The sequence below is a fragment of the Ornithorhynchus anatinus genome, chromosome 6 (genome assembly GCF_004115215.2).
Source record: "Ornithorhynchus anatinus isolate Pmale09 chromosome 6, mOrnAna1.pri.v4, whole genome shotgun sequence".
Lineage (NCBI taxonomy): Eukaryota > Metazoa > Chordata > Mammalia > Monotremata > Ornithorhynchidae > Ornithorhynchus > Ornithorhynchus anatinus.
The window spans coordinates 51405705-51475419 of NC_041733.1; the positions used below are offsets into that span (position 1 = coordinate 51405705).

Genomic DNA, 69715 nt, shown 5'->3' on the forward strand with positions numbered 1-69715 from the left:
GACTGGGCCAACAGGCCTGGGAGAAAAGGGGAAGCAGCACAGCCTAGTGGGTAGACCCCAGGCCTGGGAGTCAAAAGGACCCAGTTCCTAATCCCGGCTCTATTACTCTGTATGCCGTGTGACCTCGGGTGAGTCATCTGACTTCCCTGGGCTCCTCGTCCCGTGGGACGGGGCCCGTTCCCACGTGCCGACCTTTCGCTCGTTTCACCCTTCGCTCGTGCTCTGCAGGAACACTCCTGTGGGAAGGGCACACGGGTTTCATGGGCTCGCTATTCACAGATGGTGGGAGAAACTCGCCCCCATCTGCAGCACCCCTTGCTCTGCAGGCGGTAAAAAAAGGCTCAACTTTTCCTTCATCCTTTGTGTGAAGCAATGAATTCTCCTGGTTGGCACAGACAGGCCCACATCTGGCTTGAGAACTCTCTCAGCTGCCTCATGGGGAGGTGAGCAGGTGGGGGCAGCCCCGGCTGTCAGAGGAGGAGGCGAGGGGTTGTCGACCCTTGGCCGCGGATCAGAGCGGCAGAGTGGGGCAAGTCTTGAAAAGAGACTTTCCATGCCGGCGGAGGTTAGGAATGACACTTGGGATGTTGCTTATTGTAAACTCTATCCAAATATTTATTTGGTTTTCAATTTCTGTAACAGAAACACAATTTTTTGCAAGTGTTCTCAAGTGAAAATATTTACAAACAAAGATATACAGTACAGAAGAAGCCAGCTAAAAGCCTACAGGTGTGCCTATAAGTAGGTTCCCATGAAACGACATCACGATGTTGACGGGTATTGGACGCCACGCTGCCTTCCAGCCAGAGACACACAGTAGGTGACCCTGCCCCCCGACACACACACAGCCACACACACAGACACCCCTTCCCCAACGCCACGCCGACCGTGCCGATGCCCCAGGAGTAGTGAGATAGGTGGAGCAGGCTCTCTCCCCTCAGGGGCGGCCAGGAGCCTTCTCTCCGTTTCAAGTATTTAACCCTAGGGTTGGAGGACGGGCTGGCAGGCGTCTCGCTCGATGCCATCTATGTGGCATGAAGAGGAAGGGCCAGGGAGCCTCTGTGGTGTGAAGAGGTAGAGAGGAGCGGCATTTCCCACCTTACTCAGTGAAGGTTCTACTACCCCCAGCAGGCTCCAAGGGGTTCAGGTCAAAGGTGAGCCACCGTGCCAGCATTTCCAGCCCAGAAGGCTAACCCCACCGCCACCACCCTCGCTCAGCTTCCAGGTGCCCGGACTCGCAGGACTCATGGGCGCGGCACGGTCCAAGGAGGCGAGGGCGGCGGAGAGGTCGGCCTGCGGCCGGGCTGGACTCGCGGCCACCGGGCCCAGCGAACAGGAGTCAGGCCGGTGGTTCCCCCGGCCTGTCGGGTCCGGTTCAGGCCACGGCCTCACACCCCAGGCACCCTGCGATGAGGCCGTGTTTCTGGATGTTCCGTTTGGCCCCGATCCGTCCGTTCTGCCTGATGCTTGTACGAGTTTTGGGTTTGGAAAAACTGAACTGGGAAGCCATCCTTCGAAAGACACGCCCAACTCCTGAGTCAATCCACCCAACTGCCAGACACCAGAGGCTCCTCATCAGGACACCGCCACTTGCTCTCTGGCAGTCCCTGGAAACGAGCCCTTCATACTCCACCAGACTTCCAGGGACAGGGAAGAGAAGCAGATCATTACCCAAGAGTCTTAGGGAAACTCCTCAGCGGACAGAAAAGATGACTGTGTCCATCAGACCTTCCGAATCCAGGCAGGATACACCCTCCTCTTTTCCCCTGATTTATCTCCTAAAGCTCTGGGAGCCGGCTCTCGGTTCAGCCAGGAACACTCACTGTCTCACCGCCTGTTGGTCGGCCGTGGAGTGTGGAGAAAACATCATCGCTTACTGGGCCATACGGATTGCCTTTTCCCGTGTTACACGCCATCATCCAACAGAAATAGGCATGATGAGCTAAGCGCCTTCTGGAAAACCAGTCTGTCTTAACCATGCAGAGAAAGGAGCTGGTTGGGCTGATGACCTGCTTACAAAATGGACTGAAAGATACTTTTTGATGGCACTCCCCAGTCTGTATAGCTCCCTGAAGCTACGAGAAGAGACTCAATATCTCCTGCTTTCTCAACATGGAGGTTGTCAGGGACAGTATTGCAACAGAGAAGGGTTGTAAGTGTCACAGGATTTACAGGAAGTGTCACTGGGCGAGAAACGTTTGCCACTTGACCGCTTCTGGTGAACTCCTAGCCCCGAAATACTTTCGGGTTCCAGTCGGAGGACTAGAGGAATCTGGGTCTGGTGACCTTAGGCCTTGGGCTCAGGTGATGCCCAAGCACGGGGCAGAGCGTGAATTCTCAATCTTGAGAAGCAGCATGACTTAGTGGCAAGAGCATGGGCTTGGGAGACAGACGACGTTTGTTCTAATCCAGGCTGCGCCACCTGTCCGCTGCGTTACCTAGGTCGAGCCACTTAATTTATCTGTGCCTCAGTTACCTCAGCACAACTCACTGACCTCAGGGCCACAGAGAATTGAAGACTGTCAGCAGCCAAATCTGGATTTTCAACCCATCCCAACAGATGGCAAAATTGAAAAATGAATGACAGACAGGCCCCCGCCGTTGTTATTTCTCCAGTCTTCAGACACAGTTGCCTCCTAGGAGTTGGAACCCTCATGGGGGCAGATGTGAACAAATCCTCAACCAGGTTATGAATGAGATGTTTGAAAATTCCCCAAACACTGTTTTCATGGAAGGATAAGGGAATGTAAACAGGAACTCAGAATAGACAGCAGCACCCAGTCCCCCTCCACCCATCAGCAGCACAGGCGAGATAATTATCCAGCCCCCACGGGAGGTTCCGTCCGGAACCGATTGGGACAACCTATGTTTGGGTTGTTGTTGAAATGCCTAACTCGTTCCAGAATTAATATATTACAGTTCTATGCAGTCCCCCAAAATATATTCACCTAGATTTCGACTTTAATAGTCATGACCTAAATCTCCTGCCTATAATTCCAAAAATAAACTAAAATTCTTCTAATCATTTTCTTCTAGCTACCAAGGTCTTGCTGTGCAGTGTAACTGCCTCACAAATCACAACTATTCAGCAGATAGCACAGGTCGCATCTGAATGACAGAGTAAACGTAGCCCATTGCAGAGATGGAGCGGCAGACCGCCAGCACAGTTCAGCCCTATCGGGTTCATCCCAAGTCGACCGGATCCCCAGAGGGGCTTTCTATCCGGGGACCCTCTGGCATCTGTTTCCCTTGGATAACCCTTGGATCTGCAAGCCGGAATAAGATAAAGCATCTACCGGCGACTTTCTGGAGTCCATAGGGCTTTTGGTTGTTCTAAAATCATTTCTTATTCCCAGATATTATCCACCATAGCTTGGCTGGGTGGATAAAGATTTGCAGCATTGAGGACTGATCAAGAAGACACGCGAAATCCCTCATCCTCTACCTATCACAGCGTTCAAAGGCCGAGCCGTGATCCATCAAAAGCGGGTGTCGTAGCTCATTAATTCCTCTCGGCTGCAAAACTGTTGTCAAGACATTCATCCATCGTGGAATCAGTCTTTTCTGTGGGCTGTCGCTCATATCGCCCATCGGAAACAAAGAGAGCTTTGGGACCCCCAGTCGGAGCATTTGAAATGGCTCCTCCGGCCTCGTGGGTGGCATCGGACAGCAATCTGGGGGCCAGACAATGAGGCGAGCCCTCAGATGGCGTCCTTTGGATGGCTGGTGGGGTTTAACGCCGTGAGCTGATATTCCAACTGGACTGTCTTGGGCTGAATGGTGTTACTTGTTCCATACTAGCTGGTAGATTGGACGTCCAGATCTCCGGCTCCAAAGAAACAGGTGACGCGTAAATCTACCTGTCATGTTATTCCAAGCTCATCACTGATTCTGAATTAATATATACCTATTTGTCAAGTACAATTCATGTAATACTCTGCTACCTCTGTATGATATCTTGGAAAAGGTATCACGGCCGGCGTCTCACCCACGAAAGGCAGCAGAGAAAAATTCACCACAAGCAATTGGTGTCAAAAAGTCCTCCTGCAGCAGGAAATGGTGCCGATGTAGCAACTTTCTACAATAGGTAAATATCCAACCGAAAGATACCTACTCTTTCCTCCCTCTTTGACTGCTCTGTAAAAATGCAGATCTCTACACCTAAGCTCCACCTCTAGACTTAAGCTCCCTGTGGGCAGGGATCTTGTCTGCAGACTCTATTTTGTACTTTCCCGAGTGCTTAGAACAGTGCTCTGCACCCCAAGTACTCAATCATAACATTGATTGACCGATGTCTTCCAGCGTTCCACCGCTGGCTTCTCTGAGCTTTTCTGGGTTGTTGTGTTTCTAATGGACTCGGTCAGGGAGGTCTGATGGTGGTGCCCGAGCAGATTCTGACCTCCCGTGGGGAGGACACAGGGCTCGTTAGAGGAACGTCCAGCTCGGGGGCCCCTCACCGCCGGCCTCGGAGCCGGACGCGGCTCTCCGATTGCAGGCCCAGTAGCCCGGCACCGGCCAGGGGCTCAAACCTGGATGCGTGGAGGCAGCGGTGTGGGTGTGAGGGAGGGAAAGGATGTGAGAAAGGGTGGCCATGGCTCTTCCCTCAGTGCGGGAGGATGTCTGTCTTGAAAACTCATTTGCAGTGATGGACGGGTGTCCTCTCAAACTCCCACCCTTTCAGGGAGATGCAGGTGGCCCTCTGAGCTCAGCGGCTCCTCGTCGCTGTCACGGTGGGCTTCTCCAACGAGATCCTGCTCGGGTGCCGATGGCATTCCCACAGAGAAAGCGACCGGTTGGTATTGGACTCAGTTCCGTCTTTTGAAATTTGATCACAAAGGCATACGAGAAATTCACTGCTGGATTCATGGCTTAAAAATCTCTCTCACTCACACGCACACGCCCACATTCACACACACACACACCATGCGAAACCCTTCGGATACAAATCAGTCATATCGTTTTCCTCTCCCCAGTGATGATGGCTAAAATGAAATTTTCAGTAGTCACAAATTAGTAGAAATACAATCAAAATTCGGACTAATCTTTCCCCAGAGCCGATGGTAATTTTATAAAAACCTTTTGCAGTGCATATTAGATAACTCTTCTGAATAGATTTTGTGGAAGAGGCCCTAAAAGGGCATGCATCTAAAGTGAGTCTGCAGAATCATTCCAGCATAGAAATAGGTGGGAGGGTGCAAAACCTTTCCACCAGGTTTCCGGGTACTGACCCGAAAAGGTGCTCCGCTGAGACAAACTGTTACAGGTAAAAGAGTGCCAGAGCCAAAATGGTTTGTTTCTGACACTCAGCTGGTGGAGTGACAGTTGTCACAGAGTCAGTGGCTCAGCTCTGAATCACCCGGGGAGGTGTTAAGACCAGGCCAAGGCAGCCCTGGGATCCCTTTTTTGTTTTTTGTGGAATTTTTCAGGGTGCACGGTCTTCTGAGGACGTACAGTCCTTGCCTTTTACTTAGACCAGATCCAATGATTTCCCCAATTCCGCATCCAGATCTTACCCTGACAACGTCTCGGGTTTTCAGTTGAACACCTGGGCCGAATGGACGGCGGCCCCGAAGCCGCCCTCCCCTCCCTCCACCCCCGACCTCTGGAGGCCGGCGTGCCCTCCCTTCCAACATCAGACGAGCTCCGCCAGCTGGGTTATGAAGTAAGTGCTCCGGGTTAGTGGCGAGAGCCAAGAGGGTGTGCGTGTCTCTCCCTAGGAGCCGCTCCCCACAGTGGCGGGCGGGGCCACCGCCCTGGAAAGCACCTCCCGGAACGGTCACGTGCAGAAAATGCCCGACGGTCTTCAGCCGAAGACACGATCCGTTCCGCTGGGCCGTCTGGGGAACCTGCCCAGGGGATACCGTGGGGGAACTGTTTCTCATTTTTGGCTTCCAGAAGGGTGGGCATCTGTTATGCCCGGGGATGAGGTCAGCTGGGGACAGGAGGGCCGGTTCGCTCCCGGGCACGCACTGAGATCTACGCCTTCCCATTTCGTGTTGGGCTGGGCCGTGAAAGCAAACTACGGCTAGAGTCGCTGACTCCCTTAACTGCGAGTGAGATCCGCGCTGGCTAACCTCCGAGGTCCCGCTAGGCGGGGGCCAGGCTCCTCACCCTCTTCTGTCCCAAGAGGTCCCTGGCTGGGGCGAGAGCGCCGAGCCCAGCCCGCGGGGCCTCAGAGTTTGGGTCCGTCCTCGGATGGCGCCACCTCCAGGATGATCTGCAGCGTTCTGGTGATGGACTCTGGAAAGACAAGGGAGGGGGTCGAGAGGGGCAGCAGAAGCTGGAAGCGGGAGCCTCGACCGTGAAGGTGCACTGAGTTGCGTCGCTCACCTCGGGGAGGGCCCCAGGCACAGTTCCTGTGGACACCGTGCAGTCTGGGCCAGCGAGTGTTCGGCTCGCATGGGACCGGGCCCTTCCCCGGCTGACCCTCTTAGGTGGAACTGTCACCCTTCGTCGGTCAGGTGGCCCTCCTGTCCCTTCCCCGGGCCCCGGGCCCACCACGGGTTTCAAGGTGTCGACGGTGGTGGGAAGGGCCGGGTGGCAGCGGCACAGCGGCGGCAGTGTTTCGAAGGCGCCCGCGGCCGCTGCGTGGGCTCACCCCCTCCTCCTCAGCCTCCTTTCCCTTCCTGGCCTCTCACTATACCTGCTCCACCTCTACTTCCTCCTCCTCCTCCGTCACCATCACTGTCATCCTACTTAGAGAAGCAGCGTAGCTCAGTGAGAAGTGCACGGGCTTGGGAGTCAGAGGTCATGGGTTTGAATCCCGGCTCTGCCACTTTTCAGCTGGGTGACTGTGGGCGTGTCACTTAACTTCTCTGTGCCTCAGTTACCTCATCTGTAAAATGGGAATGAAGACCGTGAGCCTCATGTGGGACGACCTGATTACCCTGTATCTACCCCTGTGCTTAGAACAGTGCTCTGCACATAGTAAGCATTTAACAAATAGCAACACTATCGTTATTATTATTAGTACTTGGCTGTAGGATCCTGCCCAGTCAGTTCCCTGAAATGTGTGCCCAAGACTGGAGTGGGCAAGTTTTAGGGCCGCTTTTTTTTCCCATTATGCCCTTCGAGAAGCAGGACGGGCCTCCGCGGTGCTCCGCGTGCTCCGCTCGACCCCACCCCACCCGGCTATAGTGTGGAAACGGTGGCACCGGCGGAGAAATTAGTGCGGTGCGAACCGCCAGCATCCAGCCCACTGGCCTCTGGAGACCTGGGAGGACCTCCGGGGAGAGACCCGGGTCACCGCAGGGAGGGTGATGGATCGACAAGCCACCTAGAGGGGCGGGAATGCTCCTCCGAAGGCGTACCATGGCCAGAGTCCGTCCGCTCCGTTCTACGTGCCACGTACCGTGTGTCTGGGATCTCTGCTCTAGGTCCTTCGAGGGGACCTCACCCGAAAAAGGGCTTGGCCACGGTCCCCTCTAGCTCCCTCCCCGGCGCACACGACTTATCAGCCCTGCCTGCCTAACCCCACCGAACTTCTCACCGTTCTCCGGGCAAGACCACTGCGAGACCACTGCCAATGCCTAAGCGAGAAAGGCTTCTGGGGGCCTTGACGGAGGCAGGCGATTTTTTTCTCGCACTTGCAGGCCCAGCCCCGCTTTGCCTGCGCTAGACGCACCGTACCTCTGAGTAAAGAAAGAACAACGGAACAAAATGGAATGGAAGAATTGGCCACTCGGTCTGTCACAGATGGCAGAAAAAGCTTCCTGGAGATCCGGCAGCTTCCTTCCTTAAAGAGAACAATTTCTTTTGCGCCAAACTTGTCTCCTCTGTAGAAGTGCGGTTCTACAGTGACATCCTGTGGCCAGAGGAATGCATCGGATCTGCTGGCCCAACCCCACAGCTTCTGCTTCTCCCAGAGCCGGGCAGCCCACCTGGACCCACGTCACCCAGGCCTACCACCATCCCCAGGTTCCTTCCCTCAATCCGCTCCTCCCCACCCCGTTGCTCCAAGCAGGATCTCTACGGTCCCCACCCGTGTTCCTGGCGCCGGTCGGTTTCAGAGCCACTTCGACCTCGTCCACTCGGTTCAGATTTTCGGCCCGAGAAGCGACACGGCCGGGCATCGGGGTCAGAACCCGACCGGACTCCGACGCAGGGATACGGCCGGGCATCGGGGTCAGAGGGCAGGCAGGCGACGACTCGGCGTGGGAGCCGGGCGTCGGGATCGGAGGGCGTCAGGGTTCTGACTCGGCATGGAAGCCGGACATGGAGGCGAGAGCGCGGCCGGGCTCTGACGCAGGGCGGCAGCCGGGCGTCACGGTTAGAGCGCGTTAGGAGTCTGACTTGGGGTCGCGGCCGGCATTCCGGTCGGGTGGCTCCAGGCGGTGATCCCGGACGGAAGCCGGGCATCGGGGTCATCGAGCGACTCGGTGCCGACACGGAGTGGCGGCCGGATGTCGTGGTTGGCGTGCATCTGGGGTCCGGTGTGGGGACGCAGCTGGGCATCGCGGTCGGAGCGTGTCTGGGCACCGACTCGGTCTGCGATTCGGGGATTGAGGTCAGGCCGCGACTGGGCTCTGACTTGGGATGGTAGCAGGGCATTGTGGTTCGAGTATATCTGGGGTCTGATTCGGGGACGATGCCGAGCATCGTGGTCGGAGTCCGTCCAAGCGCCGGTTCAGGGTGGCAGGCAGGCCTTGTACAGCTCATCCTGGCTACTGAGCCAGAGCCCGGGTCTGAGGACTCCGAACCCCAGGTAGGCGCTCGGGGTCTTTTACACACTGGGCCCAGGAGGTTGATGGTGGGCAGAGAGGACCCAGGGGATTGTCGGGGTGGGAAAGGGGGCTTTGCGTCTTGCTCTCCAAAGCAAGTGTTTTCAGACCATAGAAAGGCTGCAGAAGATGCGGACAGGAAGTGGAATAAAAATTGGCAGAAGTAACGCCCTATATATCTGCGACTAACTAACCTTCACTCCACACCGTGATTATCACGCGGTCTTCGCAGCAAATTCTCCAGGGGTGAAACGGCCAAGTGTAAACGGCAGGCCTCGAGTGCTAATGAGTCATTTAGTGAAGAAACCAGGCATCAAACGCAGGAATTCATGCTGTGAACCAGCCATGCTGTGACCAGCTGGCCACTCCGAGATTGGAGGTAGGGGACGCCTGACTGGCTGTGTTTTCAGGATCTTCACGGCTGTGTTTGAGTTTCAGTGTCGTTCCTTGGATTCCCGACTATCACCCCAGATTTCACCATCTTTGATCAGAATTACAAACCCACCATCTGATAGTTAAGACTAAGAAGACCCCTGGCTCTCCCTATTATAAAAGCCCTTAGGAAATCTGCCCACCTCCACCCCCTTGCCTCCTCCAGGGAGCTCACCTTGGTTTTTCTTCTCCTTAACCCCAACCCTAACTCCTGGCCCTTCAAGCACGTAATTCGCTCTCCTGGGAGCAAACTCCTGGGAACCCTTAAGCACATTGCAAATAACCTCCTCTACTCCTTAAGCACCTAGGGATTTGCATCTCCACCTTGCCATTCTTTTAGCATCTTTCTTCCCAGTTCAAGGATAGGCTCCTTTGGGGTGGGGAATCATACCTCCTCCTTTGATCACAGGCTCAGCCCACAGCAGGGACTTGGGAAAGGCCCCTGATGGGCTACCTGAAGTCTAAAGGCCAGGGCGGGACTTGGTGGGTGGGCCCCTACCAAGGGGCTCCCTCCCCACAGGACTGCTCCGACCGCAACAGGGAAGAGGAGGCTCATCCTCTGGGAGTCTAAGTGCTTCTGGGAGTCTCAGATCCGCTGACCCCGAGACCTCGAGCGGGGGAATGGACTTAACTCCGGACAGCTGCGCCCTGCCCACCCGCTTCTGCCCACTGCTCCATCGGTCGGGGGGGGGGGCTTACCTGACAGTCTTCGAAACCACTTGGGCTTCTGGTCCCAGATGATGAAAAGATAGTAGGCAGGCACCCCGGTCAAGGTGATCACAAAGCCAATGCCCGTGCTGAAGGGGTCGGAGTAGAGCGATAATGCCACCATGAAGAGGCAGGTGAAAGAAAACAAAGCCGGAATGAACAGCGGCACCTGTGATGCAAAAGCAAGGAAAGTGTCACTACCAGCGGGCCCGGCCACCGGATCGCCCCAGCCATCGGCGACTTTCCCGAACCGGGAGGTGAGGGAGGGTTTGGCCACGGGTCACGGAGAAGACTCTGGCATGGGGAGTTCGAACCGCCTCAGTTCCTTAAACTGCTGGGGCGCGTGGCGTTTTGCATGCTCTGAAACTTGGAGGTTTAAAATTCCAACATCGCACAAGTCCCTTCTCCTCTACTTCTTTTTTTTCCAACCGGTCAGGACCTTTTTTGATTCTTATTTGAATCTTGAAGATCGCCTGCTTGATAATTACCCCTCAAATCCATTTTAATATGAAGTGGAGAGCTCAGGTCACTTGCTCTTCTCGAAAACTATTAAGTGCATATTGATTTTCCTTTCGAGATGGAAAACGGGAATTGGCAAGAACCGAAGGGGCCGGCTCCCATTTGAGTTCCAATAGAGATGCTGGATGGCATTATGCCATGGATATAATTAAAGAGGATTTGTGACCATGTGGCCAAAAGATGACCTGTGGTATTTTTAAAGAGCACAGATGGCAAAGTCAAATCAATTTCATAGCGATCAAGCATAGAAGGGCAGCGTGGTGTGGTGGAAAGAGCCTGGGCCTGGGAGTCAGAGGACGTGGGTCCTAATCTGGGTGCCGCCACTTGTCTGCTGTTTGGGCAAATAAATGATCTTCCCCATGCCTTAGTAACTTCATCTGTAAAATGGGGATTAAGACTGTGAGTCCATGTGTGCCCAATCTATTTAGTATGTATCTACCCCAATGCTTAGTTTAGTGCCTGACCTAGTAAGTGCATAACAAATACTGATAAAAAAAAATGTGTCAGGCATCGAGCACAATGTTCAGTGAGCCGGTAGAAGGATTCGACCTCTCGAATGGGATCTCTCCGCATATCTCAAATTCTGTATCTAGTGCCGAGAGGCAATCCGGTGAGTTAGAGAAGTTTTACTTTGAATTAGCCGCGATCTAGTTCATTGAAAGATAGAGTAACCATGGGAATGAAGTCCAGTCTTAAATTGGAAAAGTGTGAGTTTTCTAACTGTTTTTGCCTCCGGTTTCCCTACTCAAATGGGGATCTATGGAATCTTGGAACCCAGTGTGGGCTCAGCTCCAGTTCAGCCTCCTCTTGACTCTTCCAAGGGGAAATCCCCATTTAGACTGTGAGCCCGTTAGTGGGCAGGGATCGTCTCTATCTGTGGCCGAACTGTACATTCCAAGTGCTTAGTACAGTGCTTGGCACATAGTAAGCGCTCCATAAATAATATTGAATGAATGAATGACTGAAATGAGGATTTGAGGGGTCTCTCCCCCGCTGGCTGGCTGCTGCCCAGCAGCCCGGCAGGGGCTTTCTGGACCCAAATTTGAGATCCAATATTTCTTTCCTTAGAAAACATCCCACTGTCTTTTCAGCCACAGCAGAAAGCAACTAAGAAGAAAGCCGACTGGCAAGCAAGTGTGAATTATGACTAATTCCACCCCAGCAGAGGCCAGTTTGATGAGGTTTGTTATCTTTGAGCTATCAAAAAAGGAGTCAGAGGACTGGATAAGTGAATGTCTTTTTGGTCCCTCGTTCACTGGCAGTTTTGAAGAAAGATCGGGTGACTTGCGGTTTAGGGGAGATTTTTTCAGCTGGATCGTAAGCTCCCTGAGGGCAGCGATAGTGCCTACTAACTCTCTTGTATACTCCCTTGTGAGTATAATAATTAATTATAATAATAATTATTATTATGGTACTTGTTAAGTGCTTACTATTTGTCAGATACTCTTGTAAGCACTGTGATAGTACAAATTAAGCAGGTTAGACACAGTTGTTGTCTCATATTGGGCTCACACTCTTAATCCCTATTTTTTGCAGATGAGGTAAATGAGGCAAAGAGAAGTAAAGTGACTTGCCCAAGGTCACACAGCAAACGTGGCAGAGCCAGAATTAGAACCCATGACCTTCCCAGGCCCGTGCTCTATCCACTCCTCCATGCTGCTTCCCCCGGTGATCCACCCTCATGAAATCATCAGTGACTACCTTTAAATGAAGGATCACTTGATTTATGTAAACTAGAATGGTGTTCTCTCTTCCCCTACCCACTGCGGCCTGTGAGCGTCGGGTCAGAGTAACCCCGTCACCAAAAGTCACGTGACCTCCCTCTACCAAGTTTCTGCTCTGGGGAAAACGTTGTTTTAATCGAACATCTCAAAAAGAGAGAAATTCATTTTTGTTCACTTCTTATTGTTGTGTTTTTTAATGGTATTTGTTAAGCACTTACTATGTGCGCTGGGGTAGATTCAAGTCAATCATTTTTGACGTAGTCCATGTCCCACATCGGACTCACGGTTTTAATCCCCATTTTACAGATGAGGTAACCGAGGTCGAGAGAGGCTAAGTGATTTGCAAGGTCACACAGCAGACAAGTGGCAGAGCCGGGGTTGGAACCCAGGTCTCTCTGCCTGGGACAAACTCCCTCTTAGAGTAGGTTCCTCTTCATTCTCCAGGGGACAGGGGAGAGTGCTTATGTCCACAGCGTTATATTCAGTTCCTCCTCTTACCTTTAAGCTCTTTTATTATCCATCTCCCCTGCTAGACTTGCAGATGCTAAAGAGCAGGGATCGTGTCTACTGACTGAATTGTATTTTCTCAAGCCCTTAAAAAGGTGCTCGGCACAGAGCAAGAGCTCAATAAATAAGGGGCGAAGGACGGTTACCTTGAAAGGACGCGGCATCTCGGGCCGCTTGTATCGGAGGTAGATGAGCCCGGCGACCGCCAGCCCAATAAAAAGCCATCTGGCGAAGCTGAGGAAATTCAAGAGCCCGTAGAGGTTGCCGGTGAAGAGCATGATCATGGTCAGAGGATGCTGCAAAGAAATCCGGCGAGAGAAGACCAATGGGTGGAGTCACGCCCACCTCCGCCCCCGTCCGCCTCCTCCAGCCCCGGCCGTGGGGGCCGTTGAATCACTGGGAGGGGAGCTCCCGAATGAAGGATCGCATACCGGGCCGGACTCTCAGCCTTGGCCACCAGTCACTCCAGGAGCAAATCACCCCAGGTATCCAAGGGCACTCTCGGCTCAGTGTGCTTTCTCACTACTACGCTTGCTCCTTCACCATTTGCTAGCCTTCCTCGACCTCTAGAGACCACGGCAGAGGCCGGAGAACGGAAGAGACCAGAGTATGCGAGTGGAGAGACTGAGTGTGGATCAATGCGGGCTACATGCAAGTCCTCTTCCCAGAATACTTTAGTCTGTTACCCCCAGTGAAGCTGGCTTCAAGAGTGTGTACACCATTAGCCTCTGCCCTTCATCCCGGGGAGAATGTAAGTACCTCAAAGGCACGGATCTGACTTGTAGATTTATCGCGCTCTCCCAGTTTCCCGGTGAGGTGCTTGGCTCCAATTAGAATGATCCTACTCTGAGGTACCCACAGTTCGGAGTTTCCGGGACTGTGTCACTGGGCGGTAGTGGGGGGCGGGGAGGGGGGGGAGACGATCAGGAAACTCACCAGGACGATGACGGCCGGCAGAGGGGTGTGCTTGCGTACGTGGATCATGGACAGGATTTCTGGCAGGTGCCCCTCCCGGGAGGCCACGTAAAACAACCTGGTAGGAGAGAAGAGGGGCTCGCCGTTCTCACGCGCGCCTTCCCGGGGCAACTCGGGCAGATGTGGGGTGCACAGGACCGGGGACTCCCTTGGGTTTGCTCGCCTCCCTCCTCCCCCCAACCTCCGGTACCTGAAATGTCCCAGAAGTCCCCCATCTACGTCCGAGCTAGCGCACTATTTGGACGGCTCTCTGAAAGCCGCTAGGCAGTGTCACCAAATTGGGGGGCCTGTCCTCTCCTCTCCCCTTTTCCACCTACCCTATCACGATATCCCACCTTTCACTCGCTCACCTGGACACAGCGAAGACGCCACCATTCATGGAGCCAAAGCAGGACAGGGCGACAAAGATGGGGACGGCGAGTGAGAAGTTTCCCAGCAGTCTCTCGGCGAAGGTCTGGGAAAGGAGGCCCGGGACCACTGTTAGCACCCCGCCGGAAAGGTACTGTGGTAGGAGGGCATTTCCAAAGGGGTGTGGTGAGAGGGCAGGGGAAGGTCCAGCTGTGTGAAAGCCCTTTGCTGAAACAGAGGAGGCCTCAGAACCCACAGGGAACATTACCCTTGATGGGCATTCTGCCTTTCGGCCGGCGATGAGCCCTTCCGTATCCTTTTCAAGGTGGGGAATGTCCCGTCAGGGAGCTCGATGCTCTAAACGCATCTGCCAGGCACAACTGCCGGCCCGGGTGGTCGGCCCAGTGGTGGACGCAGGTCACCCTTGCGGAACCTGCCCGAGCCAGGCTTGGGTCTATCAGTCGGGTGGGTTCACCCACCTCTTCAGCCCACAGAAGAGGTCGGAGCAGCCGGACACCCCCGCAGGAGAACGGCAGCTTGGGATAGGTTCCATTCCGGACAGTCCCCGGGCCCGGGATTGGGGCCTGAGGGGTAGCCAGACCCTCCAGGCCGCGGTTGTGATGCCTGAGGAGGTGCAGGGGTGAGCATTTTGTGGTGTCTGGTGCGAACGGCCCGATCCCGGGCCCCATTCATCTGAGTGAATCAGATGTAACAGTGGCCTGAGGTGACCGAGACTGGACGCGGCTCTCCTGTACGGAGTGATCGGGGCCTCCTTCGTGACAGAGCACGTGGCTGCCAAAACATGTGGGGTGGCGGGCCCCCGTGGGCCTCACACCTCTTTTTCTCAGGGTTTCATTTGTGTGGGGCTCGTATTCCACGAGACCCCCACGGTTAACCACGCGACTGCCCCCAGATCAACCTCGCAACTGAGCTAGCCGGGGAGCCGAGTTGGCTGAAGGAGGTCAGGTCAGATCCCGGTTATTAGGTGGACTGGGCTCCCTTCCCTGGACAGTGGCCTGTCCCTACCCGTCACCTCCGCAGGATGCACTGTTAAACGCATAGCCCAAAGGAGCCCGCGTGCCATTCCCCTGTCCGGATTGCTCGGTGACCCTGGTCCCCCGGGGCACTTACCACCGCCACCGCATTTGAAAGCAGCAACTCCTCGGCGCTGATGGTGGTGAAATAGGCCACGTTGGTTAATACGTATCCCACGGTGACAATGGCCATCGAGATGCATATGGCCAGGGGGATGTTTCTGAAACACACAGAGCAGCCCCCCCTTGTGAGCGCCCCCTGCTGGACATCCGCATCCTGACCCCACAGCCTGATCTGATCAGATGCTGGCCAGGCGTACCGCCCTTCCCCTATGGCCCTCCCCTATTAGCACGACCCGGGGTGACCGCAAGACAGAGGGAAGTGCTCGGCAGCGTTGAGGGGGTCTAGCGAAGACCGGGGAAGAGAAACCTCATGGGGCCTGGTGCCCGAGGATGGGAGGTCAGGGGGTGTAGCTCTTGGGGGCTGGCCTTGAAGGCTGGTCCTGGGTCAGCCACGTAGCTTGCGGGTGGAACCCTCCTCGATTCCCCTAGGGATCCCACCCATCTCAGGAAACATCGTGGTGGAAATTCCTGTGGATTTGGAGGGGAGGGATTAGGGGGGCCTCCTCCAGCCACTCCATCCCAACAGGGCTGGCTGGTGGGCAAAGGGATCATCCTTGATGATAGAGGAAGAAGAAGCAAAATGCTCATGGCTGTCCGTGAGAAGGGCAAGATTCTCTGCCGAGGAATAGGACCCAGGAGCGTTGGTCTGACCCGAAACCTGCAGGCTGCTCTATCTGGCATTCTGCAGGCCTAAGGGAGAGGGACATGTAACCTGCAGTATCAACATTAGGTGTTCCCGCCACCCTTAGCTCTCCAGCTGGTGGGACTGCATCCTCAGCACAAGACCGCATGTGGGAGAAAGCTCACCGGGCCCGACGCCGAGCCCGTGACCCTCTCTTCAGACCCTGTGGTGCCCCCGACAGAGGTGGGTGGTCGGAAGAAGAGTCCCTCAGCTCCCCGTGGTCATGTTCCAGGGGCAGTGGCAGTAATGGTATATGCTGAGTGACTGCTGCACGCTGAGCTGTGACTCGGGTTGTGGGGAAAAAAGCCCAGCTGAGAATTAGATGCACACCTGCCCCTTGGGAATGAAACTATGGAGCCACTTTCCCACCCATTCTTCCCCAGCCAGATTTCTTCCTTTCTTGCTTTCCCCCAGGCTGCCGCCTCTGGCTATAGAAAGCTCCCCGAAGAACTCACCCGGACCTCTGCAAATGAGTCCTTTGCCCTAGTGGGACCAGAACCGTAACTCTTGTCACGGCTGGGCCAGTCGGAAGGAGACCGGAAGGGCAGCTCTATCGTTCCTTCGTCCCCCCGTGCTGCTGAAGACGATTCTTTTTGAGCTGCTCGTTCTCCCCCACCTCCTGCCCTCAGGCTCCCTTCCCTGGGAAGGGCTGCCCGGCCACGGCCAAGGCCAAGACAGGTCGACGCAGAGAGAACTCGGCCCAGGTGCCGGTACCATTGAGCCCACCTGGGGGTGGCCTCACTGGGTCCAGGCACTTCAAGCAAACCTCAGATAAATCCAGCCCATCGCAGGTGTTCACTGAGGAGGAGAAGAGCCTGGAACGAGCCCAGGTCAGATCCAGGATGGAGCCGGGACATGCGCGAGCGGTGCCGGGCCACCGCTTCCTTTCCGGAAGAAGGCAGGAGGCTTCTGGGCACGAGGCATCTAGTGTCCTGTCACCCTCACGTGTGGCAGAGGGCGGACCTCTTTGGACCTTCTCCTGTCCAGCATCCTCACCCTCGCCTGGGGCTCCCCAAAGAAAAGCCTCCAGAGCTGTTTGCTTGTCAGACAGAGGACCTCGCACTGCCTGCGGCCAGGCTCCAAAGCCTGTCGGTCATCACCTTTGCAGCAAACCAGCAGTTCCTGCTGAACCGGGTCAGCCCTAACTACCTCCCTTTCCCTTTTTGCAGACAGATTCCAGAAGCCAGGCAGAAGTCACCCCAAGCCCAGATGAGATCTTCCTGATCTCTCCCTTACAGAGAGGCCCAGGGCTTTGACAAAGAGACACGGCGGCCCCCTCATTTCCAGCATCCTAGAACTCGCTCACTCTCCTCCCTCTCTCCCACCACAGGGCAGACTTCTGCGGGTTTGGGAAGACCCTGTACGGGACTCAGCTGTCTTGGGACTCCAGTGGTTGCCCCTCCTCAGAGGGAAGGGTCTCGTAAGTCACCCCGACCCCCGTGCCACAAACCGGACCAGGGTAAGGACGGATCCCCGTACATGTTCTTGGGACAATGTGGAAGAACTCCCCATCCGCCCAGCCAATAGCAGACAGCCTGCAGGAAAGAGACGAGGACACAGACACAGAGAGGTTGGCAGGAAAGGAGGCCGACGGACGGACGGACAGACAGGCAGGACGCTCTCGGGAAGCCTAGTGAGGAAAATCCAGGGGCTGGGCAGTTCCCACTTAGGACAGGCTCAGCAGCGCGGGCACGGGAATCCACACTGGTTCCCCCGTGCGGCCGGACCCCGGGCCCAGAATGGACCCAGCCGCTCCCGCTGATCTCGAGCTTTACGCTCATCGTACGCTTGGCCTCTCCCCACCCTCCACAGAAGTTGGGTTTGGGGTTTAGAATCCCATTCGAGTGAGTCTAACCTAAGTCTCACCGTGCTCCCGGGTCCACAGATGAAGAACTCCATTAACAAAGATAGGGCAGGGTCCTGCAAGGAAATGTAAGAAATGAACAGAGACGGATTAAAAGCCTGCAGAGGGGAAAGAGACACAGGACTAATATACAGGAGTGGAAAAACAGTGAGAAACGGTGAAACAGACAAGGAAAATAACGTGCAAAACGCAGGTGAAAAGGTGAGGGCTGGACAGTGAAAAATCATTTTCATCATTTGGCGAAACACATCCATTGTCTGTGCCTCACCCAGAAATCACGGTGATGAAGCGACAGTTTGGGAGAGGCAGTGGTTTATCACCTGACCTCTCCTTGCCTCATTTTCCTCGACGGAGAACCAGACCTCTCTCTTTCCATCAGGGCACACTGCAGGGCCCGAGCACAGGCCACCTTTAACCTTCTCCCTCTCTTGCATGTGTGAATCTGCCAGGGCAGCAGGGCCGAGCCAGACGGGCCATTGGCCAAGCGGGGCTGCGGATCTCTATCCCTGCGACTCGCCCCAGAGGCAGCATTCGAGGACCCCAATGGATGACGTCTCCCCCAAGCTGCCCCAGGGATGACCCAGGAATGGAGCAGACATGCCCGGCTTTGCAGATGGCACCCTGGAAGCATCGGGCATGGTCCGGGGACGGAGAAGAGGTAGTGCGCTGGAGGCGCAGCCCGGGGTTTGAAGCGAGGCTGGGCCCGCACACCGGCAGTGCACTCCTGCCCAGGGGACCAATGGCCGGTTTGAAGCTCTGACCGTGGCGGCACATCTGTCTGAAACCACGGGAGTCACCCATCCTGCAGACCCCGACTCCTCTGGAAACTTCCTCCCTCCCAGCGGGCAATGATCTTGTCCTCCTGATGTTGGGTTGGGAGCTCAGAGCCAGCCAGACTGAACCCAAATGGACCTGGTTGCTTTTCAGGGCCAGATTTGGGGTGCCTGTGACCAGCGACTGACCTCCCAGTCCTGCTGGACCTACAGGAATTGCCCTTGCCTCTGCTGTCAGAAATGCCAAGCCCATCTCAGAGAGAAACAGAGTGAGAGAGAAACCACCGGGCCAGTCCTTAGTATTCCAAATGCGACCCCACGAGGAGGCTTCTGACCTCCAAGCCTTTCCTTCGGGACCCAGTCCCCTTCCTGTCACTTGCCAAACAAAGTGGCTTCTGGGGATTGGCCCGTCCCTGCCGTACTTTCCTGTGTAGTTCCGGGTGGTTCGCTGATCCTCCCAAATCCAGCGTAGTCAGGGCCTGCCGCCTTTTCCGGGTCTGGGGACCTTTTTTCGGCCCACAGATGGGTTTTTCTGCTCTCCTGCCCATCACCTACCACTTTTGAATCTCCATCCCAACTGAGGCCAGTCCACCGAGAACCCCCTGCTGCATTCCGGTCAACTAAGCGCAGTGCCGCTCTCAGGCAGTTTTTCTGTAGACGGAGAGACAGAAGTCCGGAAAGCTTCTGACTCTCGAGTACTGGAGAGTCATTTTTTCAGGAAACAAATTAGCAATCTGATTGGTTTCTGGAAACTGTGGAGGCCGAGGTTCCTGGTGCCAGACACTGAGACCAGAGGTCGCCGAGACCAGAGTACGATCCTACCACCAGGGTCGATGACGGAGATTTCCGGTGCCTGATACTGACGATGGAGGTCACTGGTTTCTCACGGTGCTGTCATACCTCTGGTGTCGTTGATTGAGATTTCTGGTGCCTGAAGCTGAGACTGGAGATAATCAACTTGACCGAGTGTGATCATACTGCACGGTCAAGCTGCGATTTGCCTTATAAAAACATGCATTTTTGTCTTATTATCAATTGTAGAGATTTCTGGTGCCTGATGCTGAGACTGGAGATAACTGAGTTCCCCGAGTGCGGCCCTACCTCCGGTGTCAAAGGCAGAGATTTCTGATGCCTGACCCTAAGACTGGAGATAATAGACTTCCCCGAGTGCGTTCACACCGCCAGCGTCGATGGCAGAGATATCCGGTGCTCGACGCCGAGGCTGGAGATAACTGAATTCCCTGAGTGCGGTCGTACCTCCGGTGTCGACCGCAGAGATTTCTGGAGTCTGATGCTGAGGCTGGAGGTAACTGAAGCCATAGGTGATCGTTTTTCTTAGCGTGGTCACATCACCGGAGGTGATGGCAGAGATTTCTGGTGCCCGATGCTGAGACTGGAGTTCCCCAAACCCGATGAACGATACCGACTTCAGGGTCGTCTGTAGAGATTACCGGTGCCTGACACCGAGATGGGAGATAATAGACTTCTTGGAGTGTGGTCTCACCGCAGGGTCGATGACAGAGATTTCTTCTGGTGCCCGTTGCTTAGACGGGAGATAACTGACTTGCCAGAGATGGGTCGACCTGTGTGGGATCTCCACTCGGGTCGCTCGCAGCAATCTCCGATACGGCCTGACAACTGTCCCACGCTGGTTGGGCCGGTCCAGGTTTGGTCCCCAAAGGGAGATGGGGAGTCCCACCCAAGCCCTGCCCGTCAGGGGTTGCGGCACTGGCTGCACAGGTGGGCTGCCTTGCACCCTTCAGGCCTCTGGAAAGGAGAGCCACGGTGATATTTTTGCTGCAGCAACCACTGCTGCTCAGCCCAGGCCCCAGCCTGTCTGACCGGCTGTGTCTGAATGTATGTATGTGGGTCCCTCTTCTTCCCCTCTTTCTGTCACCCTTTCCTTTCCCTGTGTTTCCCATCTTTCCCGGCCTGCAACTCTCTCTGTGTCTCTCCTAGCCTGTAATGGCTGCCTTCCTCTACTTGTGTTTCCCTATCTGTCCCTGCCTGTATCAGTCCCCTCCGACCTTACCTCGCTGAATTCCTACACCACCCAAACCCGCACACTCTGCTCACACCTGCCTAACTTAGGTCACCGATTTCCTACTACAACACAGCACGTGCACTTGGCTCCTCTACTGCCAAACAAGTCACCGTACCTCGATCTCATCTGTCTCACTACCGGCCCCTTGACCGCATCCTGCCTGTGCCCCAGAGCTCCCTACTTCTTCACACTCGTCAATCACTCTCCCCACCTTCAGAACCTTATTAAAATCACATCTCCCCAACTAAAACCGCATTTCCCCTACTTCCTTTCCCTTCTACTTGCCTTTGCATTTGGATTTGTACCCTTTATTCACCCCACTCTCAGCCCCACAGCACTCAGGTCCATTTTCCTACTTTATTTTAATGTCTGCCTCCCCATCTCGACTCTAAGCTCCTTGTGGGCAAAGAACATCTCTACCAAATCTGTTATACTGTATTCTCCCAAGGACTCAGTACAACGCTTGCACACAATAAGCCCTAAAGAAGTACTGTTGATTGATTAGTCGATTGATAGATGTCTAAAATCCACTTCTGGCCACTGAGAGTAGCCCTTCAGATCTGACCTCCGTACAAGGGCCGCTGCCCCCTGAGACTCTTGAGGAACTTTGCACCCCAAGGATTTCACTGTCAGTTTGCTCCCCGGGGCTCACCGTTCCCTGAGGGTATGATGATCTGTGGTGAGGAAACTGAGGCCAGGGAAATGAGTAGAGCTCTCTAGGAGACGCCAGCAAAGGCTGTACCCTAGGGCGATGGATACTGGGGTTACTTTGCCCAGTGGCCACGTAGGAGGATGCCGGCAGGCCAGCCCATTTGAAGTGCTACTCCAGAAGGGCCTGGGGTTCAGAAGAACTCTGCCCAGGATATGACTTTTCTGCACTTCTGCAGAAGCCCTTCATACCGGGGCTGAGGTAGAGCCCCAGGCAAATGAGATGTCCATCGGGATCAACTTGATCAGTCGCTTGGACGGGAAAAGATCACAGCAGGAAACATTTATGTCAAGGTAAGCAAGGTAGTATTTATGGCCACCGAGGTTGTGAAACCGTCAAGCCCAAGCTGAGGATCTGATCGACACTGGTGAATGCCAGGTGCCAATCAATCATATTTATTGAGCACTTGCTGTGTGCAGAGCACCGTACTAAGTGCCTGGGAGGGAACAGGCTTACAGTCTAGAAGGGGAGGCAGACATTAATAGAAACCATAAATGATGGACATGAGCATAAGTGCTCTGGGCCTGAGGTGTGAATAAGGGAAGCAGATCCAAGTACAAGGGTTATGCAGAATGGAGAGGGAGAAGAGGCAATGAGGGCTCAGTTAGGGAAGACCTGTTATAGAAAATCTGCCTTCACGGCCTGAAGGCTCCGCTTAGGGTTCAGTGTTGGATTCCTCCCAGATAAAGATGATCACCACATGAACCCATTCCAGCTTCTCTTTGGCCCAGATGTAGTTTTGAAAAAAGAAAGACGAGACCACACGACGGCCTCTTCTTGCTGGGTCTGAGAGATAAAAGCAGACAGCGTCTCAGCCAACAGGAAGTTGCCCCCCCGCCCCTCCCCATCTGACTTCTCCTTTCTCTGCCCACAGGAGAGTCTGCCTCCGCCTCCGGGGGTGTGCGACTTCCCCACTGCCGGCAGAGGAACTCGGCCCCCTCGGACAGTTTTGGTGGAGGGTGCCGGTCCTCTGTCGGGCCTCGGACCTCATTGGTTTAGAAGATATGACTGACCTTGGAAACCTTGCGATATGGACTGTGAACCCACGGGTAGCATCCCACCACCAGCAGCCCCGCCCTGGAGTTGTTCGGCAGTAGAGGTGATGGTTTGCTTTGAGCCACCCCCACCCTTCCAACTCACTGGCCCAGTCCCCCGTCACGAAAGTCACCGTCACCGTCTCAACCGGGAACTTCTTCTGGGGCCTGGCTCCGGGGACTTCCCGGCGACCCCCTCCCACGGCCCTTCGTCAACACCAGCATTTCCTGTCTGGATCAGCGAGCCCAGGTCTCTAATTCCTCCACGCTCCATAATGATCCAGAAACTACTTCCAGTTTGAATACCGGATTTCGTTTTCAAAGGCAAAGAGGGCGGCAGAAAAGCGATTCACAACAGAATAGGTTTTCTTGCAGTCCTCAAGCGGCCAGAGGAGAAAAGATGCATTTTCAAGGAAACGACGTGAGGTGCCCTGACACATATCCTGCTTGCCAAGTTTCTCAAAAGAGTTCCTTGATGAGATCAAATATCCTGGAACAGGTGGAGGCGGGCACAAGGCAAACAGTGCAACCACTTCCTGACCGCTACCGGCTAGGGACAACCTTAGCCTGGTCCCTGGAAGCGTCTGTGCTGGAGAGCACGGGCCGAATCACAGCAGCCTGTGTGCGCTTCGGGGAGAGCACAGACGGTCACAGCAACCAAGGTGCAGTGAGGGGAGAGCACAGAGATACAGAATCCAGTGTGCACTCAGGGGAGAGCCCAGAGTCACAGCAGCCAGCGTGCACTCGAGGGAGAGCACCAACAGAGTCACAGCAGCCGGCGTGCACTGGGGGGGGCGAGCACAGAGACCCAGTAGTCAGGGTGCACTCGGGGGAGAGCGAAGAGTCACAGCCGTCAGCGTATCCACCTAAGGGACAACACACAGGGTCACGGTAGCGAGTGTTTACTCACAAAAGAGCACACATAGTCACAGAGGCAGGCGTTTCCTCACAAGAGAGCACACATAGGGAAGCAGCGTGGCTCACTGGAAAGAGCCTGGGCTTCGGAGTCAGAGGTCATGGGTTCGACTCCCGGCTCTGCCACTTGTCAGCTGTGTGACTGTGGGCGAGTCACTTCACTTCTCTGTGCCTCAGTTACCTCGTCCGTAAAATGGGGATTAACTGTGAGCCTCACGTGGGACGACCTGATGACCCTGTATGTCCCCCAGCGCTTAGAACAGTGCTCTGCACGTAGTAAGCGCTTAACAAATACCAACATTATTATTATAGGGAGCATTTTCTCATGGAAATCCACACACACCCCATCGCAGCAGTTTCACTGCAAAAGAATATATCAGTGATATATCCCCTTTTTCCCTGGAAAAGTTTTGCAAATACCGGCCTTATTCTTCCATTTCCTACCCACTGATCTCCAACACTCGGTTCAGGCCAATCAGGCAGAGAGACCCATATGGCAGTTCTGTGTCCCGGTGGGCCGCCGGCCACCTCGGGATTCCGGGTGAGACCCCGGTGATCGGTCTGCTGGCCACGAGCGAGCAGCTTATTCGATGATGGGACGTAGCCTGGGGGATGAACCGGCAGGTTCTCCTGCCTAGGGGGCAATGAGGGGTGGGGATGGGGGCACGCTGCTCTATGGGCATAGAGCGTACCGGCACCTCGACCAGCCTCTCACAAGGGGTGCAGGATGCCTTCGGCTGCAAGAGCCCCGGGCAAACCATCGCCCCTGATGAACTCAAACTTGAGGACTTCAGACAAAGAACTGCCTCCCATCTGCCAGAATGTTCCCCGTGAGTGGGCGGCCCCACGTAGCACTGCCTCGGTCGCCCACGGGGCAGTCACCCGGATGGCCAAGGAGCCCCATAGAAGGGATGCCGCTCTCCCCGAATGCGCAACGGGACTGGGAAAGAGGACCCTCACGATCAGCTGCCTCACCCAAACCCACTCATCAGTGAACGGATGCGACTGGCAAGCTGGACATCCGTGGGGCAGAAAGAACACACGGAGGGGTCTGCGCCGTGTGGCTCTCTCAGCCACAGACATTCTTCGAATGCAGAGGAAAACAAGAGATTGACTCTAAGGCCTGCGTGGGATTGAGATTGGGTCTGAGCTGTTTATCTTGTCTCCACCCCAGCACTCGGTACAGTGCTTGGCACAGAGTAAGTACTTAACAAACCCTACAATTATTATTACTATCAAACCAGTGGCTTTTAGAATGGAACCCAAAGAGTTAATATTTGTGCTGTCTGATCACCCGGGAGTCAGAAGGACTTGAGTCCTAATCAGTTCTGTCACTTGTCTGCTGTGTGACCCGGGGCAAGTCGATTCACGTCTCTGGACCTCAGTTACTCATTTGTAAAATGGGGATTAAGACTATGAGCACCATGTGGGACGTGGACTGTGTGCCACCTCATTACCTTGTATCTAACCCATCATTTAGGAAAAGTCCCTGTCACATAATAAGTGCTTAACAAATACAGTATAGAAGGAAAAATCTCACGTCAAAATCCTAGATTCTAACCCCATAGTTTCCACACAGTCCGTTTGACGCTGCGGCCTTCCCTGGACAAACGGGAAGGGTGAATGTACTCTCTGGACATAAGTGAAGCCACAAGGTACCCTAAGAAGCTGGAGATCAGGACTCCAGATTCGTGCGGTCAGAGTGGTGCATCTGTAGGTTCAACTCAGGGAAAACAGGTTGACCGCCGGGGGCCCCAGGGCATTTCCTCGGTCTCTCTACCCACACCGACCCAGCCGCCTCCACAGGTCCATCTGCTTCCCCAGAGAGAGGTGCCAGCTGGGATAAAGAAAACCATCTCACAGAGTCCCTGTGCCTGGAGAGCTACTGCCTAGAAGCCCCCAAATTCCAATCCCGGTTCCCCAGTGTTTGTAGTTATATGACCCCTGAGCACAAAACTGTTGAGTCTGTGTCTCCCCTCTCCCCAGGAATCCCCAGTGATTGCCCATCCATCTCTACATCAAACAGAAACTCTTTTGCTTCAGAGCACTCGATCACCTTGCCCGCTCTTACTATTACTTGCCCACTCCTCCTCTTAATTGTTATCATTATTATTAGGACAATCTCCGTCGAGAAACCTGCTACCCTTGGTGCCTCAGAAACACCAACTCTGCCACTGAAGTGAAAAAGAGGGGTTCGGCTCCCGATAGCCCCCCAAAGGTGCAGCGGTGGAATTTGAGCCAGCCGGCCGGCACAACCAGGGGGTGTTCATCGGACCGATCCCGGCTGGTCAAGAACAGAGGAGAGTCGACTGTGGTGAGCCTGAACTGGGTGTGGGCCGCCAGGCGGCTCTGACCCCGTTAACCCCTGGTCAGGTCGGGGCCTGCGGCGGCGGCTCCCTGGGAGGGTGCGGGCGGAGTCGTGGGTCCCCGTGAAGCCGTAAAAGATCCACCCTGAAGCGAGAGGCATTTGGGGGAGGATTCAGGCTTCATGAGGTCACTGTTTGGGCATGATAAACCATGGGTGGAAATCCCTGCCGAGCACACGCTCTAAGTTCGATGGGGTAACCACTTTCACTGGCCAACACACGCTCTACGTTCGATGGGGTGACCGCTTTCACTGGCCAATGGCAATTATCACCCCGACACTGTTCGGCCCCCACTCTGAGGGAATTTTATAGTGGAAGATGAGGAGGAGGAGGAAGGAAACTGTCAAGCAGCTAAGGATGTTGGATCCCCAGAAGCTGACTCACCCACTGGTTGCCAGGAGGATGCAAGCTGCAACACACCTGGAGATGCACCACTGGATCTGATTGTGAAATCCCTCCCTTGGTATTAGAGGTAATTTGGAGCGAGGGCGCCTTGCAAAATGCCCCACAGGACTCTCCGGGCCCAGGGCCAGGCCCCGGCCACGGGTTCCGGGAGGCGGGCTGCCGACACTCCGCGAGGCTCCCGGGAGGCGGCCGGTCCCGGCGGTCCACGGGGCGGAATCCAGAGCAGGATGGGACGGGATGGAACAATCCTCGGGGCACTTGGTCAGAAGGCTACAGTGGTCAAACGGGAGGAAACAGGAATCTCTCCCCAGGATGAAGCCAGGATTGAGTAGAAAGAAAACTTCTTGAGCCCAAACATCTCACCAAACAAGCATCTCGCCACATGTGTTGCCTAACTTCTTTTCCATCGAAGGCGGAGTTCCCTCTATAATTCTCCACCTTTGTCTGCCCTGTTTTCTTAGTTTGTCTCAAAGATGGAATGTTTTACAAATGTGTGTATGTGAACTCGAGTGTGGATAATGGAACAGAAATTCTCCCCCGAAGTTTGCTAGCACGCTGCTATTCGGTTGGTCATTCACCGGAGCTTTTTACTCATCCACCGGCCGCTAGGAGGGTAACCTGAGGAAACGTAGACCCTACTGGGATTCCTGATGAACCCCCAGGCAGAAATGATTTAAGATGGCCATTCATTCCTTCATCACTAGAATCCCCCAGATCGATATCCAGGCGTTATCGAAAAGAATCGTGGCGACCCTAGCGTGCATCTCCCTCACAGCCCTTCCCTACCTCTGGTGTTTCCTCACCTAGAAACCCTCAGAACACTGGGAGCCCCTGTAGACCGTAAGCGCAGGGAATGTGTCTGTTCATTATTGTATACTCTCCCAAGCACTTGCTCCAGTGCTCTGCACCCAGTAAGTGCTCAATAAATACGATCGACCGACTGACGGTCGGTCAGCCAGCCGGTCGGCTATCTCTCGACCTGGCCCGTTACTGAGGAAACGAAAGAAGTAGTCCCAAGCCCCAATACTTACAAGTCTAATTGCTCCCTTATTCGCTCAGCCGACAATAAGGGGGAAAAATACTTTTGGTCCTCCAAGGCATCTTCTGCCATCTCATCGATTATCCCCTTTTGTATTTTGGGCAGCCCTAGACCCCATGGTCTACTCCCAAGTCAATCTTGGTTTCTAGTTTGTCTCTCCCAAATATGTAGACCTTGGCATCCTGCTTAAAGCATTTTCCATTTCTCTCCTAACAGGCTGCGAGCCCCCTGACCACTTTGCATGGGCCTCATAGGACTTCAGAAATGCTCACAGATGCCAAGATCCGGCCGACGGCCGATCCATCAGTTGCAAACTGTCCTTATTGGGGTTCTGGAGGTTTGCCCCTTGAAAAGAGAAATCCCAGTGCCACCCTCTAAGAACCCCCCCCCAACTCTGGCACACCTTGGGCTCGGTCCGCTCTACATCCCCGCCTCGGCGCCCTTGGAGTGGGCAAGTCTATGGGGTGTTTGTTCACGGCCTGAGAGTCTCGACTGAAGGTGGGGCCACCAGGCGGGGAACCTTCTGAAGGGCAGACCCAGGCCCGGCGGTTTCTCTCCCAGGAAGTCCCAAGGCCCGGGAGGGTAGGGCGCAGCCTCTGATCTAATGATCTCACATCCGCCCCGGCACTCGGCCCGTGGTCGGCACCCGCTAAACACTTGTGAGAAAGCAGTTTAGCCTAGTGGATAGAGTATGGGCCTCTGCCACTTGCCTACTGTATGAACAAGAGCAAGTCACTTCACCTCTCTTGCTCTCAGTTACCTCATTTGTAAAATGGGGATTAGTTATCTGAGCCTCATGTGGGACGTGGACTGCATCCAACCTGATTACCTTGCATCTACCCCAGCGCTTAGGGCATATAGTAATAACTGTTCAATAAATCCCATTTAAAAAAAAAAAAAAAGAAAAAAGAGAAGGCCTCCTGAAAGTAAGCCTGCCCCGGCCAGGACTGGCACCCAGCTTGGCCCCGCAACTGTGCTCACGGGCAGCAGACCGGAGCCGGCACAGTGCTGCCCTGCCCAGGGCCAGCCTCTCAGACCAGGTTACTGACCCCAGAGTCCGGCCGGATCTCGGTCTGCCAGACTGCCGCCTGCGCCCCCTCCTGCAGCCACGCTGGCCGCCCAGATCGGTCTTTCTAACTGAATGGACTGCTCACCCTGGCGAGCAGACATTGCTCCGACCCACACTATAGTTTGCGCGGTGCCGGCTAATGAGGCGAGAGCTCAGTGGAGTACGGTTAAATGCTCCCTCTGTTCCAGTCAGAAGAGGAATTCCTATGAACTCTTCCTCTCCTGTCCAGAATCAAGGAGGCACGCTGATGTCCCGGGAAAAATTACTGTCCTCTGTCACAGCAGTGACCAGTAGACTCAAGGCCCGAAAACCCTGGGTCTTCTGGGATATGCGCAACTGAGGAAAGGCATGTCAACGTGAAAAGGTTCTTCCCCTGGGCTAAGGGCTCCCCTGGGGCAGCAGTGGGGGCTGGGAGAGGATAGGTGGAGGTAAGAGTGTAATGCCAAGTAATGGGTCTTTTCACATCATAGCGACCTGTCTGATCTGCCTGTTTTTTGACCACGTCGACCACATACCTGGTGGGCTGGTGAGCCTGGTGGCTGGGGAGGAAGGAGGAAGCTACTGCTGGATGGGGGTGTCAAGCCTCTGGGGGTACTCACAGGGAACAAGCCATAAGCCTACCTGGGGAGGTGGAGTCGGAAAGTGATGTTTTTCTTCAGACCCTATTGCCTGGGTGAAGGTTCGCCATTTGAAGGCCCAAGTACCCAGAATTAAGCCCAGAGTAATGTGGCTTTCCAAACAGGCTAGCGATTGTCACTCATGTCCCGAGCTGAATACACAATAACCTCAACTCATGCCAAAAATAGCAAACCTTCCAAACAAAATTCAAACAGATTTCAACTGCCTCGATAAAATCTAACACTCAGCAACTTGCAGAACTGCTAATTTTCATTTCACTTTTAACAGCTCCTTTCAAATTCGACTAGTCTGGCTCATAAAAGGGAAAAGGAAAAGAAAGCACTTACTTCTCGGGGTTCTCCACCTCTTCGGTTACAAAATTGAGGTAGAACCTGTCCGGGTGGAAATCGGTGGCAGACAATTAGCAGGTTTGATTCCTAGAGTCAAGCCGAGAGTCCCCCGAGTTTCCCACGTTGTCTTTGCTTCCCACTCCCCGATAGATGACGGTGCCATAACCGCTGGGGCTGGGGTGACGGTCAGGGGAGCGGCTGACAGAGGGTTAGGGCACGTCCCCACCTCCCCACCCCGAGGGTTTGGTGCGGGGGCCGCCAGTGTAGGGCGGCCGCCCCCGGTTCGAGCTTTCCTGTACAGATCAGAGCATCCTGGGACATGGGGAGATCTGCCCTACTTGGGGCTCTCTGGCTTCTCTGGGTGTCAGGCTATCCTTTACTCTTGGGTGCCAGCGGGCTCCATCTGGATATAAGAGGATCTGGATGTGAGTGCTTTACACATAATAAGCGCTCGATAAATACCATTCACTGATTGATCCTGGTGGCAGGAATGGCAAACTCTGAGACGCCGTGGGGTTGGCAGGGTGAAGGCAGCCAGGCATCCTGCGAGAATGATGCAAGGCCAGAGATACCCGCACCCCCCCCGCACCCCCCCACCCCAGGATCTTGCATCGTCAGCTTGTGTCACACCGTCTCCTGCGGTGCCCAAGTCCCTCCCTTGGGCGATAGCCAGCGTGGTTTGTCATGGCATCAGATAGTCGGCTCCTGGGCACCAGGGCCCGTGTTCTCTGACTTTCACGGTAGGCCCCTAAGTGTTCAGCAGGCCCCTGATGAGTGCTCATTAAATCCCCACGGGGGTGGTGCTGGCCTGGAGGGTTGGAGGTCGTGTGGGGCTGGTATTTGGATGGTAGTCTGAGGTGGGTGGGGCAAGCGGTGGGTGGCCAGGGAGGACAAGGGCACACTGGGGAGGCTGGCTTGGATGGGAAGGGATTGAGGTAGGGGAAGGTGAGGGTACACTTCAAGTTGGGTTGGAGCGGGTGGGGTAGGGCCGGGGAAGGGGGTTGGGGTGGATGAGGACACACTCTGGAGGCTGGTTTGGACGCTTGGTCCATTCCTCAGTGAATCTGGGTGGTTGCTTCCCGGTGCAGGTAATGACAGAAAGCAGCTTGGAGAGCTGCTGTGTCAGGTTGCTCCCTCCCACACTCTGGGCGCACCTCCAGCAGGCACAGAGCCCACCCTCGGCCACCCCCTTCCTCCCCGCCCCCCCACAGCACCGGCAAGTACGAGTCAGACCTGCCCGGGCCCCCAAGAGGGTGACGTCTGCTCACGGACCTCCATTCCCACAGGGATTCAGATCTCCCCAGCTTCCTGAGTCGCACTCAGTCCTCTCCCGAGGTCTGGGATCGCTGACCCTGGACACAAGACTGTCACAGGGGACAAACCTCACAAGCCGCTGGGACTTGGAGGCCAAGAGAACAGTTGGGAAGTGGACTGGGGCTGGGGCCAGGCGCGGCCCCTGGGTTTGAGATGAGGAAATGGTTGATCTAGGCAGGTTCTCTTTCTACTGTGCTAATGGAGGGCCGACTCCCAGATTCCCCTTTCTCCTATGTCAGTGTTGCCCCACTGTGGAGAGTCTTTGAGGGGATGAGTCTGGGGGAGGATGCGTTTGGGAGGAGTGACTTGGAGCGGGTCTTGAAATGAGACCGGTCTGAGAGCCTTCTCTCTCTCACCTCTCTTTGCCCTTCCCCACTCGTCATGCTTTGTTATATGAGTGAGAGGAAGGGTTACAGTTTCCTCCGTTCCTGAGGAGACTTTGTCTGTTGGGGTTGGGGAGGGAGCCCTCCCGGAGACACCCAGGTGAGAGACCCTCTCGCCAGCAAAGTGCCTAAACTGAAGAGGCCACTAGGCAGAGAGAGGGAGAGAGATTGAGAGATTCAAGCAGCGCCCCAGTCAGTCAGGCCTGATAGTGTCCCGGGGCAGGATTCGTCGACCCGAGGGAGCTCATTATGGACACAAGTCACCCAGGGCCCAGTCTGCCCCCTGGATCCGGGCAAGACCTTTCTGCCAAGACCGTCTGCCCCCCGCCAATGGACACAAACTTCTGGGAAACTCACCAGCCGGCGTAGGCGTACATGCCCGAGTAGAAGGCCAGGGGCAACCCCATAATACTGGCATCTCTTCCCGTGAACGGATCTTTAAAGTGCTGGGTTTGTCCTGCAAGACAAGCAGAGGGAGGATGCGAATTCTCAAAGGCCCAGAGACGTGGTTCCACGACGGAAACGTTTCCAGGCTCTCCGGTGCAAAGGTCACCGGGGAGACTGACAAAACGCTGTACCCCAAAGGGCCCGCCGTACGGGGTGTTTGAATCTGTGTTTGTTAGGGGGAGCCGATCGAACGATCAGCAGCACCGACCTGAGCACTTGGGAGAATACCGTAGAGCCCTCGAGGAGTTTAGACTTAATGGGGAAGGTAGACACTAAGGTATGTTACCTTAGATAATAGATACTAGGGAATATTACAGATGGGAGAAGGAGGAAATGGGGGCGTTTGTCAGAATTTCCCCTTCTAGAGCTTCACGTGACTGGCAGATGGCAAGTCCAGAAGAGAATCAGGCGAGGCCTGTGAAACTCTGCCTGAGCGGATCTCAGTAACTGAGCATATCTCGGCCGCGGGTGTCCCGCCGGGCTGCCCGTGGGCCACCTGGAGAGGGGTGTGCTGGATCAGTCTGAAAGCTGGTCCCATCCTCAAACCACCAGCCCTTCTGACTGCAAGGCCCGTGGCCAAATACATAGGACTATCACTCCCCAACTGTCTTCTTCCCTCCTTCTCCTCCACTCTCTTCCTCCCCGCACACTCCTACTTCCAATTTGTTTTTGTTTGTTTTTTTGCCGGTGTTCATTAAGCACTTACTACGTGCCAGGCATTGTACAAAACACTGGGGTAGATTGAAGCTTAAAAGGCTGGACACGGTCCCCGTCCCACATGGGGGTCAGATTCTTAATCACCATTTTACAGATGAGGTAGCTGAGACACAGAGAAGTTAAGTGACTTGTCCAAGGTCACACAGCAGACAGGTGGCAGAATCGGGATTAGAGAATCATTTGGATACTTAGACTGTGATCCCCATGTGGGACAGGGATGTTCAGTAGGATGTTCTTATATCTACCTCACTGCTTAGTACAGTGCTTGGCACATAGTAATCCCCTTAACAAATACCATTTATCATTATTATTATTTATTATTATTATTATTGTTATTATCAGCATGACCTAATGGAAAGAGCACGGGCCTGGGAGTCAAAGGACCTGGGTTCCAATGCCAGCTCTGCTAATTGCTTGCTGTGTGAACTTGGGCAAGTCATTTAACTTCTTTGTGCCTCAGTTCCTTCAACTATAAAATGGGGATTAAATACCTGTTGTCCTTCCCACTTTGACTGTGACACCCTTTCGGGACAGGGACTTGGTTGACCTAATTAAGGTGTACCCAGTGCTGTGCTTAGAACAGTGTGTGACACAGAGTAAGCACTTAGGAAGTAATAGAGAAAAAGACAACAGCAGGTCAGCCAGATGCCAGGCCGGTGCCCAGCTCACTCTCCAGAAGTAGAGACTCATGAGAAGCAGAGTATGGTTTAGTGGAAAGAGCCCGGGCTTGGGAGTCAGAGGTCGTGGGTTTGAATCCCTGCTCTGCCGCTTGTCAGCCGTGTGACTTTGGGGAAGCCACTTAACTTCTCTGTGCCTCAGTCATCTCATCAGTAAAATGGGAATTAAGACGGTGAGCCCCACATGGGACGACCTGATAACTCTGTATCTACCCCAGTGCTTAGAACAGTGCTTGGCACATAGTAAGCACTTAACAGATACCGTCATCATTATTATTATTATTATTATTATGAGGGATTGGGCTGGGAGCACTGTGTTGGTGGGTGGGGGGGGCGCGGTGGAGAGGTGACACTGTTGGCTGCCTTCTTTAAAAGCGTGTCCTGCCTTACCTTTGGTCAGCTGCATGACTCCAGGGACGATAATGATCAAAATGGCCACGAGCTTGCAGAAGGTGAGGAAGATCTGGATTCGAGCACTCCAGCTGACGCTTATGCTATTGAGCACCATGATCGCGGCTGCCAGACAGGGAGGAGGAAACAGAACGTCACTGACGGCGCACCACGGCCCCCCACGGCAGATGGAGAGTAAGTTACTCACCTCTCTTTTACCCTGTATGAGCGTAAGTTTGTGTGAGTACATGTGAGTGTGTGTTAGCGGATGGAGAGCAAGCCACTTGCCTCCCTTTTACCCTCTGGGTGTTTGTGTGTCTGTCTGTGTGCATGTGTGTGGTGGGCACGCCACAGAACTGAATGGATTCCTGCCAGGACTTGAGCCGGGTGGCACGCCCACCCGCTCCCAAACCGGCTGGCGCATCTAACCACGCCTGCCGTCCTCTCATCTCCAGGCTTCTCACCTCCCGGCACGCTATCCGCTCCCTTGGGTCCCCCGAGGGGCCCGGGTCCAGGCTTGGGGACATCCGGTCCAGCAGTGGCCAGGTTAGAGAGTTGGGCCTGCCGGGTGTCCGGGTCCTCCTCCGCCCCCTTCTCTTCTCCCCGAGGGGCCGCACCTCCCGGCGTCAGAAGCATCTTTCCCATTCACTGGGGGAGGGGTTTGGGCCACACTGACCGCAGGAGTGACCGTGTCTTCCCTCCTCCCTCCTGGGCTTCTCCCAGCTCTCCGGCAGGGGTCCTCCACATGCCGTCCCTTCCCGGTCACGTGCACGTCGACTTTTCCAGTCCAAGGCATACCTGACCCCGGGCCCCGGGAGCCTCCGGACAGCAGCAGCCCTCTCCCCCCGCTCGGCCCCTCCGGGGCCGACCCCGGCCGGAGCTGCCCGAGTGGTGGATTTTCCTGGGATCCCAGGGAGCGGCTCTCTGGGAGCGTGGCGGGGTCTGCCCGGGGCCTCGCTAAATCTCGGGTCCGGAAATGTCAGGAGCAGAGCCCCTGCCCTTTTGGACTTCTCTCGTTGAGAACGAGTCCGTTTCCTCTAGATCCGCTCCCATGCGGGATGGCGAACAGAGAGGTCTTGAATCCCTCTCCTCAGACCCCCTTGGCGCCACCCTCTGCTGCTGCCCCAGGCTGCACTCTGAGCCCCTCCTTTATGGGATGGCCAGAACCAGTTGAACTGGGAGATAGACGAGTGAGAGAGAATAACAGAGGTGGTGGGGGCCCAAGGCCTAGTTTCCATCTTGCGAGTTGCCCGGGATGCATAGTCGGCAGAACTCCAGCTGGCCAGTGGGCCACCCGGCACCCTCCCCTCATCGAACCCATCGCAGCCAGGCCCTCCTGGCATCCTCCCCTGGAAGGACCAATCGTCTTTCCTGGTTAAACCTGTCACGGCCAGAGCCTCCCGGCACCTTTTCCTGGTTGGACCTATTGCAACCAGGGCCCCCGGGCACCTTTTCCCGGTTGGACCCTTCTCAGCCAGAGCCTCCCGGCTCCCTCTCCCGTGTGGACTCGTCGTAGCCAGGGCCTCCTGGAGCCATTCCCCGGACAGACCTGTCGCAGCCAAGGACTCCCAGTACCTTCCCCTGGATGGACCTGTTTCAGACCGGACCTCCCGGCGCTCTCCCCTAGAAGGGCCTTCCGCCTTTCCTGAATGGACCTGTCACAGCCTGGGCCTCGTGGTGCCTTTTCCTGAAAGGAGGCTCCTGGCAGCCAGAGCCTCCTTGTGCCTTCCCCTGGACGGACCCGTTCCCGGCCGGCCTTGAGTTTGCACCCTGGACCTCGGCAGATCCTTCACCGAACAGATCTCCTTGACGCTCGGCGATGGTCTGCCCCCCTGCCCGCCTACAGGGGCCCACCAAACCATGACCCAAGAGGGACGAGGATGGAGGGGAACAGAGGGAGGGTACGGCGCAGTCCCCGGGCCTGACCCTCGGCTCCTCCATCTGTGAGGGTTCTCTACGATCGCCCCCAGCCTCGTCCAGCGTCCCTGACCCGAGCTTCTCTTGTCGCCCCGATTTCTCTCGCCGGAAGAGCCCCAGGGAGGTTTCGGAGACCTCAGGCCCGAGACATGGTGCGGGGGGAAGAATCTCTTCCGGCACAGCAGTTTTGGTGGTGCCTCCCTCTAGCAAGGGAGTAGGCAAAAAGAGTCCAAGCGGAACGCTGAGCCCGACCTGGTGGTCAGCTTTTCCAGCTCTCCGCGGGAGTGATGAAATCGAATTGTTCATATTTAGTCTGGAGCAGGCTCTGCACCCATAATAACCGGCACTCCGATCTGCGGAGAGTTGGCTGGAATCACCAAGCAATCTTTCTCCACAGGGCCATTCCTCCGGGACCCACTACCGCTCCGGGCCCCGAGAAGGTGGGAGTCCAACCGGAACCCCCGGCCCCAACCTTCCAGCCCGGGGCCACTCTACCTCTGGAGGTGGTGACCCTCCTTGCCCCCACAACCCGGCACTGCTCTCGAGCCTGGCTCGGGACACCGGCTCGGAGCTGGGCTCGGAGCCCCAGCTCCTCCTCCTCCCTGCCACACCCATCCCAGGCTCCTGGAACGCCAACAACCCCGGACTTGATGCAGGGGCCTCCTCTCCCCTGAGGGCATCCTGATTTCGGGCACATCCCTCCTTCCTGTGCTCGCTTCTCCTCATTCAACTGTGGCGGCAGTGTGGAGGTGGAGCAGAATTTCTCAACAGCTCTAAGGACGAGCCTGCTCCAGCAGAGGTCTGGAGAGGGCGGGGGGGGGGGGGGGGGGGGCGTGGAGGGGGGCGCCCAGGAGGAGGGGAGCCGCCCGCTTTACATAAATGCGAAGGAAATGATACCCTTCCCACCTCAGCCGGTAAACGCCTACAGGCAGAATTCCTACAGACAGAATTCTGTGGGGGGGCCAACTCTCCTCTCACAATGACGCTACTCTTTGTGGGAGGGGTCTCGGGGCCCGGGAGATCTCCGAGCACCCTCGACATGCCGATTCCAGGGAGAATCTGTGAGACGCCACCATGCTCTCGCCAGTTGGAAACAGCCTGTTTCCCAGCGGCCTCCATCTCGACAGCGGGCTGTGGCCTTGCCAGAATCCCGCCGGAGAGAATACCCGCCGTCATTCTCCACGTCGCCGGGAGCCGCTTGGGCTGCAGTCCTGCCCTTCTGTAAAAACTGCCAGCTGACGGGTCTAGCCCCACTGCGCCTCTGTTGCCCTGATTGGGGGCGAGGGACATCTCTCGGTCTGGAAAATGGGAATGCCTGGCTCTTCCCCAAGCCTGACGTCAGACCTCTGTTCTCAGGGCTCCCTTCCCACTCCCCATCACCGGACCAAGGGGCCACGGTTCAAGAGGGACCGACCTCGTCGGCTATCGACGGAAAGAAGCTAGACTACTCCGAACGAGGTGGTGAGGGGTCTGAAGATGGAACGGCCAGAGGTATTTCTCCACGAAGGCCCTGCCTGTATTCTCGCCTCTGCCCACGTCCCTACCGTTATCCTTGTCCCCGTCATCACTTGCCTCGGCCCTGGCCCTGCCCCTAAACCTATCATCACCTGTCCTGGCCCTGGCCCTGGCCCTGTCCCTCTTATTAGCAGCCCTTTACACTTAGAGGGTGCTAGACCATGAGCATCCCAGGCCCTCAGCCTCAGCCCTGGGCTTTCCTGCAGAGGGACTGGCAGGAAGCCTGTGGTTGGAAAGATATGGAGAGATAGGGGTGATTTGCCCCAGCTATCAGTCCTAGCCGGAAACCCTACCTCAGGCATCTTCTTCTGAGCGCCCCCCACAACCCTCTCTGACTTCTGAAATTCCTGTTACCCCAGATTGTTCCCCCAGTTATTTGGCATGTAGCATTTTCCAAAAATTCCCCCGCCACCCCATTTTCCAGTTCCCTCACCCTGAGTTCTTCCAATGACCGTGTTCCCTAGGCCTCAGGTGTGGCGGACCATTGGGAAGCAAGGAATGTCTTCCCAAAAACGCACGGGCCCCCACCATTAAGGGAAAACGGTGCATGCTCCTGGACGGAGGGAAGTCCTCTGGAAGAGAGGACAAAGCCGGGGAGCCCCGTGAGGTTCGGGACCGTGTGTGCCTCGGCCTTCTCGGTGTCAGGACATCTTGGTTTCAGAAATGTTTATGGGTCGGGATGTTAGAAGAACGACCTACTTTATTTCCTGTGAACCCCCTGTCCGCAGACAACAAAGAGCCAGCGTCGTTATCTTTGCCCAATGGGGCTCTTTTAACTCTTAGCCCTTCTTCGTTTCAATAGTGTGGTTCCAGTTCCCATGCCTAACTCGGTGATAGTAAAACCGGTTAACCCGGAATGGCCCGTTCCCATTCTCTGAATCTGGTTTGCCACATTGCCCGTGTAACCAGGGCCCCCAAAGCCCAGAATCGGGGCTGCTGATGGGGGACCTGCTCTTACCACGCCGCCTGGGCACAGAAACGGAGACCACCCTCTTGCTTCCCAGCCTCTCAGGTCAATCAAGGGATACGGTCAGTGAAGAGGATGGTAGAAGAGGAGAGACTCAAGGCACCATTTAGATGAAGAGTCCCTCGCTCCGAGTCAAGCGTGTGATACTTACTGATGCCAACGGCTGTGATCAGCTTGATGGCTAGGTCCGGGATTTCACACTGAATGAAAAACGGTTCCAGGATGTAGCGTCCGAAGGCCAGAGATATGACCGCGGTGGCAGCGGGGCTGGATAGAGAGAGAGAGAGAGAGAGAGAGAGTGAAAGAGATGTGAAAGGTGTGAAAAAGTGAGACGCTCAGGTGCAAACATCTCCCGCAACCCATCCTTTGGGATCACCCCAGATTAGAGAGCGTATGCTTCGCCTCAGACATCCGTTTTGCCTCACCCCCCCACGGGAGGAAAAACACAGCCTGGATCCCCTTGGGCAGGCGAGTGGAGGTGGAAATGCCTGCAGACCTCGAGGCCTCGGTGAAACATCTGGGCATCCACGTATTCGTGCTGTCTGTGAGAATGATCCAGGTCCTAGGAGGGCTAAGCAAAAGTTCGATGCTCATCTACCCCATCCGGCCCACCGGGGAGTGGCCGACGGCCAGCTGACAGCAGATCCCCAGCTTGGCCGGTGGGTGCCCACCGCTCCACTCCACTGGATCCCTAAGGAAAGGATCTCGCCCGCTCCCCGATCCCCTGGACTGGGGTTTCCTCCCCATTATCTTGGGGATGCTCTTCCGGGGCTTAGCCGAAACCCTCTGGATTTATTCTGTCCCCACCCAAGACCCACGGGGGCCCGCACTCCCAGGGCCCCTGGGTCACCCCCTCCCAGCCTACAGGACTGGTCCCGTTTCTCCATTTCGGGGTCCCTCTGTCTCCAGCAGCATAGGAAGCTGTGGACTTTTGGGAGGTGAGAGTCCTGACCGGCTAGAACTCGGGCGATCAAGCAAAAGTCCTGGCTAGTGAGAAAGCAGGTGGTGAGACAAGAGTCTTGGCCCGTGAGTACTCAGGTAGTAATGCGGGAAACTCTGGGCTGGGCCAAGCTTGGGGGAAATAGGCCGATATTTATGTCTCAATGAAAATTTGCATCTCATGGGCCCCGATTCCTCTGCTTCCTCCTCCCGAGCCAGCCTCCCCCATGCCAGACCCTCAGACTAGCCTCCAGCAGTAGAGCCATCCTTGTGCTCGGCCCCAGCCGCCCGGGCTACTCAGGACAGGCGGCAGGCAGAGTGGGCTCCGTGCCCGCACGCCGCGCTCCATTTTCACCCACCATCTTTCCCCGCCAGGGTCCTCCGAGGCAGCGCGGGCTCTCCCCGACCCCGTAACCATCCCTCTCTGGAGAACAATCATTACTCAGCGTGACTTAGCAGTCCCGACACTGTGGCCGTACCCAGTCATCTTGGAAAAGATCCAATTGATCAGAGGAATCCAAACAGAACTTGAGCAACTTGGGCCATAACCGGGCTCCTTCAACAAGAGGAAGTGAGTCATGGCAGATTAAGGAAGCTACTTTTATGTAAGACAGAAGATTGAGGCCCACGCTCATCTCCTCGGGGCCTACGTGAGTCACAGCTGCAAGGTGGGGAGGAGGAGTCGGCAGGTTGGTGATGCCAGAGAAAGCTCCGTCGCACGCTCGGACACTCTGGCGGCCCAGAGGGAAAGAATGAATAGTAATCATAATGATAATAATATTTACGGTATGTGTTAAACACTTACTATGTGCCGGGCACCGTTCTAAGCGCTGTGATAGGTACGAGATAATTGGGCGGACACAGTCGCTGGCGCACGTGGGGCTCTCGGTCTTAATTCCCATTTTCCGAATGAGGGAACTGAGGCCTAGGGAAGTGACTTGCCCAAGATCACATGGCAGACAAGTGGCAGAGCCATGATTAGAACCCGGGTCCTTTTGTTTCCCAGTCCGTGCTCTATCCCACGGACCATGCCGCTTCTCAAATGAACTATTTCCAGGGCAACGATCCGCCCCTCCCGGAACAGGGGGCTGCGACGCTTCCAGATCTCGCCATCGGCCCCGCCAGGTGGGATGGCCCCTTTGGACGCTGGGGGGAGCGCAGAGGGGAGGCAGACGGGAGCCCCGGCTGCAGACGGAGGCCCGGAGGGAAGGATCCACACCGTGAGTGACCCTGCGCCCACCTGACATCTGACCCACCGGCTCCACTGATCAGTCTGCCGATCAGCGGCGTTTCCCGTGAGGGGAGCACTGTCCTGAGCCAGGGGTCAGAAGAGATCCGCCAATATGCCGGCGGCCCCTGGGGAGACTTACCGAATGATGAGCAGCTCCACCCAGACCCTGACGAAGGCCGGGAGCGGGCCGAAAGCCTCCAGAATATAGGTGTAGTGGCCCCCGGATTTCTTGATGCTCGTTCCCAGTTCAGCGTAGGAGAGCGCACCTGTTTAAAGGGACAGATGTGAGGACGAGTGAGAGCCGGCTCTCAGAAGGTCACGGCTGAGACGTGGCACCTCTCGGACGCCACCCCCGTCACCCCCACCCCTGTAGGTGTCTGTCTCTCGAGCTCGTGGTCGACCCAATGGCTTCATCGCCCACCGACCCTTCTCCCGATTCTGATCGGGACAGAGGCTGGCGTACGAGCACCCCCGCGGGCCGGGCCGGGCCGGCGGAAAACGGCAAAGACGCTGAGCTTTTCCGGCTGTGCGGCCCCGAGTTCACCCCCGCAGGCTGAGTTGCTGAACCTGGGATCGCCTGGCCCCAACCCTGACCCCAGCCCCCTGGCCCCGAGGCGACAGGTCCAGGACGAATGACCCTTTTCGGTCCGAGCCGCTGCAGCCTTGGACTGGCTGGCCGGCCCCGATCCCCTGCTCCCCTCATCCCTTACCCAGAAAGACTCCGAGCGGAGTCCACGCCCCTTCCGTGCCCAGAAATTATGGATCTCTCTCACCTGGAACTGCCCCAGCTGAAATGGTGTGGGTTTTTAATCCCGTGTACGGCCCGTCCGAGGACGAGAACATAGGTGAAGGAGCGGAGCCCGCTCGCGGCCAAATCCGGGTCCCGGACGGGCCCCAGCCTAAAGTGGGATCCCATCCGAGACAGAGTCTCAGGGTCCGGGATGGTTTGCAGCCCAACGGGAGCCGTCACCTGCGGCCCCCGGCTTGTACGCCTCCGCTTGCCACCCGGCCCCGATCTCGCCCCCCGGCCCTGACCTTTCCCAACCTCTCAACTACTTCGGCCTCGATCTCCTCTGGCTCCGACCTGCCCCGGCCCCAACTTCCTCAGAAGTGAAGGGCTGATTCCCAGATCTAGGATCCCACCTTCTCCAGCCACTGAGTCCACTGGTTCAAGCCCAGGCTATAGCTCTGCCCCTTCTCTCTTGCCCCTCATCACCTCAGGCTTAGGACAAAACCTCCCTCCAGCCTCCATCCAAAATGGGGCCTCCCACCAGCCTCCCACCACCTCGGGCCTAAGACAGACCTCCCTCCAGCCTCCGGCCAAGGCGGAACCTCTCTCCAGCCTCTGCCCAAGATGCAACTTCCCCCCACCTCAGTCTTAAGAGCGAGCCTCCCTCCGCCTCAGGCTTAAGAGGGAGCCTCCCACCCACCACTTCGGGCCTAAGAAAGAACCTCGCACCAGCCTGCGGCCAAGACGGTGCCTCCGTCCAGCCTCTGGCCGACACAGTGCCTCCCTCCAGCCCCCCGGATAAGACGGTGCCTCTCTCCGGCCTTCGGCCAAATACGAAACCTCCCGCCAGTCTCCAGCCAAGACAGTCTCCCACCACCTCAGGCCCAAGACACAACCTCTCATCAGCCTCGGGCCAAAGACAGAGTCTTCCAGCGGCCTCATGCCAAAGGCAAAGCCATCCAGAACAGCCTTGTTGGATCGCTTTTATACTCCAGCGGCCTGCCCTGTTCTCCCAACCACGTCGTGTCCTTTCTGTTCCCCGATTCCCTTCGCAAAACATGGAGTGAATATGCCAGTTACGGAAGAACTGTAATAGTTCTATCGGGTATGGTCAAGTTCCAGGAATAACCTCAGCCTCGACGGTATCACGGCCTTGGACGTGTCGCCGTCTCAGTAAATATGAGCCGCATGGATTTTCCATCTCCTCCTTCCCAGGAACCAGGGTTCTTTTTCTCTCACCCCCACCTTTTCCCACCTCTCCCCGCTTTGCTGTAGGATAGGGAGCCCTAGAGTTCATCCGGGCACTCTTTTCCCAGTGCTCACCTCACTGTCCTGCACACGTCGGCCTGATCCAATACTCCTGCGGCCCTGGCTCTTTAGAGCAGGCTAACATTTCTCTCAGGGGCAACCAGTAAAGGGAGCACTTCCCCCTTCACCTCCGGGACCGCTCCCGATTCCGCCCCTGCCCTCTTCGGCCCAACACACCAAGTCATTGGAATTTTGAAAACGGGCCAATGTTCCCGTTTCTCTCCAGCTCAAGTCTAACATTCCGAGTTAGACCAACTCAGAATGTAGCTCTGAGGGCGCGAGGTTTTATGGTCTGAGCGTTGGAGAGCGGGGAGCGAGTGGGAGCTCTGTTGCCTGTCCCGAAGTGGGGGGTGATCCAGGGGGGAGCAGGCTCCTGGTGGGTAAGGGAACAGTAAAGCAGAGAAGCCTAGTGGAAAGAGCACGGGGTCTGGGAGTTTGGAGGACCTGAGTTCTAATCCCACCTCAGCCCCATTTGTCTGCTGTGTGATCTTGGGCAAGTAACTACTTCTTTTGGCCTGGAACAGAGATTGGGTCTAACCTGATTAGCGTGTATCTACCCCAGTGCTCAGTACAGTGCCTGTCACAGAGTAAGCACTTAACAAACACCACTGAACAAACAAAAAAGGCCCAGGAGGGGCACCGATTGCGAGGGGACCAGGTCTCTCTGCATCCATGACTTCTCTGGAAAAGCCTAGGGCCCCGGGCCTCGCACGGCGTGCTGGAGCCCTCAGACAAACGGTGTCCGTCTTCCCACCGCGCAGAGGCAGAAGGACTGCTGCCGGGTGACTCCGAGCCCGATCCGAGGGGCCGGCCGGCCGATCCGGCCGCCACCGTGACCGCCGGCACCGTGCACGCTCGCCACGTGCTCCGTCAAACGGAGCGACGGCGCACACACCTTCTCCCTCCCACCTTCCTCCGGCGGCGGCCCCCCGGATGGCAGAGGAAGCCATCCGGCTGCCGGCGGCTGAGGGAGGACAGAGCACGTGGGGCCAAAACGCAGAGCAGCCCGGCTCCCTGCCGGGACACTGAGGCTCCCAGGCGATGCAGTCCTCTTCAGAGCCAGATAGAGCTCTGCGGGGAGCCGGTCTTTCCGGGCCAGATGCCTGCCGGGTCTCAGTTTCCCCTACCTGTACTCTGCGGCGGTCAAGTCGTCCCTCCCACCGCCCTCCCCCAGAGAGAGGTCAGTGAAGTCAGGGGTCGAGGAAGTCTGGGGAAGGAGGGTCTGGGAAGCAGCATGGCCCAATGATGATGATAATAATAATAATGGTATTTATTAAGCGCGTACTATGCGCAAGCACTGTTCTAAGCCCTGGGGGGGGATACAAGGCGATCAGGTTGTCCCACGTGGCGCTCACAGACCTAATCCCCATTTTACAGTTGAGGTACCTGAAGCACAGAGAAGTCAAGTGGCTAGCCCAAGATCACACAGCAGACTAGCGGCGGAGCCGGGATTAGAACCCGCACCCTCTGACCCCCCAAGCTCGTGTTCTTTCCACTGAGCCACGCTGCTGGGCCTGGCAGTCAAAGGACAAGGGTTCTAATTCTGGCTCTGCCACCTATCTGCTGTGTGACTTAGGGCAAGTCACCCGATTTCCCTGTGCCTCAGTCACCTCAAAGGTAGAATGGGGATTAAGACCGTGAACCCCACGTGAGACAGAGACCGTGTCCAACCCGATCGTCTTGTATCCATCCCGAGGTTTAGAATAGGGCTCGTCATATAGCGAGCGCTTGGCGGATACCAGGGTCGCCGTTGTGATCTATACCGAGATCGCTTTCGTGATCGGGAGGTCGGGGGTCAGGCGGCCCGGAGCCGGGGAAGCTTGGGGTGACGGGGAGGGCGGGGGTCGCGGTCGGTCATAACGATAACGGTAACGACGGCATCTGCCCGGCGCTCACCGTGTGGCGAGCACCGTTCTCAGGGAGGCTCAGGATCAGAGCAGTCCGAGGACAGAGGGGCTCGCGGTCGGGGCACCCGCGTCCGGGGAGGCCCGGGAACGGGGAGGCCCGGGATCGACGGTGCTCATCGACGGGAGGCTCGGGATCCGCCGGGCCCACGGCCGGGGAGAGCCCGGCTCGGCGGTCCCCGGAGACGGGGAGGCTCCGGGACGGGAAGGTGCGAGGCCGGAGAGGCTCCCGGTGGGCGAGGCTCCGGAACGGGAAGGCCCGCGGTCGGGGAGACCCGGGACGGCGGAGACCCACGGGTGCGGCGGCTCGGGGACGGGGAGACCCGACGCGGGGAGACCGGCGGACGGGGATGCCCCGCGTCGGGACCCCCGTGGACGGGGCGAGGGTCCGGGCGGGCGAGTCCCGGGGACAGGGAGGCTCGGGGACGGGGAGGCCCCCGGTCGGGGAGGTCGGGCGTCGGAGGGGCCGGGCTCGCCCCGACTCACCGAAGAGCGAGAGGACTCCGCAGACGGTCCAGACGACGAGCGACGTGCCCACCGTGCCCGTGTTTTTCAGGATCCCCTTGGGAGAGATGAAGATGCCGGCGCCGATGATGGTGCCGATGATGATGGAGATCCCTCTGAGGAGCGTGATCTTCTTCTTCAGCACGACCTTGTGCGTCCCCGTCCCGCCCGGGGCGGGCAGCCTGGCCCTCGCGTCGCCCTGCAGGTAGCCTCCGGGCGACAGCGTGGACACGGCCGGCTTTCGGACCATGGCTGCGGGACCCTTGGGACGGGTGCGGGCGCCTGTCCGGCTCTGTGTGTGGGTGTGGGTGTGGGGGTGTGTGGGGGGGTGTGGGGGTGTGGGTAGGGGACTTGGCTCCGGACGCCTGGGGCCCCCCGGCCCCCGGGGCTCCCTCTCCTTGCGGTCAGGCGGTCGGTCGGGCCCGGGCCCTGCCCCGGGCCTCCCTCCTCCTCCGGGCCGCCTTCCGGCCGGGTGTCTCCCGCGCCCCCCGGGCCTCTACATCTCGGGCCGCCGCCGCCGCCGCCGTTGCCGTTGCCGTTGCCCTATCATTACTAACCAGCTCAGCTTCCTCGTGCGCCGCATTTAAGGTCCTGTCCCAGACACTTAGGCCGGATAAATCATGATGCAAATTCTCCAGGTTTGCATCAGCCATTCGAAAGGGCTCCCGGCATTACTCAGCTTTTCTCTCCTCCGCCCTCTTCCTCCTCCTCCCTCCCTCTTCTCTCTCCCTCCCTCCCTCCCTCCCTCACCCCCTCTTTCTTCTTCCCCCTCCCTCCCTCCCTCTCTCCCTTTCTTTTTCCCCCTCTCTCTCTCCCTCCCTCCCTCTCCCCCCTTTTCCCCTTCCCTGTTTCCCTCTCATTCTTTTTCCCCCTCCCCCGCCCCCGTCCCCGTCCCTCTCTCCCCCTCGCATCGTGTCGCACAGGGTCTCTCTCGTCTGTCGTCTGTCGTCTGTCGTCTGTCGTCTGTCCTCTGTCCTCCGTCCCCGGTCTCTGGCTCTGTGACTCGGCGGTGTCGGTCTCTGTCGGCGTCGGGCGGCGGCGGCGGCAGGTTTCTGGCGGCGGGGCGTCCTTCGAAGGAAGGGGCGTCCCGGCGGTTGGGGGGCGTCCCATAGGCTCCCCGCCGCCCCGGCCCCGGCCCCGGGCTCCGGGCTCCGGGCTCGGGACTCAGCGGCCCCCGGCGGGCGGGTCCCAGCCGTTAGCGAAGGGGCGCGGGGCCGGGAGCCCAGCGGCGGCTCTCAAACCGAAAGAGGAAATCCGGCGGATTTCGTCCCCCGGGGTCCGGGGGGTCCGGCCTCTTCCCCACCCCCCTCGGGAGGCGGGGGGGGGGCGGGGGGGCGGGAGGGGGTCTTGTCCCCCCCACCCCCGGCCCGGCGACAAGAAGAAGTCCGGCGGGCGCCGCCAGCCGCCGCCACGACCACCCCCACCCACCCCCAGCCCCCCTTTGGAAACATGGGGTGGGCGAGCAGGCCCCCCGCCGCCAGCGCCCGGTCCTGCGGAGAAGCAGCCCGCCTCAGGGGCAAGAGCACGGGAGCCGCCGGTCTGCCCTGCGACCCCTGGCCCGGCCGCTTGACTTCTCTGGGCCTCGGTCACCTCGTCTGGAAAATGGGGATGAAGAACGGCGCTACTCGTTAAGCGCGCCCTATGTGCAGAGCCGCTGCTCTAAACCCTGGGGTGGATACGGGGTGATCAGGTTGTCCCACGTGGGGCTCACGGTTTGAAGCCCCATTGTACAGATGAGGTGAGCGAGGTCCAGAGAAGTGAAGTGACTCGCCCACAGTCACGCGGATGACAAGTGGCAGAGCGGGGATTCGAACCCGTGACCTCTGCCTCCCGAGCCCGGGCTCTTTCTGACGAGCCGCGCCGCTTCTCTGTTAAACCGTGAGCCCCGTGTGGGGCGACCTCGCGACGCTGTATCTACCCCGGTGCTTAGGACGATGCTTGGCGCATAGTAAGCGCTTAACGGATACCGTGATGATAATAATGAGAAGCAGCATGGCGCAGTGGAAACAGCATGGGCTTTGGAGTCAGGGCTCATGAGTTCGAATCCCAGCTCTGCCACTTGTCAGCTGTGTGACTGTGGGCAAGTCACTTAACTTCTCTGTGCCTCAGTTCCCTCATCTGTAAAATGGGGATTAAGACTGTGAGCCCACGTGGGACAACCTGATTCCCCTGTGTTTACCCCAGTGCTTAGAACAGTGCTCTGCACATAGTAAGCGCTTAACAAATACCAACATTATTAATAATGATGACCCGCCTTTCTGTCCACTGGTGCCCCGGCCCCCGACCCGTAGCTCGGTGCGCCGCGCGGTGTGGCCCGCGCTTTTCCCGTGGCAGAGGGCGTAGGCGCCACACTGTCTGGACACCCTTGCCCCTGACAGATCAGCCGCCCTGTCTGGACACCCTTACCCTGGACGCGGCAGCCGCCCTGTGTAGACACCGGTTTGTTTTTTTTTTAAAATGATATTTGTTAATCGTTTATCGAGCGCCAGACGCCGTACTAGGCGCAAGGGAAGATAGGAGCTGATCGGATTGGATACGGCCCACGTTTTCACGTGGGGCTTAAGGTCTAAATCCTCATTTTGCAGATGCCCCGAGGCCCAGAGAAATTATGTGACTTGCCCGAGGTCACGCAGCAGACAAGTGGGAGAGTCAGAATTAGGATCATGAGAAGCGGCGTGGCTCAGTAGAAAGAGCCCGGGCTTGGGAGTCAGAGGTCACGGGTTCTGATACCGACTCCGCCACTTGTCAGTGGTGTGACTTGGGGCGAGTCACTTCACTTCTCTGGGCCTCAGTTACCTCATCTGTAAAACGGGGATTGAGACTGTGAGCCTCCTATGGGACGGGGACTGTGCCCAACCTGATCTGCTTGTATCCACCCCACCGCTGAGTACGGTGCCTGGCAGGTAGCGCTTAACGGATACTATAATTATTATAATTATTATTATTAGAACCCAGATGCACCGACTCCAGACCTACACACTTTCCACCGGGCCACATTGTCTCTCTCGCCAAGGTCTGCCGCTCTGCCGGGAGACCCTCAGCGCGGTCGATCAGTCGGTCGATCCGTCGTATTTCTTGAGTGCTTACTGCGTGCAGAACACTATACTGAGTGCTCGGGAGAGTACGGTATAGCCGAGTTGGTTCATTCATTTCATTCATTCATTCACTAGCATTTCTTGAGCGCTTACTACGTGCAGCGCATTGGATTAAGCGCTCGGAACGTACGACGTGGCAAAAGATAGAGACGATCCCTGACCGATGACGGGCTCACAGTCTGAACGGGGGAGACGGACAGCAAAGCCAAACAGAACGAAACGAAAACAAGACGTCATCGGGATAAGTAGAAACAAGGGGATGTATACCTCATTAACACAATAAATAGGGTGATAAATAATATGTAAAAATAATATATACAAATGATCACAGTGCTGAGGAGGGCAAGGGGGAAGAGCAGAGGGGAAGGGGAGAGGGGGGGAGCAGAGGGAAAGGGGGACTCAGTCTGGGAAGGCCTCTTGGAAGAGGTGTCTCTCAGTAGGGCTTTGAAGAGGGGAAGAGAGTTAGTTTGGCGGAGGTGAGGAGGGAGGGCATTCCGGGGCAGCGGTAGGATGCGGGCCAGGGGTCGACGGCGGGACGGGCGCGAACGGGGGACCGTGAGGAGGTGAGCGGCAGAGGAGCGGAGCGTACGGGGTGGGCGGTAGAAAGAGAGAAGGGAGGTGAGGCAGGCGGGGGCCGGGGGATGGAGAGCTCTGAAGCCAAGAGTGAGGCGTTTTCCTTTCTTGTTGGTTGAAATGTTCCCTGCCCACCACAGACAGCTTGAGAAGCAGCTTGGCCTGATGAATAGATCACAGGCCTGGGAGTCAGAAGGTCCGGGGTTCTAATCCCCGCTCCACCCCTCTTGACTGCCGTGTGACCTCGGGCAAGTCAGTGGACTTCTCTGGGCCTCAGTTACCTCCTTTGTAAAATGGGAATTAATGCTGTGAGCCCCATGTGGGACACATGGCCTTTAACTCTTTAAAATGCTTGTGGCCTGGTGCGGTGATCTCACTGCCCCTGAGAGGAGCTGGAAATTTTCTGGAGAACCAGAAGGGAGTGCTGACTCTGGTATATGGTGGAGGAGGTGCGGTGGGGGTGGAGGGAGGAGCCAGGGGGGATGGGAGTGGGTAGAGGGGTAGTGGACCCAAGGGGAGGAGAAGAGGAAGTGGCCCGGGGTTCACAGAGAATTCAGAATTGGCTCGCATCTACCCCAGGGCTTAGTATAGTTCTGGGTGCATAGTAAACGCTTAACAATTGCCACAGTTATTAAGGAACTTATAATCGGGAGTGGCAGACATTAACATAGATGAATAAAATATAAACACGTACCTAAGTGCTGTGGGCCTGAGGAGGGATGAATAAAGAAAGGGTGCCAATCCAAGTATAAGACCAAAACACAAGGGAATGGGAGAAGAGGAAATGACGGATTAGTCAGGTAAGGCTTCTCAGAGGAGGTGTGCTCTTAATAAAGCTTTGAAGTTGGGGAGAGTTTGACGGTGAGGAGAGTGATTGTCTTTTGGATCTGGAGGGGGAGGGCATTCCAGTCCAGAGGCAGAAAGTGGGGCTTAGGTCGATTGATCAATCAGTCATATTTATTGAGAGTTTATTGTGTGCAGGGCGCTCTACTAAGTGCCTGGGAGAGTCCATTATAACAGAGCGGGCAGGCCTGTTTACTGCCCCTAGTGAGTTCGCAGACGAGTCTTTGAAGGTGTGGAGAGTAATCGTCAGATAGGAAGAGGGAGGGTGTTCTGGGCCAGAGGGAGGTTGTGAGTGAGAAGTCAGCAACGAGACGGGTCAGATCGAGGTACAGAAGGTAGTTTGGCATTAGAGGAGCTCAGCGTACAGGCTGGGTTATGGTACGAGACGAGCGAGATGAGGTAGGAGGAGGTGAGCTGATTGTGTGCCGGTGGCGAGAAGGCTATGTGAATAATAACGATACTTGTTGTCATCATTATTATTACCGTGCTATTTGTTAAACGGTTACTATATGCCGGTCACTCTACTGAGCGCTGAGCTTGATACAAGCAAATTGAGTTGAACACGGTCCCTGCCCACCATGGACCGCACAGTCTTAATCTCCATTTTACAGTTGAAGGCACTGAGGCACAGAGAAGTTAAGTAACATGCCCAAGGTTACAACCCGGGCAGGTGGCGGAGCCGGGACTAGAACCCAGGTCCTTTGGACTTCCGGGCCCATGCTCCGTCCACTAGGCCCTGTTGCTTTTCAGCCCCCGTTGCTTCAGAAGAGCCCATGTTCCAAGCAGCCTCACGCAGAGCAGGCCCCCGGTGACTCTCAGAGGCTGACGGCGGGGCTCGGGTCCGGGAGCCCGGCTAGGCTCTGCACTCCCCACTCTGGTGCCCCACCAGACCTCTATTAGTAGATACCCCTGGAAAGGGTTCCCGGAAGAGACACGGTCCCAAGGGAGGCCGAGTGGCCGGGGATCCGGCTGCCGGGCCGGCGGGGGAGCCTGAGTCCCGGAGACCATGACCCGCCCCGTCGCCCGTGACCCCACTTGGATTCTGGGCCGGGAGAAGCCACCTCAGCCTCTCGTTCCCGCAAGGAGACCTATACTTTCCCCTCCAGAGGGACGAGGGAGATGTGGGGAAGGCCCGGGGGAGGCCCGGAGGAGGCCCGAGGAGCGGAGAGACGGTGTACCGGCCTCGGCCCGATGCCGTGAGGTGGGTCTGCCCGGGCAGCTCCCTCCGGGACTGATGGCCCCTCTGGAGATGTCCGGATGCCAAAATCATTGCGTTGAAGCAGATGAGGACCCAGGAGGTTTCCCAAGTCAAAAGTCAGATTAAGCCTCATGTCATTTTTATTGAGCTATTTCTTTCCCTCGCCACCGTCCCGGCCCTGTCCGCTCCCCCCAGCCGGAGTTTTCCCACTGTTTCCTTTCCAGCCTCTCCCTGGGCCCCCGGCTCACCCGGCTCATCTTGCCAGGGAAGGGAGGCCTCCTGTTTGCGTGGGTGTGTTGGGGTTGAGGAATTATTGTCTGGGTGGCTTAAATTACATGTCTGTCATTTATTGATTTACAGTAATGTCTGTCTCCCACTCTAGACTGTAAGCTAGTTGTGGACAGTGAACGTGTTTTTGTTTATTGTTCTATTATGCTCTCCCAAGCTCTCAGTACAGTGCTTTTCACACAATAAATGTGATTGAATGCGTGCATGAAAGAGTCCCAGACTGAGTCGGTATGGCAGAAACTGGAAAAAAGGTGCCCGTGCATCTCAGAGAAGCAGCGTGGCTCGGTGGAAAGAGCCCGGGCTTGGGAGTCAGAGGTCATGGGTTCGAATCCCGGCTCTGCCGCTTGTCAGCTGTGTGACTGTGGGCAAGTCATTTCACTTCTCTGTGCCTCAGTTCCCTCATCTGTAAAATGGGGATGAAGACTGTGAGCCTCACGTGGGACAACCTGATTCCCCTGTGTCTACCCCAGCGCTTAGAGCAGTGCTCCGCTCTTTGCTGAGCTCTGTTCCAAGAGCTGGGGTAGGCACAAGGTCATCAGGTTGTCCCACGTGGGACTCACAGTCTTCATCCCCATTTTACAGATGAGGTAACTGAGGCACAGAGGAGTTAAGTGACTCGCCCTAGGACACGCAGCAGACAAGTGATCAGAACCCACGTCCTCTGACTCCCAAGCCCGTGCTCCCTCCCAAGTGACGCCGCTTCTCAATAATTTAAAACCGCGACAGATCAAGGGATGAAGGACTGGGGCCTGTGGGATGTCGGGTGATGGGTTTGGGGCCGTGGGGTTTGGGATGCTGGGTCGGGGGTTCTGGGCATTTCTTTTGCAACCCGAGGTACAAGTCAAACATCCCGTGATTTCAGAAGCTGACTGGATGAGGATTTCTACGATTCTAGCGAACTTCCTATTTAGGGGGTCTTCATTCTTTAGAACGCCTGTGGTCTGGGGCAATGATCTTACACAATTCCAGCTAACTTCCCATTTAGGGGGCCTTTAACTCTTTAAAATGCTTATGGCCTGGTGCGGTGATCTCACCGCCCTTGAGAGGAGCTGGAAATTTTCTGGAGAACCAGAAGGGAGTGCTGACTCTGGTATATGGTGGAGGAGGTGTGGTGGGGGTGGGGAGAGGAGCCAGAGGGGATGGGAGTGGGTAGAGGGGTAGTGGACCCAGGGGGAGAAGAAGAGGCAGTGGCCTGGGGTTCACAGAGAATTCAGAATGTTGGCGGTGGCGGGACACTCTTTAACGTGCTAAATCCACTGTGGGAGGCAGGAAATGAGCTTGGCGGGGTAAGTCTGACCCCTTCAGGTGTTCGCATGGTGATACATGGCTGACCCCACAAGTTCCCTTGGGGTCCGGGCCCTCCTCCTCCTCCTCCTCCTCCTCCTCCTCCTCGCAGCTGTTCCGGGGTGCTCCTCCTCCTGACCCTCTTCCCGCCCGGGCCCGGTCGTGCTTCCTCGTGACTGGGTCTGGGCCCACCTCCTCCCAGCTGGGCCCGGTCCCTCTACCTTCCAGCTGGCACCGGGCGCTCTTCCTCCCAGCTGTGCCCAGCTGCTCCTATTCCTGGCTGGGGTGGAGAACTCCTCCTCCCAGCTGGATCGGGGCACTCCTCCTCCTCCTCCTCCTCCTCCTCCTCCTCTTCCTCCTCCTCCTCCCGGCCAGGTCTGAGCGCTCCTCCTCCTCCTCCTCCGGGGATGCCCGTGGTCAATGCCCCGCAGTTTGCCGGCTGAGTTGGTGAGCGTCCCCAGCGCCAAGGGAAGAGAACAAGCTCTCGGGCAGAGTTTGCAAATGAGCGGGAACCAGGCCCCAGATTCCGCGCTCTGTCATCCCACAACCCCTCAGCGCTGATGTGCCTCGGGCTTTTCCGGGTCGAAGCCCTCTTGCGTTTCGGGGTCTGGGTGTGATGCGGGGAAGGAAGGGGAGGGGGGACGAGGGGGAGCGGCTTCCCTGCCGAGGCCAAGAAGTGCTCCGTCCATGTCTCTGAGCCCTAATGCGGAGAAGAGCTCCGCGAGCTCCTCCCCGGCGCACAGAGGGGACGGGATGATTGTCCGGGGGTATCCGGGCCCAGCTGCCGCCAGCCCTCGTCCACCCGGAGTTGCGGCGCTCTGCTCGGTTGCGGTCAACCACGTTTGCGAGCGAGCGGTGCCCCGGCGGAGCTGCTTTGAGCGCTCCACGGGCTGAGGGACGGGAAGGAGAAATCTCTTGTCCCGACGGGCGAGCGATTGACATCACAGGGGCTGCTGCCCTCTCACCCCAAACGTGAAGGTAATTCTCTCCATGCGCTTGGTTGATTCCATTCTTCTCCTCCCAGAAAGTCTGCGCACACAGGAGCGGCTCCGTAAATGCGGGTGCTCTCGCCCGAGCCGCTGCAGCTGGCTCTGACAATGCAGGCGGTGGGGGCGAGGGGGACGGTGACATGGCAGCAGGACTCGTGATGGTCGTTCGCTCCCCATCAGAAGTCACTTTTCCAACAGTAGATCTCATCAAAGTAGGTCCGTTCCTCCTCTGTCTGTTTGGGGACCAGTCCCACCGACCACCTGTGTAATTCTAATGCACCTTCCCCTAAATACAGAGGTCAGGATATCTGTATGGGATGGTGACAACTGAAAGGAAGAGGAAAAGCCAGGCGGCAGACCCTAAAAACAATTTACCGGAAGAGTGCCCCAAGAAGGGTGATCGATCAATAAATCGGTCGATCGGTAGTATTATTTGATGGCTTATTGTGTGCGGAACTCTGTACAAAGCGCTCGGGAGAGTTAAGTGCGGTAGAGTCGGTAAACACCATCCTGGCCCACAAGGCTAGAGGGAAACAGACATTGAAATAAATGCACAGAAGGAAAATGGCAGGGTTTAAGAGTTGGAGAGATAACAGGCCAGGTGACCCTGAGGGGTGACCGGGGAAGTGACCAGACAGGTGACTAGAAGATTTCGAGCTACAGGTGTCAGAGCCACGGTGGGGCCAGAAGACAACAGAGGCGAGAGGATTTATTGTATTTTTACCAGTCCGGACCACGTTCCCGGTAGTGCGGTGCCTGGAGCCAGATGCTTCCCTTCTCTTCTCCCGACCTGTGGATGTGGGTGTTAGCCAGTCCTTATCGAATATCTAAACCATAACTGTGGTATTTGCTCAGCACTTATTATTTGTCAAGCACTGTGCTGAGCTCGATCAACTCCAATCTGTCCCCCATGGAGCTCGCAGTGTCATGAGGGAGAACACATTTGGTATGCATTCATTCATTCAGTTGTATTTATTGAGCACTTAATGTGTGCAAGCACTGTACTGAGTGCTTGGAAAGTACACTTCAGCAATAGAGAGGGACAAGCCCTGTCCACACCGGGATTACCGTCTAGAAGTGGGAAGACAGACATCGAGGCAAGTCAACAGGCATCAATTTACATAAATAGAATCCTAGATATGTGCATCTGTACACAGGTGCTGTGAGGAGGGGGAGAGGATGGTAGTGCGAAGGGAGAGAGTCAGGGTGATGCGGAGGGGAGGGGGAGCTGAGGAAAAGAGAGGCTTAATCTGGGAAGTTTTCTTGAAGGAGGTGAGCCTTCAGTAGGACTTGGAAGGGAGGATATGTGATGGCAGGTTTGAGAACAGAGGGCGTTCCAGGCTAGAGGAAGGACGTGGGCCAGGGGTCAACAGGTGAGAACGAGGCACAGTGAGAGGTTCAGCACCAGAGTAGTCATCCCAGAGTTTAGTATAGTGCTTGGCACATAGTAAGCACTTAACAAATGCTATTATTATCATTATTTATTAGCAGTAGTATTATAATCTCTTTTATTCCCATTTTACAGATGAGGAAACTGCTCCAGCCTGAGAGGAAGGAGACCAGAAGGCAAACTGGTGAGCCACTCCAGCAGTTGTTCGGGGATGGGCATACGGGCTCTCGCGTCAGACTGTTTTCCCCGGAGAAGAAGCAGCGCTAAGGGCCCCTCGGGCACTGACAGTGACGGTCCCTTCGGGAACTGACAGTGACGGTCCCGGGCAGGCAGACCGACCGTGACCTCTGGCCGGATGGGAGTCCTGCCACCAAACCCACTGTGGCCCCGGGAAACTCTGAGATAAAGCCTGTAGGCACAGAGAGAGAGAGAGAGAGAGAGAGAGCTAGCTAACTTCTGGGTCATTTGCCTGTCGGCTGCTTCTTACAACAGCAGGAGGGAGAAGACCTTAGTGACTCTCAGCTCCTTGCTCTCTCGGGATTTGTTTTCATCTGATAAGGAAATGAATGGCCCATCAGAAACAAGATTCAGCTGATGGTGAGAGGGGCTGAGGCTGAGGCCTGCCAGATTACAGCACTGATGGCTCAAAATCTTGCCTCGAGAAATAGCGGTTGAGGGAGAATTTGGTTTGAGGTGTTTAGGGTGTGATTTGAGGTTGGTTTGTGGTTTCCTTTGACTTGGCTCCCTGTCATAGATGGCCTGATCTCAGGACCCTCATACCCACAAAGCCACACACTCACACACATACCCACACACTCACCCAGGCGTATATATACTCCTGCACATATTTATGATCTAAGGAGAAACCGAGTTCCAGAAAAGCAAACAGTATTGAAGATCAAGTTTCTGAAAGGAGGGAGGCCAAGGAGCAGGAAGTCCCATAAGGGCAGCAGAGTAGCAGAGCAGCTTCCAACTCCCTAGTTCGCGAGCTGCCGGGATGCCATCCCAGTAAGGCCCGGGCCAACTGACGGGTTCTCACGCAGCTCTTCCCAGTGTTCTCGCCCCATGAGGATCATCAGGGGCCCCGGTTTAGAGGTGGAGACCGGCCACGAGACCCGTGTCCTCGCGGTCACGTCTCGTGGCTCGAGTCGCTAGGTCTGTGTGACGTGCAGAGGTTTTAGTCTTGGCTGTTGGCAGAGGGAGGAGGAAACATAGGGTCTGCGTGGAGTGTGAAGGGTCCCGGAGGCTCCCCTCAAAATCTCCGGGAATTGTTTCTCCCCCGTGATTTGGGCTCGGTCCACCAGATCGCGTTGATCTATTTTACAGGATTTAAACTCCTCGAGACACCAGGTGCTCGGGTCCTGTTGAAGCAGAACTCTGTGGGATGAAATCTTACCTTCGCGGCTCAATTACACAAGGTTGAAGTTCAAAAGCTGAGAACTCTGCTAACCATTAATAAGCGCTATGATGCATTTAATAATCGGGGAAAGGGTGCAATTATTCAGGGAGTGTATAATGGGCTAACAACTAGTCACGTTGGTATTTCTGAGTTATGAGACCATAAACCAAAGCCATTATTAGACTCTGAGCCAGGCCCTTTCGGGCCTCATTATGCCAGCGAAATGTGGCCAGGGATTCGACGCTGAAACGGGATTGGGGTTCTGTACTGGGCGTGTGCGTGTGCCTGGCCGAATTTAAGAATCTGATGGTGTTCTAGCCAGGGTCCCTTGCCCCGTGGAAAATGATACTGGAGGTCTTTGGGGAGAAAAGGAGGGCTGTCATTCCCACTGTCATTACCAACACCTGTGATTCTAGCATCTGGGGCCATTCCCCTTCCCCGCAAACCCACCCTGGTGGGCTCTGAGAGAGCAGTGAGCTGAGGCAGCTCCGTGTAGCGGCCAAGAGACTGGCCTGAACATTCTGCTCCTGGCCCCTTGAGCACAGTGGCCTGCTCTCTCTAACCCGATTCCACCTTTTCAAATCCTAGGGTGGATCCAGACTATCCCGTTCCCGACAGTCCATTGGATTTAACTCTGGGGGCCGAGAGGCAGGCCGTGCGTGCCGCGACTCCCGAAGCGGAGGGTTCCTGGGCAGACGTGTGCGTGTGTACATCGTGGCTTCTCCCCCCGTCCTCTGCCTCCTTCCCCGGCCTCCGAGCCTCTCTGCCCGCTTGCGGCCGGCTGATGGACGGAAAGGGAGGTGGGAGGCAGAGCCGACAGGTATCGAATCTCCATTTTGCAGATAAGGGAACTGAGGTACGGAGAAGGAAAGTGACTTGCCCAGTGACATACAGCAGGTAAGTGGAGCTGGGATTAGAACCCAGGTCCTCCGACTCCCAGACCCGTGCCCTTCTCACTAGGCCACCTTGCTTCCCAATTGATCAGAAATCTCCCCAGCATTTGGCTTTCTCAACCTACAAGCCTTTGACAACTTGCTTGAGGAAAAGCCAGGTTGTTTGTTTTCAGAGCCCGCCGATTATGTCACAGCAAGTCACGCCACATCAGACCGTCCGTCCCCCACGCCGGTCCGATTAGAAACTGATGGGAATATCTATCTGAGCTGCTAGATTTCAGTTTTCTTGTGGTTTGGCAGAGAACCAGGCGTGGCTCCGTTATCTCCGGCCATCGTCTAGTCGAGGGAGATTCCTGCCGCGCGACCCCAGAAGGTGAAATGGTCCAAGGTCGCTGACAAACTGGGTCTTCAGGCTAGAGCCTGGTAAAGCATGGGTTGGGTACAGAGATCTGTCACCCCGGGGTTTGGACCATCTTCTTGGATGAATGATCCTCAACTGGGTTTTTTGTTGGTTGGTTTGCTATTATGGTATTGGTTAAGCAGTTACTATGTGCCGGCCACCGAACTAAACGCTGGGGTAGTTACGAGCTAATTCATTCATTCACTGAATCGTATTTATTGAGCCCTTACTGTGTGAAGAGCACTATCCTAAGCTCTTGAAAGTTCAATTCAGCAATAAAGAGAGACAATCCCCTCTCACCGCGGGCTTATCTCTTAGAAGGGGAGGAGACAGACATCCAAAAAAATAAACAGGCATCAATATAAATAAATAGAATTGTAGATATATACACATCAAAACAATTAAACAGGCATTAATATAAATAGAATTACAGATATGTACATATATAGGTAAGCGATGTGGGACGGCGAGGGGAGGTAGAGCAAAGGAAGCGAGTTGGGGTGATGGGGAAGGGAGTGGGAACTGAGGCAAAGGGGGGCTTAGTCTGGGAAGGGCTCTTGGAGGAGGTGAGCCTTCAGTAGGCTTCCGAAGTGGGGAAGTGTGATCGGTGGATTTGAACAAGGAGGGCATTCCAGGCCAGAGGTAGTTCGTGGGCCAGGGGTCGACCGCAGGACAGGCAAGAGCGAGTCACAGTGAGAAGGTTATCACCAGAGAAGCGTGGTGTGCCGGCTGGGATGTCGAAGGAGAAAAGGGAGGTGAGGGAGGAGGGGGCAAGGTGATGGAGAGCTCTGAAGCCAATGGTGAGGAGTTTTTGCTCGATACGGAGGTTGATAGGCAACGGCTGGAGATTTTTGAGGAGGGGGGTGACGTGCCCAGAACTTTTCTGTAGAAGGATAATCCAGGCAGCCGAATGAAGTATAGGCTGAAGGGGGAAGAGACAGGAGGTTGGGAGATCAGAAAGGATGCCGTTGCAGTGATCCAGTCAGGATAGGATGAGTGATTGTACTGACATGGTAGCAGTTTAGATGGAGAGGAGAGGGCGGATCTTGGCAATGTTGCGGAGGTGAGACCGGCGGGGCTTTGGTGACAGATTGGATATGTTGGGTGAATGAGAGCGCAGAGTCAAGGATGACACCAAGGTTGCGAGCTTGTGAGGCGGGAAGGATGGTAGTGCCGTCCACAGTGATGGGGAAATCAGGGAGACGACGGGGTTTGGAGGGAAGATGAGGGTTAGAGGAGCTCAGTCTTAGACATGTTGAGTTTTAGGTGGCTGGGCAGACATTCAGGTGGAGATGTCCTGAAGGCAGAAGGAGATACGAGCCTGGGAAGTCAGAGAGAATATAGGGTTTGGGAGGGAAGATAAGAAGCTGAGTCTTGGATATGTCGAGTTGGCCACGCTCCATGTCCCACATTTTACAGATGAAGTAACTGAGGCACAGAGAAGTGAAGCGACTCGCCCAGGGTTACAGAGCAGAAAAGTAGCGGATCCGGAATCAGAATCCACATCCTTCTGTCGGGCTCACGCTGAATTCAGTGGGCCACGCGGCTTCTCTACAACAGGGTAAAACAGAACACTCTTTAACATCTTAAATCCACCAATCGGTGCTATTTACTGAGCACTGAAGTGGTCAGAGCACCCTAATCAGCGCTTGGGAGAGTACAAGTTCAACAGAGCATGTAGACACATTCCCTGCCCACCAGCAGCTTACAGTTTTTAAGTGAGTTAAGGTTTCTCAGTAACTCTTCTTGTTTCTCAAAACCCCAAAGAGTGCACACCTGAATCCTTTTGACCAGATCACTCCCTACCCCCATCCCCACCGGTATATGGCCTCTGACCTTACTCCGGATTAGAGCCTATCAATCCTCAGACAGCATGTCCCTAACCCCTCTCTTGTGCAGAGCACCCATTAAATTAAGTGAGGGGCAGAGCACATCAGATGCCAAAGCCTCATCCCTGCCCCGCCGGGACTTAAAACCTAATGGGGGAGACAGACCGGCAGATGTGAATTACTGACAATTATAGGGAACGGGAGGAAGAGCAACGATCTAACAGGTAGTAGCACGAGCCAGATGAAAGAGCTGAGGAAATCGTGGAAGCGCAGGCCGGACGACCCAAGAGCCGGAGAGCTTAGGATGGGCGTGGATGTACAGGAAGGGGTGGGTGTCTTTCTGGGCCCGCAACTTGGGGTGTTGGGCATCCGTTCGGAAAACCTTCTTGGCAGAGGTGGGGTTTTGGGAGGGTGTCAAAAATGCGGGGAGCTGGGCCCTGGCGGATTTAATAGGGGAGGAACTTCCATTTTGAGCGAGGGGTAGGAGGCGGGAGAGCCTAGAGAGAGGGGTGGTGAGCGGGAGGTCTTAGGAAGGGCATAGAATGGGGGAGCTGGGGAGCTTTGGGTGAGGAGAGCAGAGAGCAAAGGTGGGAGGATGGGGGAGCAGTGAAGATCTCGGTAGAAGGCGCTGGAGAGTCTCTTCGCCGTGGGGGAGGTGGGCAGACGTCAGATGTTTTTGAGGACAGGAGAGGCCTGGTGGGCACTGAGTGAGGAGAGCTCGGATGGCGTGGCACCATGCCGGACAGCAGGGGAGGCAGAGGTCCAATACCCCTCGGACTGGGGTCTGCCCGTAGCCTCCAGCAGAATCGCCACAAGATGAAGAAGAACCCGAAAGGGTACTGGACCCCATGGGACCTGAGACCATCCCCTCCGGCGCCGACCCGATCGGCACCGCCTCCGGCCCCAGCTAAAATCCCAGCCCCGGAGGGGGGGCTTCGCATGCGGGGGCGCGTGGGGGAAGTTGTGTGCCCGAAGATGAAGTCTCGACATGGCCAAGGGTTCATCCCACGCGGGGCCCCCTTTGCCAATTCTGAGCCTGCCCCTTCGGACCCCGATCTCACCCCGGCCCCTGCTCGGGGAGACCTGGCCTCTCCCCTTCAGGCCTGTCCCCAGCCCATCCACTGTGGGGACCTCCTGGCTGGGCACCACTCTGTCACCCTGTCGGGGATGACCAGTCTACCGACTGCTGTGAGATCGCCCACCCCGTCCCCGTCGCCTCATAAGAGGCCAGTTTCTCCCGAGGCAACCGGCCCCACCCTGGTCCGTGGGGATCGATGGGCCCACCTGTCCGGCCCCATCCCCTGACCCCCCCACCCCCCCCGTCCCGTGGGGAGAAATGCTGGAACGGTTACAGGGGACCCTGTTACTCGGGTAAACTTGATCCCTGTCCCGCGGGTTGCAGGGGTTGCGGGGGTCGGCTGAGAGCCACACAGCACAGCATTTCTGAACTCCAGATTCGGCTGTGGCCCCAGGGCCTCGCCGGACCGACCCTGCAGGAAGGCAGGTTTCGGCGCGCTTGGGCCGGAAGGAAGACGGCCCAACTGGGAAGAGCCCGTGGCTGCCTTTTCGAGATGGAAATTTCCATCGGTTGCTAAGATTCTGGTCACTTTTAAGTGCCGAGATTGTTTTTTCTAGTTTTTCGGGAATGCTCCCAGACCCATTAGCAGGTGGGCCGACAGATCGGCGGGTGGGCTGGGGGGAGTTGGCCGCCGTTATGGAGATGCATCTGAGACGTGGAGACCCCTGAGGAAGAAAGGTCTGGGAAAGCAGTGTGCTATAAGACGTACACCCTCTTCTTTTCTTTGATCATAGGCCTTTCCAGAGGAGCCTGGACAGTCCTAAGCTGGAGCAAAAAGCCACGTTTCTCAGCCCAAGGTTTAACAAAGCTGACTTGGCCCAAGCCATTCCACCCCAAACTCACTGATAAGCATCCAAGAAGAAGATTCCCCTCTTCGAGTTCCTTGAAAAACGTCCAAGGGCCGATCCTGCGGTCCGAGGCCGAGAGGCTCCCGGTGGGAATGGCCCGATGACAGCCTCCCTGCTGCAGCCCGCCGGAGAAGAGATGCATTCCCTCACTTAGGAAAGCGAAGCGAACTCTGTGAGTATGGCGCCAACACAGACCTTTTCTGAATCCTGGATTGAGTTCAGGGAAAGAGCTGAGGTGTCCCAGGCAAACGACTTGCCCACATCATTTCACTGGGCGGGCGCAGAACGGCCACGGGAGCCGCCAGTTACCTTCTTATTCCCTCCGCTTCCGTGATGCGGCTTCCTGCTGTGTTGTGTTCCTCACTCCTATCTTTGATTTGTGTTTTATATATGGCATTTGTTAAGTGTGTGCCAGTCCCTGTATTAAATACTGGGGCAGATATAAGCTAATCGGATTGGACACAGTCTATGCCCCATGTGGGGCTCACAGTATCGATTCCCATTTTACAGGTGAGGGGACTAAGGCACAGAGATGTTAAGTGATTGCCCAAGGTCACACAGCAGACAAGAGGCGGAGCCAGGATTAGAAGTCAGGTCGGTCTGACTCCCAGATCCACGCCTCATCTGCTATGCCGTACCGCTTCCCTGCAAGGTAAGTTCCACCGACCCTCACCTCGGGCCCTCTCCGCTCTCCCCTGCGCACCTCATGAGCTTCCAGCAGCTTTCCTGCCCTTCCCCTAGCACCCTAAACTCACGGGCTGCAAACTGCTCTCCCGACCCCTCATTTCTCCCCGGGTTTCCTCCATCTTCCCCTGAGAGGCCCCTCCACTTTGAAGCTCGCCCCACCCTGCATAGGAGTGGAGGCCTCGGGCGAGCATGCCGCCACCCTCCCCCGACCTGTCTGGCCCCGCCAACCCCCAGACCGACTTTGGGGAGATGGGGGCTGCAAGGCGGGCAAGTGCCATCCGGGGCTGACAGACGCTAACTCCAGAGGGAACTGGAGGTGGGGACCAGGGGAGGAGGCGAGTGCAGGAATTGTAGACACTGAGAACCTTCTCCCTTAAACTCGATTCTTCCCAGTTGCAAAGCATCATGGACAGAGGAGCGGGAGGAGGACAAGGACGACGATAGATCGAGAAGGGGGAGGGAGGGAGCCGGGGAGGAGAGGGAGTGTCGGCGGGAGGCTTGTGGAGGAATCGGACCACAGCGGGGGCCACGTGCCTATTGGCACGGCTTCGCTGGTTGCAGCGAGCGTACGGCCACCCGTCACCGATGACCCGGAGCCCTTTCGCACCGATTAGCCAGGAGGATTGATCAGATCGGGTCCCCGTGACTCAGTGCCATCCGTTTTGCTCCCACCCTGGGGCCGAGCGCCGACGTCTTGGCCCGCGGTCCCGCCGAGCTCCGTGACGACTTGGATCCGGGGGGAGGACTGCACGGGAGTCTCACGTCAATGGAGCCGAGATGATGGCCACACGGGCCGCCTCTCTGCACTGCCGTGGGCAAACGTGCTTTCTCCTTCCCTACTCGGCCCCTCCCCTGACAGCACCTGTGCCCACGTGAGGAGGAAGCATCCACCTCATCCCTAAGAAGGGCCCATCTGTGGGGAAGGAGAGAGGGAGGGAGGAAGAGCCAGAGAAAGAGAGAGGGAGGGCAGGTGAAGGGAAAAAAAGTGTGAGAGAACATTTTCTAATGTCAGCCAACCCAACTTCGTTCCCGTCTGGTGAGGTGCGGTGGCCACAGAAGTGACTTCTGCCTAGATCTCAGTTGCTCCCCCTGTCCTAAATCACTGCCTCCACAAGCATTCCCCTGCCCCGATCCATATCCTGACTAGGTACCCCTGTCAAAGCCCCGCCCCCGGCCCTTGGGCCCCCACCTGAAGCCCCCGTCCCCTCGCCCCCACCCTATGTCCCTGTCCTGTCTCTGGCTCTGCATCAGGCTGCTCTTGGCAGCTGCAGAGGTTGTTGGAGGTGACCGTGCCCTGCACCCAACAACAGAGAGCTCGTGAGGCTGGAAGCCGCCGGCCTCAGGTCATGCGTCAGAGAAAAGGGAGGACAGAGAACCGAGCTCCCACGGAGCTGTCGGACCAAGGGCAGCCGGTTCCCGTAAGAAAAGATGGGGTCGCGCGGGCTCCCTTCGATAATGAACGGCTGGAGTGCGGACCACGGCCCGCCGGCCGTTGCCCCCCTTCCCCTTCGCGATGGGCCGTGGCCAGGAGACGGGGGGCTGTGGGTTTGGCAATGGCCAAATGTGCTTTCTCCTCCCCCACTCAGTGCCTCCGATGACGGCATCTGCGCTCACGCGCGGAGAAAGTGTGGAAAGATGGAGTCCGCTTCATCTGGCCCCACCATTCCAGACATTTCCATTCCGGAATATCCCACCCTTCCAATTCATTCACCCGTTCATTCAATAGTATTTATTGAGCGCTTACTATGTGCAGAGCACTGTACTAAACGCTTGGAATGTACAAATCAGCAACAGATACAGTCCCCGCCCGTTGACGGGCTTACAGTCTAATCGCTAATAGTTCCCAGCCAGGAACCCATTGCCGGGCCTGCCAGCTCCCGCTGCCCACCCATTAGAACAATGTTTGCCACATATTAAGCGCTTAACATATACCCCAGTTATTATTATTATTATTATTATTATTATTGTTAGCTGACTCCTTTCTAGAGGGTTGAGCCCCCTCGGCAGATGGCCTTGGATGTCCAGGGATAGAATGTCCAAGCCCAGGGGCGGGGGGCGAGTCCAGAAGACCAGGCCCAGAACCCCTCCTGAGAGCTGACCTGCTGGGGTCCGGGTGGCGGGAATCAGAGTAGGCTGGCTTCGAGAATCATGGGGAGAGAGCCATCTGGGAGTGGACGGGAGGGCAGGCGGCTCCAAGCTACCGATCCGAGAGAATCACGGGTTTGCGGGTGTGTCCTCCGGGTAACTCCCCCGGAGCTCCCTGGAGTCCCTCTGGGGGGGGCTGGGCCTGGAGCTAGGAGATAAAGGGTACTCTGTGCCTTGTCGAGCCTTCTCACCCACCGGTGCAAGGGCAAAGGTTTCCTGGAAACTTTGTCAAAGCCTCGGTGAGAGCAAATAAGGCTCTGTAAACGGGGACCTGCCATCCGCTTGGCGGACACACCCTGGCTGAGTAAACACATCGGGGCGGGCGGCACGCAGCCTCGCCCCGGCTGACCTGTGTCCAACCTGATTAACTTGTATCTGATCCGGCACTTTGAACAGCGCTTGGCACATAGTAAGGGCTTAGCAAGTACCGTGATGATGATGATTATTCTCCGTGGCCCCTGTCCTCAGTCAGTTGGTGTTTGTTGTGAACAGAGTCTGATGCATTCTGACCCTCGGGCCGGCCCGTAAAACGGACGTGTAGTCCGGGCTTTTCGGGGCCTTGGGACGGTCCCTGACAGGCCGGCCCCAGGTGGAGTTGGACTTGGCCTGGGAGAGGACAGAAGTAAGGAAAGCACCTGAGAGCCGGGGGTCCACACCTCAGGGTCAGAGGTCACCGTGCCCTTGGGATCAGTTCATCACAGCCCCGGCAATAACCTGTCTTCCTCAGAAGGCTTTCCGACTCCCCCGGCGCCGTCCTCCTCCTGTCCGGGGCTCGAGTCGTGGAACGGTGGACGGGGTGGCGCGTGCGGTCCAGGTAGACTGAGGAACCTGGGCAGGGTAGATGGGGTCCCAGGGGTCTGCCACAGAACCCTCGGGCAGTGCAGATGATTCAAGTGCCTGCCGGCAAGGTGGCCGGCTCCTCGGCCCACCCGAGCTAGGCTTTCCAAGATTCCGCCTCCCTCTCACTGGCCTTGGCACCCTCGTCATCTCCGGAGGTTTACCTCTGAAGAATCGGTGGGACCGTGGGCTTTCTGCTGGGATGCAAACGCCGTTAACTCGGCCCCCTGGTTTAGGCCAAAGAAACGCCGGGCCATCCGCCGCTCTGGCCCACACCGGCGGGAGGGTGGACGCCGTTCTGTTGACGGAAGGCAACGTGCTCTCCGAACGTTCGAACAGAAGCCGTCGTCATTGGTTGATCTGTCTGATGCCCGTTTGATACTTGTGAGCCCTTCTCGCCCAACTCTTGATTGAATCGAGCCAGGTGGCATCTACCCCCGAGTGCTGTCTGGGGATGTGACATGCGGAAGCAGGGGAAAGGGAAGGTCCTTAGATGGGATGGCTGGAATCTGAGGGCCCGGGCTACCTCCTATCAGTGCCTCTTCCGTGATAGACTAGGGAGAGCTGGGTGTAGGGTGTACCTTCTCTTCCTCCCCTACCCTTTCACTCCTCTTCTCCTTTTCCCTTCTCACCAACTCCCACTATTTTCTTTCTCCCTCTTCCTTCTTTTCTCTCCCTTCGCTCTTCCCCTTCTCATTTTCCTCTACCCTCTGCACCTCCTTCTCTCTCCTTCCTTTTCCCACTCCCTCCACGGCTCCCTGTTGGAAAGTGAATTTGGTTGGAAGCAGGGCTCTTGGCAGTTGATCCCAGAAATCTGCTTTCTTAGGTCTGACCGAGCTCTGGGACCTGTCTTGAGCAGAGACTGTGAGCCCATCATTGGTCAGGGATTGTCTCTATCTGTTGCCAAATTGTACATTCTAAGTGCTTAGTACAGTGCTCTGCACAGAGTAAGTGTTCAGTAAATGCTATTGAATGAAAAGAGAGAGGAAGAGAGAGAGGAAAGAAGTCATGTTGTTTTTTTTCTAGATGGGGTTTTAGGTGATCCAGTGCGAGTGTACGTGTTTGTTCCGGCACATTTGTGTATGTTATCTATGGAGTTGCTATGAATAGGATGACACTTAATAATCTGTGTATATGTGCTTGTTCATGTGCATTTGTGGGTGTTTTTAATACCTGGAGTCAACTCAGAGCCTCCATTCCCTTCGATCCTGGAGTAGAAGCTCACCTTTGACCCACGTCCGCCACCACCACCTCCAGCGGCCTGATATTTCTCGGGAAAGGCCGACCATCTGAAGTCCTTGCCAAAGCCAGGTTGTTTCCTGAGTTCCCTACCACCAGGAACTCCCCAACGTCCTGTCCCACCGTTGCCTGGGGCCCTTAAAGCTTCCTCCAACTGCCTCTGTAGCCTTCTGAGAGAGTCAATTTAACCCCTCCCACACCACTGCAGTTACCCGAATCTTGCACTCGATGGTGAGCCGGCTTTGCCAAAGTGCCCACACAGGGTGGGTTTGGACATTAATCCTCTGGACCGGCTGCCCCCGCACCCCCAGGCCCCGGCAACCCACTTCCTCCCGGCTGCATTTTGTGCTAAGTCACTGTGACGACGGTGAGAGTGTTTGTTAGGCTGGAGACCAGACTCCCGCGGTGGAAGGAGATGTTGCCTTTGGACAGGCGATCGCGGACCTCCTCTGACCCCTATCTCTCGGAGTTCCTCACCCGGCCTCCACCCTGGGCTGGAGGGTAGGCGGGCGGACGCAAACTCAACATATGGCAGGAACCCGAAACGAGCCACGCACACGCCGGCAAGATCCCTCGCCGGAGCGGCGACCTTCCCGGTCCTAATAATAATGGGTCATTGCCTCTCTTCCACATAGGGCACTGGGCTCGAATGACAGTTAACGTGATCGCGCGCGTGCCACCTTCCAGGCCCGTCCACGGCTCCGGTCTCTCTGCCTCACCCCACTGGACTCGGGGCAACTTGGCTCACGACGTGGAAACCGCCCGACATGAGCTCCCGGAGCAAGCTGCCATCTCCTCCTCCGAGGCAATAAAAATAATTAGTGTAACTAATATTAGTGTTCATATTCGACCTTGTTTGTTATGTATTATCATTATCTGTTTAGTAATTAGGCGAACCAATCGAAGTTGAAGAGCAACCCGTGTCGCCTCTCGCTCCGGCTTCCTCCTCCCCATCCCCGGCTCCCTCTCTGAATGGGCTCCCTCGACTTTCAAGAGCTTCCCCGTGCCCTGATGGCTCGTTCTTCCAGTTCTGTGGTTGCTGCGGCCAAGTAACGGAGGCCTCTGAGGCCTCTGGACCCTGGCAGGGGCCCCCGTTGGAGGAAGCATGGGCGGACGCCATCCCCTCCCCGGGAAGAAATTTTCAGGGCGGCTGGCAAGAATCTCGGTGAGGGCAATTGGCTCCCAGCTCTGGAATTTCTCTCCTTTCATCATCTGCCAGGAGTGCGGACCGGCCAGGTTGGGACCCGCTACAGAGCTCCTGTTGGGGGGTCACGTGCTGGCCCGACTCCAGCCTGACTCAGCACCGCAGGGCTCGGGCTCGGGCTCGGGCTCGGGCTCGGGCTCGGGCTCGGGCTCGGGCTCGGGCAGGTAGCTGATTGTACGTGGTTGGGAGCCGGGGGAAAGGGGGCTGGCCCAGTGTGGGGGGTGGCAGGGAGAGCTGGTTTGCTGGAGTCGAAGGAGCTCGTGTGGAAGGTGGGAGAGGGAGCTGGGTTTGTGTAGGGGGCGGGAAAGGGAACTGTTGGGCATGAGTGTGGTTGAGGAAAAGGGAGACGGAGCTTTCATCCTATCTTTAGGACTTCACCATTCCCTCCACAACACCCTGACCCACCTCATTTTCTCTGGACCCTTCTGACCTGAATCCGTTCACCGCTCCGCTTACCCTTCCCTATTTCCTCACTCTCCCTCTGTCAGATGATCCATTTCTGCCTCCGATCTTCTATCGGGTCACCCCATTACTTGCCCAGCTGCCTCCTCGTCCGCTTTCCAACGGTCGGGGCTTCCGGTGGCCATCCTGCTTCTGGGCTAGGAGTCGGTGGGTGCCATTCTGCTCGCCCCTGATCTCGGGGTGGCCCAAGATGTCGGAGGTGCCCGGCTCCGCCCCTTGTCAGCCGTGTGACTTTGGGTAAGTCGCAATCTCTCTGTGCCTCAGTTACCTCATCTGTAAAATGGGGATTAAGACTGTGAGCCCCAAGTGGGACAACCTGATGACCCTGTATCTATCCCAGCGCTCAGTACAGTGCTCGGCACATAGCGCTTAAAAAATGCCGGCATTATTATTATATCATTATTATTATTTCTGGTCACGATAGGTCCGGAATAGGAAGAGGTCGTGCTCCGAGCAGAAGCAGCTCTCGGACCCGGCCCACGGTGGCCTGTGGTGACCGGTCCCCCGGGGAAGGGGAGGTTTCTCTAGAGCCTTGGCTCCGGCCTGGGTCTCTGGAACTGGGGGAGACGGCAGGAGGGAACGGGGGGGAGGCCCGGATCCCCTGAGTCGTCAGTCGGCCCGGCGGTTTCCAGGATTCGGACCCGCACGCCTGGCCTCTCTCCGAGCCAGACCACTCTGTATGTCCTGACACGGCTCGGCCGAGCCCCGCCACTGACGGTTGTGGTTTACCCAGCACTTTGTGTTTACACATAGGAGGAGAGAAACTGCAAAACCGCTGCTTAATGCCTAGACGTGGTAGTCTGTGGATTGCTGTACCTCATCGGAAGCCAGCTAACACCCAGAAAATGGTTTCAGCGGTGCATCTGCGCGCTGATCCCGTACGCTCTCTGGCAGGTCTCCAGCCCAGTGACCACCGTCTGTCCGGCCCCCAAGATGGCGACTCCCACGGGAGGGAGCCCGTACTCTGATCGACTCTCTCACCACCCGCATTTGAGGGAAATGGGCTGGGAGACAGTTCGATCTTGCTTCCAGGGCACGCACCTTGCGGAAGAAACTCTGCTCTGACTAGCCGCACGCTTTCTTCGTTTTTTTTTAATGGTATTTGTTAAGAGCTTACTATGCGTCAAGCTATGTTCCAAGCACTGGGGTAGATACGAGTTACTTAGGTCAGACACAGTCCCTCTCCCACATGGGGCTCACAGTCAAAGTAGGAGGGAGAACAGATTTTGAATCCCCATTTTACAGCTGAGGAAACTGAGGCCCAGAGGTGTGAAGTGAATTGACCAAGGTCACACAGCAGGCAAGTGGCAGACTGGGATTAGATCCCAGTTCCTCTGGCTTCCAGGCCTGGCTTTATTTAATAGGCCACTCTGTTTTCCACATTTCCTGCTTGTGGGAGACCTTGAGTCCTTGGAACCAGGGATGCCCCAGGGATAATTTCCCATCTGATTTTCTGGCTTCTACCCCCGTGCTTAGCATACTGCTTGCCATATGGTAAGGGCTCAGTAAATACCACAACTATTACTATTATTGTAATAATTATCATCTTCGATATTATACGGGGCTTGACTTGTATTCCTTGGCCGGAAGGGACTTTGACCCTCTTTGCCCTGTCAGTCTCCTTGAATTTATCTCACAGTAACAATAAGAATAATTGTGGTATTTGTTAAGCACATAGTACGTGCAAGGCCCTGTACTGAGTGCTGGAGATTACAAGCAAATTGCGTTGGACACAGTCCCTGTCCCATAACCAGCTCACAGCCTTACTCCCCGTTTTATAGGACGGGGTAAACTAAGGCATGGAAAAGAGAAGCGATGTGCCCCAGGTTCCACAGCAGACAGGTGGGAGAGCTAGAGTTAGAACCAAGGTCCCTCTGACTCCCAGGCCCATGCGCTACCTAATTGGCCACAGTGCTTCTCTGGCTTCTTCTCACTGACCCGGTGCCCTGAGGCCACAAGAATAGGGAGGGTGATGAGGATGAAGGGGCAGAAAAAGGGGATAGGCGATGGGTGTGACGGGGACAGGGTGGCCAGGCGGGAATCAGTTTGTTGTCTCAGGTGGATCGGTGCCGCCTCCCCTAGGCCGGGAGCCGGGCACCATCCCCGCCGTGGGCCGGCTGTCCCGAAGGCTTTCCGGAGCCACTCCGGGGGCCTGGCTCCGGTCCACATTCCATCCTGGGACGGGATTAGCGAGAGCCGGGGTCGGCCACCTGATCTGCCTCAGAGAACGGCTCTAGGGGTGGAGGCAGAGTCCGGCAGCTGCGTCTGCATTCAGCCGGAGCCCTGAGCAGCTGTATTTTTCCGTTCGGTCGTTGGGCGTCTTGTTATTTGAGCGCGTGTTTTGCCCCTGGGATCTTGGCTGCATCCATCTTCACAGCGAGCTGAGTCTGTGCTCCGGGCTGGCCCGCTTACCCGTGAGCTCGTGAACATTCTCACGGTGTGGCAAGGAGGAACCCGTGGGCAAGCCACGGGCCGACCGCTCGTTTTGGGCTGCGTTCATCCCGGCCCAGTGGCCATCTGGGAGGGGATCGGTGGATCGCAGTAATAATAATCGTTGTATTTTTTAAGCGCGGCATATGTGCTAAGCGTTGTTCTAAGCCCCTAGGGTAGATAGAAGTGAATTGGGTTGGACACAGTCCCTTGTCCCACTTGGGGCTCAGCATCTTGGGGCTGCAAGGAGAGGCTAGTCGGGAAGGAAGCAGGAGGGAGAGGCAGGCTCCCTTTGGGTGGAAGCAGTCAGGAGAAACAGACTCCTTGGGGTGGAAAGAGGGCCAGGAGAGGGCGGCTCTCCTCCCCCATCCCGGGCTGAAAGAATAAAGAAAGACTGTGAGCGGGCATTGTTATGATCTGACCAGCCTCCCTGAGAGCCAGGGCACAAATTGGGAGTCGGGAGTCCTTTAAACTGTAAGCTCATTATGGCCAGGGATGGTGCCTGCTAATTCTTTTGTGTCGTATTCTCCCAAGCATTTTAAAACTCTGCTCTGCAAAGAGTAGGTGCTCCAGAAATACCATGGATTGATTGATTGAGGGCGGCGCAACAAAGCCCACGGGCAACAACACGGGATGACCCGATGTGCGAATCGGGGCCTTGCAGAGTCCGGGGCAACGAGCCACCCCTGACCAACGGAGGCAG

The 69715-nt window shown here is 56.4% G+C and overlaps 1 protein-coding gene and 2 long non-coding RNA genes across 3 annotated transcripts; 2 read left to right on the forward strand and 1 right to left on the reverse strand.

The window, feature by feature from the left end:
• Positions 1 to 591: 591 nt before the first annotated feature.
• SLC7A11 (solute carrier family 7 member 11) lies at positions 592 to 44605 on the reverse strand. Its single transcript, XM_029067534.2, has 12 exons — positions 43884 to 44605; positions 39595 to 39721; positions 37437 to 37552; positions 32887 to 33012; positions 31013 to 31112; positions 28956 to 29000; positions 15065 to 15188; positions 13936 to 14039; positions 13547 to 13643; positions 12757 to 12906; positions 9852 to 10029; positions 592 to 6240 (listed from the first exon to the last, which is right to left on the reverse strand). The coding sequence occupies exons 1-12, from the start codon at positions 44149 to 44151 to the stop codon at positions 6173 to 6175; spliced, it is 1503 nt and encodes a 500-aa protein (XP_028923367.1). The 5' UTR covers positions 44152 to 44605; the 3' UTR covers positions 592 to 6172.
• Positions 23845 to 32979, forward strand: LOC120638458. Its single transcript, XR_005660130.1, has 3 exons — positions 23845 to 24310; positions 25228 to 25425; positions 32897 to 32979. It is a non-coding gene; the product is annotated as an uncharacterized LOC120638458 (long non-coding RNA).
• Positions 44606 to 53694: 9089 nt separating the features above from the next.
• Positions 53695 to 60557, forward strand: LOC114812834. The gene is made up of 3 exons (XR_003760456.1): positions 53695 to 53745; positions 59895 to 60180; positions 60519 to 60557. It is a non-coding gene; the product is annotated as an uncharacterized LOC114812834 (long non-coding RNA).
• Positions 60558 to 69715: the final 9158 nt, after the last annotated feature.

Bases quoted from the DNA above. Each gene is read 5' to 3' on its own strand.
- SLC7A11 (XM_029067534.2), bottom strand. From the start codon at position 44,151: ATGGTCCGAAAGCCGGCCGTGTCCACGCTGTCGCCCGGAGGCTACCTG. The intron at 33,013-37,436 runs GTAAGTATCACA...CCTGTCTGGCAG, and splicing joins GATCACAGCCGTTGGCATCA to CCGCGATCATGGTGCTCAAT. The intron at 6,241-9,851 runs GTAAGCCCCCCC...TTGTCTTTCCAG, and splicing joins GTGGTTTCGAAGACTGTCAG to AGTCCATCACCAGAACGCTG.